At 43.9% G+C, this 72,089-nt stretch overlaps 1 protein-coding gene across 1 annotated transcript; it reads left to right on the top strand.

The window, feature by feature from the left end:
* The first annotated feature begins 34,072 nt into the window (after positions 1–34,072).
* LOC118651561 (arachidonate 5-lipoxygenase activating protein) lies at positions 34,073–67,593 on the top strand. The gene is made up of 5 exons (XM_036300839.1): positions 34,073–34,254; positions 41,177–41,276; positions 48,885–48,955; positions 53,321–53,402; positions 67,114–67,593. The coding sequence occupies exons 1-5, from the start codon at positions 34,185–34,187 to the stop codon at positions 67,274–67,276; spliced, it is 486 nt and encodes a 161-aa protein (XP_036156732.1). The 5' UTR covers positions 34,073–34,184; the 3' UTR covers positions 67,277–67,593.
* Positions 67,594–72,089: the final 4,496 nt, after the last annotated feature.

The following is a 72,089-nucleotide window of genomic DNA, read 5'->3' as shown; positions in this document are numbered from 1 at the left end:
TACATCCTTTAAATTTGCTGTCATTCAGCCTCCAATAGCCCAGATATCAGGAGTTTCTATGTAGAAATGAGTCACTAGTTTGCTCTTGTCTCTATCACAGGGCCCTGGGCTCACTCACTGGAAAAATGCTGCTGTCTCTTCTGAGCCAGAGGTGCTTATGCCATGAGCTGCTATCGCCGCCTCTTCCTTCAGCTTGAACCCTATCTAGAATCCTGAATGAACATTTTCTTTGACATTTTATAAAGTCGTCTATCCTCATTTGTCAAAAATATGTCCTGAGGAAGATTTGTTGAAAGTGAAAAAAGTCCATAACCTCTTCATCTCAGGGACCCACTAGAAGCGTATGGCCATCCTCAACCAGTCAGGCTGCTGCTCTCACCTGAGTTCTAATGGTGGCCCAGGTGGTTAAGTGCCGGGCACATACAGTTCTCTGCAGCCCCCTGGATGCTAGCCTAGGACCTCACCGGTCCCATCCTGTTCTGGCGGAGACTCTTGTTCCCCAGCATCCTGTTTCAGATGAGCTTCCCTCTTCTGGTGGGCTCCTCCCCCTGTGGACAGATAGTGGATTCTGCATCTCCAGAGAGCCCCTCATCACAGAGGGATGCAGCTCATTACTGAGAACCAATATGGGTCCTACCTCCAGCAAAAATGAGGACATCATTTCCATATGCAAAGGCTCTGAGTTATGAAAACATTTCAGCTGTAGCCCAAGCCATTGTCATGAAGACCTGATGGGTCAGATAACCCAGGAGCATGCTCTTTCCCCTCTTCCCTGCCTTGGCTTCCATAATGACCCTGGGTGGGGAAGGGACCTGAATTCAGAATCTTTGTTTTCACAACCCATTGTCACAGTGGATTGTGACCTGAACGCTAATTCTTAGGATGCTCTTGAGTCTTCTAGGAACAGAAGTATCTGACTTTTTCCTATTAAGGTGATTTCTGCAAGGAGAGGAACCGAGAAAAGCAAATTCCTTGGAAAATAAACATAATCAATGATCAGAAGGGAGCATGTTAAAGAATGCCTAATTTACATCCATTTGTGCTTTGGTGGACATGGCAGTATTATTGAACGGCAGTGTGTTGCATTCTATGAGAGCCAGACAGTCTCAATTTCCATCCCAGCTCAACCACTTACTCTCTGCGTCCTCAGGCAAGCTTCTCGTTGTGGTTTGTTACCCCATTTGTGAAATGATGACAGTGAGGGTACTTGTGAGGGCCCATAAGTTTATATATATAAAGTGCTAAAAACAGTGTCTGGCACATAATCAGTGCTCGGAAAAGATGAATTCTTCTTATTAATAAGAAACTTACATGTATTTCTTGAGTGTTGTGGTGGGTACATGGTGTTCATTTTATTAAACTTTAAATGCTACATATGTCTTATAAATCCTGTTTATGTGTCTGATATATTTCACATGCATTAAAAATACATGAGTATTTATGAAGTTTGCTTCAACAACCCAATGTCCCAGTGTTCCAGGACAGCATTGAAATAAAATATTCCATCCCATTATTGGACCCATGTGCCAGATAGTGAAACTGTGCAGTATTGTTCATGGTGCAAAAAAATATGGTGAATATAGCAATAGTACTGATCCCTTGGGAATTAATATCTGAGCATGTTTTCACTTTCTCCCTTTTTCAAAGAAGGTCAGCAGGCTCTAGATTCATTAGAGAATGCTGGTAGTCTCCAAGCTGGCTATCCTGGCCCAGAGTGAGGCTGGACGGCACCGGGGCAGTCTCAGGGGTGGAGTGGTCCATTTCTGAGTGAAGGCACACTGCTGAGACTTCCCCACACATCCCCATTCCCAGTGCTTCTCTTGGCTCTCAGTTATTTGTATAAAAAGAGGGAGAGGTCCTAACTGGTTTGGCTCAGTGGATAGGGCGTCAGCCTGCGGACTCAAGGGTCCCAGGTTTGATTCCGGTCAAGGGCATGTACCTTGGTTGCGGGCACATCCCCAGTAGGGAGTGTGCAGGAGGCAGCTGATCGGTTTCTCTCTCATCAATGTTTCTAGCTCTCTATTCTTCTTCCTTCTTCTCTATAAAAAGGAATCAATAATATATATATATATATATATATATATATATATATATATATATATATTTTTTTTTTTTTTTTTTAAAAGGGAGAGGTTAGCAAGAATGTTTTGTTCTGGGGAGCAGGGGAAGTTGTTCATATCTTGCTGAACAAAAAATACATAGCTGTTTATCCCTGGTGTAGTTTGTGGTGGTTACAGTTGCTCTCAGCAGCTTCTACAGCTTCTGCCCCACCCTCCCACCCCCACCTCCAGCCAGCTAAGGATTCTTTTGAATCACTGTTGGAACCTGTTGCTGTAATGCTAGTCCCTTTCCTTGTGCTAGCAGTGTGTCTCCTCCACTGGATTACAAAGGTCTTAAAAGAGAAACTTGATCTTGTTTATCTTTGAATCCCTACAGTGACTTGCTCAGTATTTATTGAGTGTATGAATGAATGAATGAAACATGGGAGCATTCCTGTGTTCAGAGCTCAGCAGAGGGTTGGACACCAGACTCATTCACTTGAGAGACCTTCCACTGAAGGACAGGCTAACTTCACAGTGTGTCTTCCTCACTACAAGTGCTCTCGGTGACAGCCTCTTCATCAGTATTTTTAGCACTTGGCCTTTCTGAACCTCAGGAGCAACATCCACTTCCTGAAACTTGTTCTCTAGCTGACAGCCAGTGACCCACAGAGGGAACCTGGGCTGGGCTTGACAAGCCAGAGTCTGCTGCAGTGCCAATCTGTTGGGGGAGAGGAAGTCAGACTGAGTTTTACAGAAAGCCTCCATCTCACTCCCTTCTATTCTGCTGCTGAGGCCACCAACTTCAGTATAAACTAGAAGCTAAAAGATAAAAATCCTGTTCGTAAATCCCAAGAGGAAGGAAGCCTCTCACATCATTGCCTTATATGACAGTTACATCAACCCTGAAGCTACTACCAGGTCAGGTGATGTTAGAAAACCACCAGAATGTAAATATAGCTTTTATAGATCCTAGGATCGGCCTGAGCAAAACCCCTTTGGGATTCATAACATGAATTTGTTGCACCAAATGGATTCTGATTGGGGTCAAGCAAGAAAGCCCTGAGGGAAATTGAGAAAGGGAGAAGTGTTTCTTGAATGGTGGGGCTGGGGGCAGGAGAAGACATGGGACTGTCGTCCCAGAGCTGTGAGAGTTCTCTGGGAGGATTTTGCAATTGTGTGTTTCATGTTTATGATAATCTAAACAGATTAAGATAAGCATATTCTATGCTGGCCAGACAACGCTTTAGGTAGGAGTAGAGCAGATCCTCGATAACGTCTTTTTGTTCAACGTTATTTCGTCATAATGTGGATGAGGTGACTATGGTAAAATTGGTTTTGTTATACATTGTTTTGCTACCTTGAAGAACCTATTGCCATCATTAAGTGAGGACTTACTGTACCCTTTTGCCACCGCAGGACCCAAGTCTACAGATGTGGTTATAATCATTTTGATACCTAGGATAAGCATTACCCCAACCAGAGCCATTAATCCCTCTACCCCTAAAATATCACAATCACTGTTGCTGCTAAACTGTAGTCTGATAAGTACAATTTCTTTTACTTTCTAAAGGAAATCTTTTCTAGGAGATTTGTGACTCCAACTAAAAAGAATAAGAATAAAGAAAAAGAACCACTATTTGGGGGAATAGCATCATTGCAATCATCATCATTACCGTCACCACCACCATCATCAGAAGTATTTACTTAGCCCCTGCCCTAGAAACTGCAGTAGGTATTAGTAATGGAATGTTGTTGCTGTTTCTCCATGAGAACCAATGGATGCTGGAGTGTTATCTGGGATCAGAACACAGGTCTTGATGCTAATGATGTGAAGGCCCAACATACAGCTACCCTGGAAGGTGTGGTTTAGATGGAAGTCTGCAGGACTTTGTTTCTGGAGCCTTGGTTGGGCTGTGGGATTAGAAGAGAATTTGGGGAGAATGTCTGTCCTAGAGCCAGAGGACAAGACAATATATGTTGGATAGTAACAAATAGGCAAGGGAAGGGATTTTCTATCACAGGGTCCCATATTGCTGTGAGTAAAACTGCTTTGAGCTAAAACCAAATCCCTGCAGTGGGTGAGACTGGGGACAGGCATCAGCAGGACGTCAAGAGCACTCACCAGATATGCTTCCCACCTCTTCCTCCTTAGCTGATCTACCCCTGAGCCTCCTGAAAGTTCAAAGATTTAGGTACATAGGATCTACACACCCAGCTTCCTGGCTGGGAGTTTCTGAAGCTCATACCATGATGTTTGGGATGCCTGATACCTCACTTGCCCTTGGCCCTTGAGTGTCCCCTCAGGATTAAGCACATGTACTCTATCTTCAGCCAATACCACCTGCTCACAAAGCTCTGTCTTTTCAGTAGTCTTCCACTCACCTGCACAAGAAATCCATTGAAACCACGTAGTTAATGTTATTAATGCATTGATTTTACTATGCTTCTAAAGATTGAAGGGCTTCAAAGGAGGTCACACTGTGTACCACGCTGCCTTCTGTTGTGCCTTCATTTCACCTTTATTATTTTTATTTTTTACCCTGTTTTATTCTTCCTGAATCAGTGAGGGATTGCATTTGGCCATATTAACAGAAACCTGACTGCAGGGCCATAACTATATAAATAGGGCATTTGCTTTCAGAGGTACTGTTTACATGATGCAAATTCCACACATTTTAAAGTGTATAGTTCAAAGAGTTTTGACAACTGTGCTGTAGATGTATATAAAACTACCCTATCAAAATAAAAAACATTTTTACCACCCTGAAAACGATCTCGTGTCCTTTTCTTGTCAGTCCTGATTTCTCTCATGACAGGTTAATTTTGCCTGTTTCTAAAACTTCACAAAATAGAATGATATAGAATGTATTCTTTTATGTATGACTTCTTTGTTCGACATAATGTTCATAAGATTCATTGATGTTGTTGAATAGATCAGTAGTTATTTTTTCATTTTTATGGCTGAGTAGCAGGCTGTTGGATACATAACCTAAAATTTGCTTATATCTTTACTTGATAAATAGTTGGACTGTTTTTAATATTTGCCTCTTATAAATGCAGCACTTATAAACATACTGTGAAGAGAGCCAAGATGGTGATGTAGGGAAATGCTGGTATTTGCCAGCTCCCACAACCACATCAAAATTACAACTAAAATACAGAACAACCATTATTCAGAACCACCTGAATGGAAGTACTACAATGAGAGAAGTACAGCAGAAAGCACACTGAGACTGGTAGGAGGGGCAGAGGCGTAGACCAGGCTGGTCTGACACCCATGTGTGGATATCTCCACTGCAGAGGCCTCCTGTGAGAAGCAGGGTGTCCCAGACCCACACCAGACCCCTAGAGCTGGGAAAAGAAGTCCATGTAACTTCAGGCTGTAAAACCCAGCAGGGATTATGGCTGAGTGACATGGAGACTGCTGGAGACTCAGGCAATCCATCTTAAAGGGCTGGCACCTCTGAGCTCCCATGCTGGGCAGCAGCATTGGGTCATAGGAGAAAGAACTGGGCTGTCTGGTGTCAGGGCAGGAACTCAGGGGTGGCTTTCTCTCAGACAGAGGTGCTTGCAGGAGTCATTGTTTCTGTATTGGGACCTCCTCCCTGTGCAGAACTGACTGGCAGCCATATCTGAGTTTCCAGAAGGGTGGCTCAGTGTTCACTCTACCATGATGATTCCCTGAGGCCATCCAATTTGCACATACAACCAAGCTGTTTGCAGCTGCTTTTCCATATGAATGGCCTGTCCTGGCTCAGGCTTCAGACTTACCTAAAGTCTCTTAAAACAAGCAGCAGCTGGCATCAGTGTGCCCCATACCTATCATTAAGAGGCCCAAGAGCCCTAGATGGTTTGTCTCAGTGGTAGAGCATCCATCTGCGGACTTAAAGGTCCCAGGTTTGATTCCAGTCAAAGGCACATGCCCAGTTGCGGGCTCGATCCCCAGTAGGGGCTGTGCAGGAGGCAGCGATCAATGATTCTTTCTCATCATTGATGTTTCTATCTCTCGCTCTCTCCGTCTCTCTTCCTCTCTGAAATCAATAAAAATATATTTACAAATAATAATAGTAATAATAATAATAATAAGAGGCCCAAGACCCTGCACTAGCATCAGCCTGACTTGTTTCACAGCTTGGCCTCACCTGGGTACTTCTAAGCCCAATACAAATAGCAACTACCTGCAGATCTCTTGGTAGCTCCTACTGGGTGGCTCCAGGCAGTGGCTAAATTTACACCTCCCCGGAGGCCCCAGAGCCAGTGCGCCTGGTGGACAGCTTCAGACATTACCAGATTACATCTCTACACATCCACAAGCAACACATTCAAGGGGCATACTCAGTGAGCATCACAACCTCACTGAAGCAAGTCCTGCCCCATAGGGGTGTCTCCTGCACAGCAGCTCTTCCATTATTTTCACAGCTGGTCCTTCTAGCCAACTGGCTGAAAGTCAACTCCTTCCAGTGACACCAACAGCTATCAAGGCTCAACTACATCAAGACTCTGCACATAGCCCACACAGGGGCACACCTAGAGTGCCCAGCTCAGGTGACCAGGGAGCCTGAGCCACTGGGCTCTACAGGACACCTGATACACAAGGCCACTCTACCAATTCCAGGAGACATAGCAGCTCTACCTAATAAATAGAAACAAACATAGGGAAGCAGCCAAAACGTGGAGACAAAGAAACCTGCCACAAATGAAAGAACAGAAGAAATCTCCAGAAAGAAAAATAAATTAAATGAAGTAAGCAAAATACTGGATACAGAGTTCAAAACAATGGTTATAAGAATGCTCAGGACCTAAAGAAACTCCTTTAGCTTTTTCTGGTCTGTGAAGCTGTTTATTTGACTCTCAATTCTAAATGAGAGCTCTGCTGGGTAGAATAATCTTGATTGTAGGTCCTTACTTTTCATCACTTTGAATGTTTCTTGCCACTCGCTGCTGGCCTGCATAGTTTCTGTTGAGAAATCAACTGGCAGTTGTATAGGTACTCCCTTGTAGGTAACTGACTGCTTTTCTCTTGCTGCTTTTAAGAGTCTTTCTTTGTCTTTAACCCTTGGCATTTTAATTATAATATGTCTTGGTGTGGTCCTCTTTCAGTTCCTCTTGTTTGGGACTCTCTGTACTTCTTGGACTTGTAAGTCTATTTCTTCACCAGGTAGGGGAAGTTTCCTGTATTTCTTCAAGTAGGTTTTCAATATCTTGCTCTCTCTTTTCCTTCTGGCACCCCCATAATGTGAATGTTGGTACACTTGAAGTTGTCCCAGAGATTCCTTACACTATCTTCATATTTATGGGTTCTTTTTTCTTTTTGTTCTTCTGATTGGGTGTGTTTTTTTTTTGCATCCTCATATTCCAAATTGTTGATTTGATTCTCAGAATCCTCTACTCTACTATTGAATCCCTATAAATTCTTCTTTATTTCAGTTAGTGTTGCTTAATTCATGACTGGTGCTTTTTTATGTCTTTGAAATTCTCACTAAGATCCTTGAAAGTCTCACTAGGAGCTCTTGAAGCTCTCCTTAAGATCCTTGAGCAACCTTATAACCATTGTTTTAAACTCTGTATCCAGGGTGGGGTCTCAGGGAATTATTATGGTGGAGTGAACAGTGTTGGCCACACTGATGGAAATGCAGATATGACTGCCAGTTAACTCTGGAATTGTGGAGATCCCAGCAGAGGAACAATGACCCCTGTGAGCACCACTATCTGGGAGAAAGCAGGAACTCTGATGCCAAACAGTGCAGTTCCTCCCTGTATGTCCTTGGATTCTCCCAAAACTGCTGCTGGGCACTGGAGTTCCGAGGAAGTAGTACCGTGTAAGCAATACGTGGGTCCTTTAAGAGGAACACCTGGGATTCCCACAGCCTCTGTGTTGCTCAGCCACCAACCCTGCTGGTTTTTATAGCCCGAAGTTAGAGGAACTTCTCTTCCTAGCTCTGGAACCCTGGGCTCGGGGTTAGGCTAGACTGGATGTTTCTAAGGGAGGCCTTGGAGATATCCCTCCTAACTAAAAACACAGCACACGTGGGTATTGGTCCAGCCCATTCCACAACTCCGCCCTTCCTACCATTCTCAATGTGCTTTCTTCTTTACTTCTCTAATTGTAGGACTTCCATTAAGCCAGATTTCATTCAGTTCTGAATGATGGTTGTTCTGTATTTTAGTTGTAATTTATGTAAGGTCCAGGAACAAAGCCATGTTTAGAGGAAGAACGTTTCCTTCGGGTCAGGCTAGACTGGATGCTTCTCTAGATAACTCTGGAGGACCTCACTGCTTGGGAGTCTGAACTGGAACAAAACACCTACCACCACACTGCTCTTGCCCCACCCAGAGCCCAGCTCCAGGTGAAGAGGAAGAAGCAGATCCACAGAGATGCCAAGTGGGAGGCAAGGAGCATCCTGAGGACATTAGTTCTGGTTCTGGATGTGCCTAAGGCCAACTTTCCCCCCAACAAGCCTAAGGTATATGAGCCCCCAAAGCTTCCTTTTTGCTTTTCATTTTCTCCAATCCCAAATTGGCAAAGGTTGGGCAGAGGAGAGGCTCCATGTGCATTTGACTGAAACCTGAGGTGCTGGAATTTCCAAGACACCAAAAGAGACATCTTCTGGGGATGGGGGGTGGGAAACAGGGGTGCTAGTGGTGGTGATGGGAAAGAGTAACTTCCTATAGAGGAGGAGGTTCTAGGACACCAGGCTGCAGGGGCATGGTAAGAGACAGATTAAACGGAGTGACAGAGGTTGGGAAAGGGGAAGTGACATTGGGGGATATGAGGCTTCCTTTCTGCAAGCCACAAAGAAATGAGTTAACGAGGTAATATCGCAACCCCATAGTAAGAAAATTATATATCCCCACTCCCCTGGTCTGGGGAAGGCTGGTGAGTCAAGAGGCAGCCAGAAAAGAGTCAGAAATTACTTTTCATCACAGCACTGGCACCAGCTGTGGGTAGCTCTGTGGTTCTATTCCATCACTGCATGTTTGGCCCTCTCTCCCCTCCCATCCCAGAGCCCTGGGAAAAGGGAGTGTAATGACATGGCTAGATGAGCCTGAAGGAACTATGTAGATCTCCCTTCACTGTGAACTTTGGCATTATAGAATACTAGTAGCCCTGTGCACGAAATTTGTGCACATTAAAAGGGAATTAATTGCCCTAACCGGTTTGGGTCAGTGGATAGAGCATTGGCCTGCAGACTCAAGGGTCCCGGGTTCGATTCTGGTCAAGGGCATGTACCTGGGTTGCGGGCACATCCCCAGTGGGGAGTGTGCAGGAGGCAGCTGATCAATGTTTCTCTCTCATCGATGTTTCTAACTCTCTATCCCTCTCCCTTCCTCTCTGTAAAAAATCAATAAAATATTTTTTTTAAAAAGGGAATTAATTAGCAGAGATATTTTAATATTGAATTTTCCCTTTCTCTATAATAGAAGTGTGAGAGATGAAAGGAAATTAGTAAAATGTATATGCAAATAATATATACATTTATTAATAAACAGTAACAAAAGGATATAACAACAACAACAGAGGCATGATATAAAAATGACAAAAACATGATATGAAAACAACAAAAACATGATATAAAAACAACAGTGATGCAAACAATGACTGATAAAGTGATTAAACTTATTCTAATATCTCCCTGTACACCACATTAAGAGTGAAAACACTTTCAGAGTGCTTGACTAATTTCCCTTGTGATGAAGTACTTAGAACTTTAACTCTAACATCACATGCTCTTCAAACTTGAGAGAAAGCAACATATAACTGACCATATTCAAAAACAGGTTCAGGTAGGAATATGCCTACTTTGTCTAGAGTTTGTCCTTGTGATTTATTAATAGTCATCACAAATGCTGGCATCATGGGAAACCGTTGTCGAATCAATTTAAATGGGAGGCCAGTGTCAGATGGGGACAAATTAATTCTTAGAATCAGAACAGTCTCTCCCTCTGCAGATCCTGTGAATACTTCAGCTTCGATAATGTTAGGTTATAATCTTTTGATAATAAATCTGGTACCATTACAAAGACCCCATTTACTATTGAGATTTATCAGTAGCATGATGATTGCACCCACTTTCAATTTTAATTTATGACACGGCATTCCCGAAGGAGTAATACTATTAAGAAATTCCATGGGAAAATTTTCTTTTTCAGCATCATCTGTGGAATCAATGTAATCATCACTCAAATATGTGTGAAAATCTCCATCGAGTATATCCAAATTTTCTTCATTTAATTTTTTTGAACATGCTCATTTTTTGGACAAAGAATTGCACGTTTAGATATATTTTTAATATTATCTAAAGCAGTGGTTCTCAACCTTGGCTGCACATTAGAATCACCTGGGAATCTTTTTTAAAATCCTGATTCCTGGGCCTTATCCTCCGGAAATTGTTTCTTTGTTATGGGGTGGGGCCACAACATTAGTAACAAAGAAACAGAATTAAAACTTTATTGTGGGGAGACGCTACAGTGTTTTGGACAGGTTCAAGCCTTGGACTGATGAGAGGGCACAGTCCTCTCATTGCCACGTGCAACTCCCAGCTTGGAGGGCAGGGCCTTTCCAGCACAATTATAGCCAACAGCTGTAGTTGTAAGCTTGAACCTATGGTCCAAAGATGTGGCCCCACGTGCCTGAGTGATGTAGGCTTGATAGAGTTCAGGTGCATGTAGTAGAGTAGGATTGAAACCCAGGAGAATGTTGTAAACATCTTGGTGACGCCCTTACTTTGCCTCGTAGCATCTGCTATAAAATAAAGGCATGGCTGTGGGCATGGTCGCTGCCTCTCAGAGAAGCAGTGTCCCACTGAGACCCAGCTTTCATTCTCTTGTCTGTCTTTTCTAAGCTTTTCAGCTGCCCCCACTCAGGTTCACCCCTGGCCGTGCTGGCGCATGGCACACTTTAGAACAGCTGTGGGCAAACTGCCGGATCCAGCCCGCGGAGCTGAAAGAGCGGAGGGTTCTCTTGCTCTCCCCTCCGCTCCTTCACCAGCAGCAGTGTTAACATGTATTAGTTCACACAAACATCCATCCATGCTTTTGTTCCGGCCCTCCGGTCCAGTTTAAGAACCCATTGTGGCCCTCGAGTCAAAAAGTTTGCCCACCCCTGCTTTAGAAAGATCTGCCTCCACGCCCTGAGGGCAGGTTCCTGTCTCAAACCCCTCCCTTACAGGAAACAGCTTGGGGGAAGGCGCAGCCATTGCCAAGACAACCCCTGCAGGACTGACTTCCTCCCGCTTGGTCACAGCGGTTCTGGACGTGATGAACACCACCCATGGTTTTTATATAAGTAGATAGGAAGTCAACAGAAACAAAAAAAGTCAAAAGGAAAAAATATCATTATACAATAGAGGAAGTCAACAGAAACTGCTCATGGTGTTCATGGGAGAACCCGAAAATCTCTGAATTTGGGAAATCTTTAGGTACCTTAGGGAACTTTTAAGTGGTTGGCTTTCTCTAGTGCTAGTACAGGGTGTGTGTTTATGTGTGTGTGTGTGTGTGTGTGTGTGTGTGAGGGAGAGAGAGAGAGAGAGAGAGAGAGAGAGAGAGAGAGAGAGAGAGAGAGATCTAATTGGGTTCAGGGCCTCATGCAGCAGTTTTAAGAGCATAAGCTCCCAGAGCAGTGTTGGGAACCTAGTGGTCTCAGGATGTACTTTCAACTCCACCTACTTCTGAACTAAGTTACTTCTAAAGCTCTGTTCCATAAACCTGAATCATGGGCCATACTCCTAGCACACAACAAAGGGAGACTTACCTGCCTTGCCTTGAATAGCTGGGATTTCCCTGAAAGGAACACCGTGGAGGTTAACTCCCAGCTCTGACTCTTTATAAATGGCACCCAGGTTGTGGGACCTAAGCGTAGTGGGACCTACTAACCTTAAAGGAAAAGACCTGAGCTGAGTGTTCAGATCCACAAAGCTTGGAACATCTTTCTGTTCCTTTGGTGGGAGAAGCCAGGTGATTCTTTCTACTGTCTCCTGAAAAAGACACCTGGGCAGGGAAGAGCTATATTCCCTCCTCCCAGAAAGGCTTTTCATGGTACAGGAGTGAAGGGGTGGGGCAAGGAGAGGCCCACTTGAGTAAGTGTGGGGTTTTACCCACATGCATGGAAACTAGTGTGGTGAGTGACTTTGTCATCATTCAGGGTGACTGGTTCATTTTGGGGTGCTTCACTCATTCTCTCCTGCTCTCCCTGCCTCTGCTTGGGAGAGGAGTGGCTGGTGAGGGGGCTTGGTGGGAAAATACCCCTGAGTGGAAGGAATACCCTTGGACCCAGCACAGTTTACAGCTGGTAATAGGCTCTTGCAGATACTGCAGAAGGTACAATCCCAGACTTGGGAACTACTGGTAGGTGGTTCTACAACATTTCTAGGGTGCCTTTGAGAAGACTGCTTGCCACTGGGTACTTAGCAGAATGTCTCTGTTTAGCTTATAGTCCCTGGTCCCTGTGAGGAACCTCAGGGCTTGTCAATGTGTTCATTTTACTGTGTGAGCAATGCCATTCCTGACATTAATCTTGTTAGTCACTATACTGCTACTCCCCCTTCTGAGCTGGTGTCAGGCTGTGGGGACTATCCCTTGGCTGGGGAGTGAAGGGACACCCCTGTGGTCAAATCGGTTCTGGATTGGTTATGGCACACCACAAACTGTAGGAAGGCTGTCCTCTTTCCTGGGTTTGCCATCTTGCTCCTTCAGGTTGACATGTGGCCTTTGACTGGGTGCCTAAGCCCCCTGGGCCTCCATAGAACAACTCAGTCTCTCTGGCTTTGGAGTCTGATAGGTCTGGCTTTGATTTCCTTGTTTTAACTTACTGTGTGACTACAGCCAAGTCACTCACTCTCCTCATCTTTAAAGAGAGCAATAACAGTATTTTGCCCATATTAAGTGAGACATTGGATACCGGGCACATGGTACAGTTGCCTGGAGCATTTATCACACTTGCTGTATGTTACCTTTTTTCTAACTAGTGTTCTGTGACTATTAGTTTGATTGTGCCACATTGCACTGGCCAAAGTGAAGGTGGTGAGTGTCTTCTCGGGCACTGGGGCAGAAAGTGTCTCATTTATTTTTGCTTGTTCCTGAGCCTGGATGCTTCAGCAGGGACAGAGGCAGGAGTAACCTCTGAGCCTAGGGTGGAATGGGAGTCAGGAACATCTTTTACTGGGTGGGAAGCGGCCCAGGCCTCTTGCTGCTGCCCTGCCCAGTGGCTCCTCCTGGCTTGGCCCTGTGTTGAGCCCTGTGGAAGCCACCCTCGTGTTGGGAAGGCCTCATCCATCAGGATGTGTTCAGAGGCCTGGGATGTTTTAAAAAGCTCGCCATCGAGTTTCTTTCTGTGACACATTAGCACCCCTTTGGGCTCCTGGCCTCTTTCCAGGAACTTATTTTCAGGCAATAGCCCTTTAATTTTATAATAATCCACACCATCAGATGTTGTAGATTACCTAAACCCCGTGGCCACCTAGATAGATCTCTAAGTGGTTTTCAACACCCTTCAAATACAATGTAAATTGTAATATCTCTCAGGATATGTGAGAACATCTGTTTTTCTTCAAATGAAGTAAACATAAAAGGGTCTCTTGGGATATCTTTAAAATAGACTTAATACAACATTCAGGAATGATGAGCAAAACCTAATCACAGTCAAAAGGGAATGTGAGCATTTCCTATTAATAATATTGGGACTTTATGCCTAATTCAGTGTTAAAAATGGACAATTAAGCCTGTAGGAGTCAGGAAGTTAAATTAAAATTATCACAGTAATATAAATTTAGCCACATTCTGTATTAGTTATGAAATCCACTTAACACCACAAACAATGTGTTTTTAGCTAGTTACAAAAGAAAAACAGAACCAAAAACCATGTTAATGCTATATATACTCTGTTCCTGTGGTCAGGGTCATTTTGCCAGAGGAAGAAATTTAACTTTTGAATCTTTAAATGTCCAATTATTTAATGAGTCCTCTATTTGCTTGCTTGTTGTATAATTTCCGACAATAAAACATAAAAAACAAGCAAAGAAACTTTTCTCTCTCCTCCCTACTTATCCCTAAGAAACCTAGTTGTCTGCACCAATGGTGTCCTCAGGGGCACTTGACCACCTCTCTAAGTTCTCCCCCACTCTCTGTGGCATGAATGCTCTTTGGTTGCAGGGGTTGTAATTCAGTAAGGTGCAGAACTCTAATCTAGAGCTGGGAATCCCCTGTGGCTATTTATTTGGGGGAAATGAAGCTTGTAATTCAGTTCTTCACTCACTGAGTCTACACCCTGTGCCTTCCTGCTGCTCACAGACCACATCTACCTCTATTCCAGCTCCTATCAGGAGACCATAGAAGATGGGAGTTCATTTTTAATACACATACACCTGCATCAAGTCTAATTTTACACATCTCAATAGTACTGTCAAGTGGGTTGTTTGGGTGCTATGGTGCTTATCAAATACTAGACGCCCAGTGCATGAAATTTGTGCTTGGGTAGGGTCCCTAACAGCTGCTGACTGCCAGCTGGGGCCTTCCTTCATTCTGCGCTGCCAACTGGTGGTCAGCACACGTCATAGAGAGCGATCAAACTCCTGGTTGGTTGAACTCCTGAGGGGACACTTTGCATATTAAACTTTTATATATATAGATTCCCTCAAGAATAGCCAAAGTCAACCAAGCACTGGGAACTTCAGCTACGTGCCTGAGTGATCCCTGACAAAGCACTCTAACAATACTTACAATGAAAGTGTCTTAGAGGAAGATCGCAGGGAGTGGCACTGACATTTATTCAGAATGTTGTCAGAAATCTGAGAATTATTCTTGATTCCTTGTTTTTACCCCCTACTCCACACTAAGCATTGTAGTGATTATTAAACAAATAGCCCTCAAATCCACCAACTTCTGGCCAATGCCATTGCTACCCACCAACCATAATCTACCATCTTTTCTCCACAGATTTCTGAAATGGACCCCCAGCTGCTCTTCCTGTCTTCATGCTGGCCTCCCTAATCTGTTCATGTTGTAGCCAGAGAGGTCTTCTAAAATGCAAATCCAGTTGCCAGACTCCTCCTCTTCAATCCTGTGGCTTCTCTTTGTCCCCAGGATCATTTCAAAACTCATTGATGGCGGTGATGGTGGGGGGTGGACATGGAAGAGGGCATAGAGAGGATAAATGGTGATGGGAATAAAATCCTATATAATAAAAGAGAAACATGTAAATCGACTGTCCCTCTGCTATGCTCACCTGCCAATCAGGAGTGAGTATGCAAATTAACACCACAAAGATGGCGGGTTAATTTGCATACACAGGTGCCGAGCGGCCTGAGTCCCGGGAACATCCTTGGGACCCAGGCTGTTCCTAGCCCGTAGGCCCGTGCATAGGCCCTGAGCAGCCGGGGTCCCAGGACGCCCCCGGCCACTCTGGGCTTATGGGCACAGGTGCCAAGCAGATGTTCCCATCCTGTGGCTGCTTGTGCATGCACTGGCACCAAGCGGCGGGCTGGGTTCATGCCCCCCAGCCTGGCGCCCACAACAAGGGGCTGACTGCTGGCCTTGGAGGCGTGCCCCCCAGCCCCCCTGTGGTGGGTACATGCCCCTAGCCCAGTGGACACAACGCAGGGGGTCCTCTGTGCATGAGCTGCAGAGGAAACACCTTTTCTTTTCTTTTTTAAAAAAAATATGTTTTATTGATTTTTTTTACAGAGAAAAGGGGAGAGGGATAGAGAGTCAGAAACATCGATGAGAGAGAAACATCGATCAGCTGCCTCCTGCACACTCCCCACTGGGTATGTGCCCCCAACCAAGGTATATGCCCTTAACAGGAATCAAACCTGGGACCCTTCAGTCTGCAGGCCGACGCTCTAGCCACTGAGTGAAACCAGTTCGAGCATAAACACCTTTTCTGACTGCTCATTGGCTAAGCTCCCTGTACGCTGCCACTTGCAGTGTTCTTGGTAACTTGAGTTATAAGAATCCAAGAAGGCGATCTAGGGTTTTTCCACCACACTCCTGGAGGAAAAAATGAAGGTCCGCTGCTGGAGGGGCTAAGAAATGTTATATCCTGTCCTAGCCAGTTTGGCTCAGTGGATAGAGCCTCGGCCTGCTGACCACAGGGTCCGGGTTTGATTATGATCAAGGGCATGTACCTAGGTTGCAGGCTCCTCCCTGGCTGGGGCTCAGGTCAGGGCTCATGCAGGAGGCAACCAATCAAAGTGTCCCTCTCACATTGATGTTTCTCTCTGTCTCTCCCTCTCTCTTCCACACTCTCTAAAAATCAATGGAACCCTGACTGGTTTGGCTCAGTGGATAGAGCATCGGCCTGTGGACTGAAGGGTCCCAGGTTCGATTCCGGTCAAGGGCATGTACCTTGGTTGCGGGCACATCCCCAGTAGGGGGAGTGAGGGAGGCAGCTGATTGATGTTTCTCTCTCATTGATGTTTCTAACTCTCTATCCCTCTTCCTTCCTCTCTGTAGAAAAATTAATAAAAATATATTTTTTAAAAAAATCAATGGAAACATATCCTTAGGTGAAGATAAAAAGGAAAGAAAGAAAGAAAGAAATGTCATATCCTATGAAAGACACATCTTTTTTTTTTTTTTTTTTTAAATATATTTTATTGATTTTTTACAGAGAGGAAGGGAGAGGGATAGAGAGTTAGAAACATCGATGAGAGAGAAACATCGATCAGCTGCCTCCTGCACATCTCCCACTGGGGATGTGCCCGCAACCCAAGTACATGGCCTTGACCGGAATCGAACCCGGGACCCTTCAGTCCGCAGGCCGACGCTCTATCCACTGAGCCAAACCGGCTTTGGCTGAAAGACACATCTTGAAAATGCCTAAAGAAAGTTGTCATTTTTTCATGGTGAAGGGACTGGAGTCCGTGTTGATGAAAACACCTTGGTGGCTGTGGTGACTGGCAGTGGCTGCAACAGCGGGGTGATGGGGCTGTCGCCTTCCCCTGATCTGCCCAGTTTCCTCCTGCAGAGGGAGGCCAGACTGCGGCTTAGGCCCGCTCCCCATGGGGACATCCCCTGAGGGCTCCCAGTCTGTGAGAGGGGGCAGGCTTGGCTGAGGGAAGGCCCCCCACCCCCAGTGCACAAATTTCGCATACAGACCCCTAGTAATAATAATAATAAAAAACTCCTTGATGAAATTGGCAAGGCCCTTTGTAACATGGTTCCTGTGGAACCTCCCACACCACCTCTTCAATCTAGTTTCCAGCTAAGTGGAAGTTTTTTCAGTTCCTCAATTGCATTGTGATCTTGCTCTTGCTCAGGATCTTTAAACATGCAATTTCCCCCTTTCTCATCTCTTTGCCAAGCTAATATATACTCATCTTTCAGTTTCATCTTTGGTGTCAGTTCTTCTGGGAAGATTTTCCCAATATCCTCTGTAAAAAAGACTGAAAATAGTTGTCTACTCTATTATCCATTTACCATTCATCCCAGACTCGACCAGGGCAGTAATGTGCATGGTCAAAAGACTACATTCCTAGTCTCTTCTGAAGTGAGGAAGCCCATGAGACAGCATTTTGGCCAATGAGATGGAAGCTGAAATTGCAGGGTAGGATTTCCAGGAAAGCTCTTGAAAGGGCGATTCCTCTTTTCTCTTCTCATTCTTTCTCCTTCTTGCTTCCTAAAGTGAAGAACAGATGGCAGAAGCACTAGAGCCACAATGGACAATCAAGTGACAATGAGATGGTAGCCACATGTCATGTTGATAGAGCAGAAGAAGAATTGGCATGTGGGTTCTTAATGACCTTGGAGTGGCCACACCAGTCCTGGTTCGCGTACTGCCACAATTTTTTATAAATGAGAGAAAAATAAAGTTTAATATTTAAGCCATTACTGTTTTGCTTTTTCTGCTTATAGCAGATACATTTTATTCTAACCAATATTACCATTGACTGAGTCTATTTTGCTTAGTACCAAACTAGTGGTATGTATGCTCAATAAGTATTTGTTGAATGAGTGAATAAATGAGAGAAGATAGAGAATACATAACATTTAGTCTTTCTGCCTAACTGTCATCTGATCATTTTTAGGATCTAGGTACTGTATATAATTCCATGATTCTTTTAATAGGTCAGTTGAAGATCCTGGATCATTCTTCTAACAAATTACTTAGAACTCTAGTCACCACACATCTCTAAAAATAGTTGATCTGAAATTCCTTTAAGATTTTGATTTGTTTCAGATCCATGGACTCATTGTTAAAGATTTACAAGAAGCAGAAAACGCAAAGAAACTAATGTGTTGGTAATTTTGTGAAGAATTTAAGGTCAGTGTCTAGATTCATTCTTTTGCACATAACAAAAAATGTTGCATATAGCAAAAATGGTGTTGTTCCAGCACCATTTATTGAAAAGATGATCTTTTCTCAATTGTATTGCTTTTGCTTCTTTGCCAAAGATCAGTTGACTATAGATAATCTATATATATATAGACGCTTAAGCGACCAAATGACCAAATGACCGGTTGACAATTGCTATGATGTGCACTGACTACCAAGGGATGGATGCTCAATGCACAGGATCGAGCTCCCTCCTGTCTGGATTGGGCCTGTGGAGACTGAGCTGAAACTGGCTATCTGACATCCCCTGAGGGGTTCCAGATTGTGAGAGGGCACAGGCCAGGCCAAGGGACTCCACCAGTGCATGAATCCATGCACTGGTCCTCTAGTATTGTAATAACTATGTATAGTGCTAAGTGAGTACTAGAATATTGGGAGGGATCACTTTGCAAATTATGTAAGTTTCTTACTACTATGCTGTATACTTGAGACTAATATAAAATGATATTGAATGTCAACTGTAATTGAGAAATAAAAAATAAATAATAAAATAAGTCATGGAGATGTAATATACAGATGATGACTATAGTTAATAATACTTTATCATATATTTGGAAGTTGTTAAGAGAGTAGATCTTAAAAGTTCTGATCACAGCCCTAGCCAGCTTGGCTCAGTGGATAGAACGTCGGCCTGTGGACTGAAGGGTTGTGGGTTTGATTCTGGTCAGGGGCATATGCCTAGGTTGCGGGCTAGATCCCCGGTAGGGGGTGTGCAGGAGGCAGTCAATCAATGATTCTCTCTCATCATTGATGTTTCTATCTCTCTCTCCCTCTCTCTTCCTCTCTGAAATCAATAAAAATATTTTTAAAAACGTTCTGATCACAAGAACAAAAATTGTAAGTATGTGTGTGTTGGACGTTAGCTAGACCTGTTGTGATTTGTAATTATACAGATATCAAGTCATTCTATTGTATACCTGATACTAATATAATATTATATATACATTATATCACAATAAAAATACAAAAAGAAATAAATTTTAAAAAAATCAGTTGACTATATTTATGTAGGTTGATTTCTGGGCTCTCTATTCTGTTCCATTGATCTATTTGTTTATTCTTTGCCAAAGAATAAAAACTGTCTTGATTACTGTAGTTTTATAGTTAGGTCTTAAAGTCAGGCAGTGTCTGAATTTGTTTTTCTCCTTCAATATTGAGTTAGCTATTATGGATCTTTTTCCACTCCATGTAAATTTTAGAATTTAATTGTCAACATCCACAATATAATTGGTAGAATTTTGCATTGGTAGAGATTGCATTGAATCTATATATCAGGTTGGGAGGAATTGACATCTTGACAATATTGAGTCTTCCTACCAAAGAACATGGAGTATCTCTCCCTTTATTGCCTTATCCTTTTATTTAATTCATCAGAGTTTTGTAGTTTTCCTCATATAAATCTTGTACAAATTTGGTTAGATTTATGCTTAATTATTTTATTTTGAAGGAGAGGTGCTAATGCAAATGGCATTATGTTTTAAATTTCAAATTCCACTTGCTCAATATAAGAAAGTGATTGACTTTTGTATATTGACCTTGTTCCTGCAATCTTGCTATAATTATTGGTTAGTTCCAAGTTTGTTTGTTTGTTTTTATTGATTGTTTCAGATTTTCTACATAGACAATCATGCCATCTATGAATAAAAGCAGTTTTATTTATTTCTTCTCAATCTATAAATCTTTTCTTTTCTTTCACGTCTTGCTGCGTTAACTAGGACTTCCAGTATTTGAAAAAAGTGGTGTATCTTTCCTGACGTTAGCAGGAAAACTTCTAGTTTCTCATCATTAATTATGATGTCAGCTGTAGGTTTCTCATGGATGTTCTCCATCAAGTTGAGGAAGTTTCCCTTAATTTCTAGTTTGTTAAGAATGTGTTAATAATTGAAAGTATCCAGGTTTTACACCAGCCAACTGAGAATTTAGTAGAGGAGCAGAGCTTGCAGCAAAATTCATAAAAGGTGAAAACTAGACCAGAAAAAGAGCTCAGTTATTCCTTTGGGTTATGCCATTTACTAGCTTAAATATTGAGCAAGTAAGTTACTGTGAGTCTCAGTTTCTACTTTGGTAAAATGGACTAAATAAGATAATGCATGTAGTATGTTTAGCACTATTTTGAGTAAAAGGTGAGCCCTCAGTAAATGTTAGCTATTACTGCTTGTTCTTTTATAGAATTCCTGTATCAATAAGTCCTTTCCCAGTGCTCTAAGATCCAGGCTTAAGTAGAACTATTCCATTCTTTCTTGACTTGGGGTAGTTTGTCCCTAGGATTTTATTTGGTATTGGTTATACAGTGACCTACTTTTGTGAAGCCTTTCCTAATCAGTTCCTAACAGGAAAAAAGAAAACTGTTAACTGATTTGCTCCTTTTTTTCGCTAATTTGTAGTTAATTCCTTCCTTTAGCTTCAAGATGCTTCCCCCCCCCCCCCCTCACTCTCCTTCAGGGATTAAACAGGTAATCCAATCTCATGGTTGGGTATTATTTGGGCCAGTTCAGGATATCTGGTCCCTGACATTAAAATCTCAGACAGGGGATCATACCACCTACCTACGTAAAATACAGGCCAAAGCAAATAGTGGAATAAGAGATATATAATAAGATGCTAGAGTTCCTGACTTTGTTCTTTAAGCAGGTTAGCTCTTTTGTGAAGGAAGAATAAATTATGGAGATTTCCACTACCTGATATTTCTAACCTATTTGAAATGCAAAGCTAGAAGATCCTCTAATCCATACAGTTCATAGTTCAGTTAATATAAACTCCTTTGTTGAACCTTTTTCAAATGAAGTGATTGTGTAATTCTATGCAACTTACTTTAACCTCTAAGAGAAAAATACTACTGAGCTACTAAACCAAAAATTTTTTAAATATAAATTTTATTGAGGTACAATTTACATACAATAAAATGTACCCATGTTAAGTGCACTGTTTTGATAAATAAGTACATCCATGTAACCATCATCAAAATCAAGATATAGAAGATTCCCCATATGGTTTCCTGGTGTTCCTCCTGAGTCACTACCCAGTCCAGCCTCAGCTCCAGGCAACTATTAATCTGCTTTCTGTCACTATAGATTATATTATTTATCTTTTCTAGAGCTTCCTGTAAATGGAATCATATGGCATGCATTCCTTTGTGTCTGTCTTCTTTTGCTCAGCATATTGGTTTTGAGATTCATCTATGTTGTGTGCATCAGTAGTTTGTCTCTTTTTATTAGTGAACTAGAGGCCTAGTGCATGAAATTCATGCACTTGGGGCGGGGGGGGGGGGGCTTGGTCCTCAGCCCAACCTGCGCCCTCTCACAGCCCGAGAGCCCTCGGAAGATGTCCAACTGATGGCTTAGGCCTGCTCCCTTTAGAGATCGGGCCTAAGCAGTCAGTAGGAAATCCTTAGCGCTGCTGCTTGCCAGCTGTGAGCCTGGCTTCTGGCTGAGCAGTGCGCCCCCTGTGGGAGCACACTGATCACCAGGGAGCAGCTCCTGCATTGAGTGTGTTCCCCCTGGTGGTCAGTGCATATCATAGCGACTGGTCAACTGGTTGACTGTCTGCCCCTTGGTGGTCAGTGCATGTCATAGTGAGTGGTTTAGCGGCCTTAGCATTTCATTAGCATATTATGCTTTGATTGGTTGAACAGACAACCAGACGACCAGACACCTAGCATATTAGGCTTTTATTATATAGGATTAGAGGCCTGGTGCACGAATTCGCACACGGGTGGGGTCCCTAGGCCTGGCTGGGGATCAGGGCTGATCAGGGCCATCTTGCACAGTGCATACTTTTGTGAAGTCCTTGATCAGGGTCGATCAGGGCTTACCGGCTGAGGGGAGAGACCGGCTGGGGGGAGGTACTGCAGGAGGTTGGCTGTGGGAGCGCACTGACCACCAGGGGACAGCTCCTGCATTGAGCGTCTGCTCCCTGGTGGTCAGTGCATGTCATAGAGACTGGTTGACTGGTCATTTGGTCTTAACATCACTTAAGCTTTTATATATATAGATAATTTCATTGTAAGAATATACCACAATTTTTTTATTCCATTCACCTGCTGGTGGACATTTGGGTGATTTCCAGTTTTTGGCTATTTTGAATAAAGCTGCTACAAATATTATAATACAGGCCGTGTGTCTACATGTTGTGAATTTATATTCCACAAAATTCTGGGGCCTGCTCTTGCTGTAAAATTTCTCAGGAATACAGTATTCTGAGACCATGGAAAATTATATATTCCAAGGTAAAGGACAAGTTCTTACATCTGGCCCCTCCTTCCACTAGAAAGAGTCATAGTGCCTGGAAGATCTATGCGGATCTTAGAGGCAACATATACTTCATTTGGGCATGCTAGCCCAACACATTTACTGAGTAACCAGAAAAGCTGCCAGTTTTCAGTGAGACTCTACAATAAGAGAAGGCTCTGTATACAAATTCAGACTGCTGTGCAAGCTGTACAAATTAAGACTCAGTGGATATTAATGGTGCTTGAAGCATCAGTGACAGGTAGGAATGCTGTTTGGAGCTTTTGACAGCCACTATAGGTGAACCGGAATGTAACTTCTTAGGATTTTGGAGCAAAGCTATGTTACCCTCTGAAGATAACTATTATCCTTTGGAAAAACACCTGGCTTACTATTGATAATAAACACTGAACACTATACCATGAGCCATCATGTTGTCTTGTGACCTGAGTTGTTCATCATGAACAGTGTCATCTGACCCACACCAGGAATTTGGCTTCACACAACAGCACCCCATCATCATGGGGAAGGAGTGGATAAAGGAGACAAGGCTCCAGCAGTACCTGAAGACACAAAACATGGCACAAGCAAGCACATGCCCTCAGCCAGTACTGTTGCCAAGTTGACTGCTCCCTTCAATCTGAATCTATGTCCTCATGAGGAGTTCTCATGACCAGTTGACTGAGGAAGAAAAAAATTGAGGCGTGGTTTATAGGTGTCTGCACAGTATGTTGGTACTACCCAAAGTGGCTATCTGCAGACTATAGCTTCACTCTGAGGTGGCCCTGAGGACAATGCTAAAGGATAATCTCCTCAGTGGGTGAACACAGCAGTGAAAGTGAATGTTCCTTTTGCCCAGAGGAAAAAAATGGCCCTAAGCACAAATCTGCAATAACTTCTGGAGAGTAGCCAATGGTTTAGGCAGATAGTCAGGAACTTGGAAGGGATCTAATTGGAAACTGGTGGCAAGAAGGTCTGGGAAAGAGGAATATGGATTGATTTCTCTGCATGCACAGAAAATGTGAGAATTTGTGTGCCATGTGAATGCTTAGAAAAGCAACTGAGGCAGAGGAAGGAGGAGCTTAATAGTCAGGCCGACAAGGTGATCTGTTTTGGTGGCATTTGTTAGCTACGCTGGTTCTTACCCAATGGGCTTACGAATACAGTGGCCAAGGGGGTAGGGTTATGTATTGACACAGCAACATGGATTTCCACTCATCAAGGCTAATTGGCTAATTGGCTCTAGCTACTGCTGAGTGCTCTACCTATCATGCATGAAAATCTGCATCAGTATGGTGCCATTCCCTGTGTTAGAGCTGGTGAATAGCAAGCCATCTGGTTTAGGGTGATTCTAATGTACCACTCCCATCAGGGCAGGGACATTGCTTTGTCTTCACCGGAATAAACACTTGCTCTGGAAAATGACTTGCCTTCCCTGACTATAGTGCTTCTGCAAACCCACCATCTCTGGACTTAATCCCATTGTCCTGGAATTCTATCCAGCATTGCTTCTGATCAAGGAAGCAATTTTATAGCAAGGAAAATCTAGCAATAGACTCATGATCATGGCCTTCATTGGTCTTGCAATGAAGCAGTTGGTCTGATTAGAACTCTGGAATGGACTTTTAAAGGCTCACTTATAACACCAGCAAGGTGGCAACACCTCATAGGGCTGTGGTTATATTCTTCAAGATGCAGTATGTGCTCAAATCAGCCAGGACTCAGGGGTCCAGGAATCACTGGGTGAAAATGAGAGTGGATTTCTCACTATCACTCCTGATGTTCCAGTAGTGATTATGCTTCTCATCTCTGCCACTTTTAGCTCTAGTCTAGCAACCTTAGTTCCTATGGGAACAATGCTTCCATCAGAGAACACAACAATGGTTCCATTAAACCGGAAGCTGAGTTTACTGTCTCCTCATGCTAGAGAACCAACCGGCAAAGAAGGAGGTTCCTTTCTCTGCTTGGGTGATTGTTCCTGATTATAAAAGGGACACTAGACTGCTACTACGCATTGGGGTGAGGAGTTTGTGCTCCCAGGTCCTGTAATTCCTGTCAATGGGAAACAGCAATAATTCAATACCTACAGGACTTATAATGGTCTGCCTCTTCAGGAATAAAGATTTCAGTCACCTCTTCATGAAAGGAAGCTGACCAGCTGAGGTACTTGCTGAGAGAAACTATGGTATGGATAGTAGAAGGTAATTATAAATATTAGTCAACAGCCAGCAATTGGCTAAAGAAATGAGGACTGTACTAGAGTTGAATATTTCTTCTTTATCTTGATCTGAATATAACTGTGTATATATTACTCATTTTCTATTTCTCCATTCAATTCCCTACTATATAACATAATATGTGTTAATAGTAGTTAACCTTATATCTCAGCATTTATGTTGCCAGCTATCAACAGGGAGCTATGGCTCAGAAGCAGAAAGAGTGTCACCTAAAGATGAATAAAGAGATTTATATCATTTTGCAGGGGAGAGGATTAGTGCATTTTTATTTTTATGAGAAAGTTTCATTATGTTTGATAGAAGCATGATTTTGCCATTGTCTTTTTTAGAAGTTAACTTCTGTTTGGCTTAAAGGGGTGTATATGGCTGCTGAATCGACAAAGGGTGGACTGCAGTAGGTAATGTATTGTGTCCACTTGCTTAGGCTGGAGCCATGCTCTCCTAAGTTCACTTCCCTGCATAGTTCTGGGTTAGTGTGTGCCACAGGGGGCCTTTCTATGAGGCCAGGAAGGTGGGAGTGAAATGGCAGCCATCTGTGTCTGCTGAGCAGGGCAGGCAGGGCATATAACTCTGTTGCACATATATGGTTGCTTACTGCTGGCTCTCCTGGTGGGCTAAGCCCTCAGCTCTCCCAGCCTCTGCTGTTAACTCCTTCAGCTTCTCTGACTGCTCTGTGGTGAGGCCACCAGGTTTTTTTGCAGAAAGCCCTGGTCATTGAGGTTTGGCCTTAAAATCAGTGAGTGACAAACATGGGCTCCAACCTGTCTTCATGGTTTCCTCACATTTTAGTCTCAGCTCATTCTTATAGGTTCGGGTTTTCCCTTGCTTTCCCCACTTCCTGTCCCTCTTCCCTCCCTGATGGTCTGCCCTTTGGAGTTTAGGCTTCAATACCAGTTGCAGAAACAGCAATTAGGATTGACCTGTGTATTCCAAAAAGACATGTTGAAGTTTTAACACCTGTTCCTCAGAATGTGACCTTATTTGAATGTGACCTTACAATTGCAAATGTAATTCAGTAAGAAAAGTCATCCTGTGGTAGGGTGGACTCCTAATCCAATATGACTCTTGTACTGTAAGGAGATGGCCATGTGAAGACAGAGGCATGAGATGTGAATACACGTGACCATGGAGACAGAGCTGGAGGTGGTGCAGCTGCAGCTAAGGAACACCAGCCAGTGACTGCTTGCCACCAGCAGGAGTTGGACCAGGCAGGCTTCAGCAGCAGCGTGGCCCTGCTGACACCTTGATCTCAGACCTTCATTCTCCAGAACTGTGAGACCATCAGTTTCAGTTGTTTTAAGGCACTCGTTTGCGGTCCTTTGTTACAGCTGTCCTAGAAAACAAATACAACACAGAGACTACTGGTATTTAACCAGCTCCCATAGTGGGTCATCACTATTACAAGTTTTATATACATATAATCAATCACTTAGTGGTTCTGCTTCTCTGTTCAAACCCTGACTGATATAGGATATACGTTCTCATTTCTTTTGGAAAAAATGCCTAAGAGAGGAATTGCTAGTCAAGTGTGTATTAAGCTTGAGAAACTGCCGAAGTTCTTTCAAGTATTTTTATTTATATTTTGCCATCTTTATACTGTCACCGGCAACGAGAGAGTTTCACCCGATGTTCACCCTTGCTGACCATGTTCAGAGGAGTACAGGAGGCTCTCACTGTTGTTTAATTTGCATTCCCTGCTGACTAATGTTGGTGAGCATATTTTTATGCACTTGTTGGTCATTTTATATCTTTGTGAAATGTTTGTTTAAATCATTTACCGATTTTAAAAATGGGGTTATCTTCTTATCATGACTGGAAATAAGTTCTTTATATATTCTGGATAGAGGTCCTTTGTCAGATTTATATATTACAAATATTTTCTCCCTGTCTGTGGCTTGCCTTTGTATTTTCTTAATGGTGACTTTTGAAGTGCAGAAGTTTTAAATTTTGATGAAGTCTAACTTATTCTTTTTTTCTTTACAAACTTTTTGTGCCTTATTTAAAAAATCCTTGCTTTCCTCACAGTCATAAAGTCTTCTTCCTATGTTTTCTTCTAGAACCTTTGTAGTTTTAGCTTTTATGTTTATGTTTAAGACTCAATTCTGGTTATGTCTTGTGTGATTTTTGGGTAGGATCAAGGCCCCTCCACCCTGATATGAATCCAGTTATTCAAACACTTTCTGTTGAAAAACCTTGCTTTCCTCATTCAATTACGTTGTCAAAAATCAGCTGAGCATATATGAGCATCACAATTTTTAATTTTATCAGAACTAAATGTCCCCAGGGCAGGCTGTGCCCATTGCTGACCACTTCTCCTTAGACAGTCTGTAAGGCAGATCAAGCTGATATGTGGGCAAAGGAGCCTGTGTCCAACCTCTGTTGTGCTCAGCACACAGCATGATGTTTTCTGCACTTCTGGGTTACTTGCTTTATTTTTCTGCAAATTCATAATAATACACTGTGCTGTGTATCTCTGTTAGAAGAGGGAAGAGGCTTTCTGCATACTATTGTGGTTTCTTGCAGTCTGTATGACTGTCTGTGGACCTCTGCTTATATTTTCTTTATTTTTTTATTTTTATTTTTATTTTTTTATTTTTATTTTTTAATTAAATCTTTATTGTTCAGATTATTACATTTGTTCCTCTCTCCCCCCCCATAACTCCCCTCCTCCCAGTTCCCGCCCCACCATACGCCCTCACTCCCCGCCCACTGTCCTCTTCCATAGGTGCACGATTTTTGTCCAGTCTCTTTCCGCATCTCCCACACCCCTTTCCCCCACAAGAATAATCAGTCCATTTCCTTTCTATGTCCCTGATTCTATTATGATCACCAGATTATTTATTCACTTGATTCTTAGATTCACTTGTTGATAGATGCATATTTGTTGTTCATAATTTGTATCTTTACCTTTTTCTTCTTCTTCCTCTTCTTAAAGGATACCTTTCAGCATTTCATATAATACTGGTTTGGTGGTGATGAACTCCTTTAGCTTTTCCTTATCTGTGAAGCTCTTTATCTGACCTTCCGTTCTGAATGATAGCTTTGCTGGATAAAGTAATCTTGGTTGTAGGTTCTTGGTATTCATCACTTTGAATATTTCTTGCCACTCCCTTCTGGCCTGCAACGTTTCTGTTGAGAAATCAGCTGACAGTCGTATGGGTATTCCCTTGTAGGTAACTCGGTTTCTTTCTCTTGCTGCTTTTAAGATTCTCTCTTTGTCTTTTGCTCTTGGCATTTTAATTATGATGTGTCTTGGTGTGGTCCTCTTTGGATTCCTTTTGTTTGGGGTTCTCTGCGCTTCCTGGACCTGTAAGTCTATTTCTTTCACCAGGTGGGGGAAGTTTTCTGTCATTATTTCTTCAAATAGGTTTTCAATATCTTGCTCTCTCTCATCTTCTGGCACCCCTATAATTCTGATGTTGGTACGCTTGAAGCTGTCCCAGAGGCTCCTTACACTATCTTCGTATTTTCGGATTCTTTTTTCATTTTGCTTTTCCAGTTGGGTGTTTTTTGCTTCTTCGCGTTTTGAATCTTTGACTTGATTCTTGCGCTCCTCTGGTCTGCTGTTGGGTGTCTGTATAATATTCTTTATTTCAGTCAGTGTATGCTTAATTTCTAGTTGGTTCTTTATCACAACATCGAGGGTCTCATTAGATTTCTTGAGGATCTCACTACATTTATCGGCGGTCTCACCAGTCTTTTCGAAGGCCTTACTAAGTTTATCAGCAGCTTCTAGACAGTTCTTGAGAGACCTTAAAAGTGTGGTTTTGAGCTCTATATCTTCCATTTCTGACATTTGCGTCCTGTTTCTTTGTCTCCGCATTTTTTTATCTTTTCTTGGTGCACCCCCTAGTGGTCTTTGTGCGCAGTCTTGTAGTTAAGCCTTGATTGTTGTCGGTAATACCAGGGGTGATTTGACCTCCAGGCTAACTGGCTATGAGAGTCAGCTGTGTCTGCAGTGGGAGAGCTTCTGTGCTGGATCTCTAGGGCGGTGCTAATCTAGCCTTTGCCTGAGGCTATCCGGCAAATGGTTCTGCGCCGAGCTTGGGCGGGGCGGGTCCCCGGGGATCTACTGGGCTGGCGGAGCAAGCAGTTATGGCTGCTCTCAGTTCCGTCCCTGGGGCTCTGCCTCTCAGAGTCCCGGCAACTGCTGCAAACCTCGGAGAGAAAGCTGCCTTCGAGTTCCGACTGAAGCCAGACAGTCCCGCTTCTCCCGTTTGAGTCTGGGTCCCCAGAGACTCCCCCGGATCTGGAGCTCAGAGTCTGAAACTCCCTCCTGATTGAAAACAACAACCGCGCCATCTGCCTCCAGCCCGCTCTTCGCGCGCACTCTGCACCTGAGTATTTCACTTCAGCACTGCGCCTCCTCTGAGTCTGGGTATGATATTCTCTTTCCTCCTAGTTGTAGAATTTCCACTCAGCCAGCCTTCCTGTGGCTCTGGATGATGCCTGTTCTGTCCTTTAGTTATATCTCTGAAGTGGTTGTTCGAGGCAGCAATCTCCGGTGTTAACCTATGCCGCCATCTTGGTTTCTCCTATATTTTCTTATTATCAACTTCTAGCTTGAGATTCTAGGGAATGAAGGTCTTATCTGTAAATGTCATTTAGATTTGTAAAGCACATAACTCAGGGTTCTTAGCATGCGTGGAATTTAATCAACAGCTTTGAGGTTACAGCAAATTCACCTTCTCTGTTTCCTCATTTATATAATGACACGGGGCCTCATCTCTATTTAGTTCAGTTCGGTTCTGCCATGGCTATTCATGTAAAGAAAGGCCATCTGACTGTGGCCAGGGAAGGAGACTGACACTCAACAGGCTGATTTGGTTCTCTCGGAGACTATTAACATGTGACATCTGGAGCAGACCATGGCCTGGCATTTGTTCATAAAACTTACCTTTCAGATCAATATTGGTCTGAATAGTCTTTCGATTGACTGAAATTAAAAGAGCTGCTTTGTAACTATCTATGATTTGTGCCTGTAGACCTGGGCTATATATCTCTATGTCCAGTGTAGTGTTGACACCTCAACCTGGGAGAATTCTGTCCCTTCCCTCACTCCCAACGTTATGTGCAGGAGAAATCCTTGTCCTAGTGAACACTGAGGACAACAGTGAATGGAGAGTGAAGAGATGTTGTGGCAACATGCACTGGAGGTGAGATGGAAGATGTGTGGATGTTGTTGCCTGACAACCCAGCAAAGTGGCCCCATGTTGCCATGGTGATGGAGGTGTGCTTTGGCTAAGTGCATGAGCAGCTCCCATGTTTCAAATAGCCGCTCTTAGTGCCACTGCCTTTTCTGAATTGCTACCCCCTGAGTTCTGCTTGGCCCCAGCTGTCCAGATCTCTGCTGAAAAATGGTTGTCCTTCACAGAGAAATCACTAAGAGCACTCTAATTAATGCATGTGCTAATTATTCTCCCGCATGCCCAGCACATTTGTCTAACTGGCCTGTCACACTAGATAAGTGCAGTGTATGCACCAGCACTGAGGGCCCTGGAACAAGGGTCTCAGAGGAGAAGGGCTCTGGGCCTTGAAGCTGTGGGATGGTTCTTGTTAAATTACCTTTACTGACGGTCAGGTGTCTGGGGATTAAGTTATTTTCTGTGAAATGTATATGTTTTCCTTTCTTTTCTTTTACCAAAAAATTTCTCTTTAGCGGCTTAGGAACCATCACTCAATTCACGAGTTCCTGAGGGGGCTGACTACCCAGCACAGGCGCAGAAGGACCAGAGAGTCCCCAGGTCAGAAAACTGTCCCGGCAGCAGTGTTCAGGGGGTTAAAACCCAGACTTTGAAACTAGGCAAGCCTGGGTTTGAGTCCCAGTTCTGCTCCTTACTGTATGTGTGTCCGTGGGCGTGCGGCCTAACCTGTCTGAACCTCAGTTTCATCTTTTGGGCAATGGGAGGAATAATTTGTACCCAGAGGGTTGTGTTGAAGAGCAAATGCACAAGTGAGGTCCCCAGGACTCAGCGGTGTCCCCAGGACTCAGAAGTGTCCCCAGGACTCAGCAGCTCAGAGCTCCAGGTCCCAGGCTTGGTCTGGTTTGGTCCTGCCTGCAGAGGGCTGGCTGTTTGGCTGGAGACCCTCTTGTTAGGGACTCAGGACCCAGTGCAGGCCCAGTGTTCCCCTCCCCTGCTTCCTGAGTTCTTGCCTTTTTTTTTTTTTTTCTGTCTCAGCAGCTTTCTATTAAGATGAATGTCATTTCCAGAGGCGTCACCTCTGATAAGTGCTCTTCTGCACTGCAGCCAGAATCCTAATGTGTGCACTGGAATTGAAAGGCCAACTTGGCTAACTATTCAAATGCTCTTCTCAGGGAAGTAAGCTCACCCCACAACGTGTGATGTCCACTCTGGCAGGTGACTCCAGGGAGCCCAGGTGTGGATGTCCCACCACAGGAGGGGGAGCAGCTACTCACCTCCTGCCAGATGCTGTTACCAGGTGCTAAAGCGGAAATTGCTTGGTACCCCTCCCCTCCCCTTTGTGGAGCTCCTGGGGGCTTGGGAAACAAGCAGGAGGCTTCCCTTTCCTGGTTCCCTGAGTTTCACAGAGCTGGCAGGGTTTCCAATGGTATCTGGGCAGACTATGTTGGATTCTGGTGATGTTTTCCATGTACCTGCAGAGCATGGCATAAATGCACACACCATGCACATAAACACTTGGCAGGGGAGAGACTAGGGTGAGCCTTAAAGACACCAGCCTGCAGGACAGAGAAACTTCTTTAAAAACTTGACATTTTAATATCTATCTCTATCTCTATCTCTATCTCTATCTCTATCTCTATCTCTATCTCTATCTCTATCTCTATCTATATCATCTAGATCTAGGTCTAGATCTAGATCTATATAAAACCCTAATATGCAAATAGACCAAGTGGCGGAACAACTGAACAACTGGTTGCTATGATGTACGCTGACCACCAGGGGGTGTGTGCAGAGCAAGGCAGGTGTTGGCCACAACGGGCTGGTGGAGCAGGTGAGCCGGAGCACCAGACCAAGGCGAGGAGGCGGTTGCTGTCATTGGGGTGAGCCTCTGGTAGTTACTGAAAATTCTTTGCTCCTGTGCACCACAGTCCCACCAGGTGTTTGCACCTCCTGCTGGCACCGGCCCCGCTTGCACCTGCAGCCGGTGCCTGGTGCCAGTCCCAATTGCCCTTGAGGGCTTCTCTACCTCCCCCTGCTCCTGAGGGGGTGATCAGGGCAGCAGCTGCAAGTGAGGCTGGTGCCATCAGCACGTGGGAGCGGTGGTGGCAGAAGCAGGCAGGGCTGCTGGTAGACAGGGGACCAGGAGCCGTTGGCGGAGAGGCCAGGCAGGGGCGTGGAGGATGAGCTGAGACCCACCCCTGTGCCCACTTCAGCCTCACGGCCCACAGGTCCTTTCAAGGTGCACAAATTCATGCACTGGGCCCCTAGTTGGATTATAAGTAGTGCACAGTCATAGCATGATAGAGGATGCACCCAGGACTCTCCCCCAACCCCCTAATCTCTGTTTAGGGAATGATCTCCTTCAACCATATGACAAGTATGGAAACTACCAGGTTCTTTTGTTTTCTTTCCATCTGGTTGTCCTAGGAATGGTTATCTAACTACCAGGGCTGATGAGATGGTTCTAAAAATTAGATGAGTGAAATCAGTCCTTTATAGGTGACAGAAGTTATAAGATGTAAAACTCCACAGTTACAGGTGGACATATTTTCCTCTGTGTGGAGAAAACCAGTCTGTAGAGAGAAAAAGGCTGACAATCTAAAGAAAGTTGAGAGAGACTGAGAGAGAGCACCTCATGAGAGAGAGAGAATTCCTTGGTTCCAAGGCCCAATCACATCTGGACTCTTCAACTTTTGGTTATTCAGGTCCTTGGATTCTTTGAGCCAATAAATTTCCTTTTTTGACTAAGTTAGTTTAAGCTACAATTCTGTAGTTTGCAATCAAAGCAATTTTAAGGGGACTGGTCTTCACTTTGAATGCATTACCACTGAATTATGATGACTGCTTGCAGACTAACACTTCATGGGCATCAAACTCCTTGTCTACTGGGACCTAAGTGTCCCGGAGACTTACCCAACTCACATACAAATGGGATGTTAAGGAGAACACAAAAATCTTTCTAGTGCTGAGGCACTCAGAGGGTGCTCAAGTCATTACCAGCCTGGACTGCCCTTGTAGCCGGCCTCCGTGCACCTCTTACTCAGGCCGAGCTGGCCTCTGCTGCTGTCCACAGAGGGTGTGTGATTATCGCCCCATGCTAGCCTCTTCCACACCAAGAGGCAGATCCCTGCTGCCACCAAATATATTGGCCAACATTCTCTTTCCAAGTGAGATTTTGCTAAAAGCTCCTCTTAGTCACTGCTAAAGAGTTGAGTCTAGGATGAAGGTTGCAGGAATCTTGCATTTTCTCTTGCAACTTCCAAGGGTTTGCCATTTACCAGGGAAAGCTATCCTGTAAGCTGCCAGGTGACCACCTGCCCCACCCAGCAGGTCTACGCTCACACCTTCTCTGTATGCTTGTCAATATGTTGAGAAGACTCCAGGGAAGGTGTCTCCACAATTACCTCATGGGAGCCAGTTGCAGTGTTTAATAACACTTCCTGTTTGGAATTTTTCCTTAGGGGTCATCAGCAACCCTATTTCTGCCCATTGTCTCAATTCTTTGATTGAGTTTTAATTCTCTTGCTGCTTTCAGATGCCCTCCTCCTCCTTATCCATCCATCCACCCATCCACCCATCCATCCATCCACCATCCATCCATCCATCCATCCACCCATCCATCCATTCATCCATCTATCCACCCATCCATCCATCATCCATACATCCACACATCCATCCATTCATCCATTCATCCATCCATCCATCCATCCATCCATCCATCCATCCATCCATCATTCCTTCCATCATTCCTTCCATTTATCCAGGCCTTATTACCTGACTGCCACTGTGGACCCTGCCATGTGTTAAGTATTCCTTTCCCCTACTAGGAATTCAAGAAAAGAAAGGCAGTACTCAGGACACAGATCATTTTGGTGCTCTATAAATAAAAAAGTTTCATTTTTTTCCCTTCCTGATTCTTTCTCTAGCCCTGCTTCTTCTGGCAGGTCACACTAAGCCAGGGCATTTTGGTGGCTGGGGAGAAGGAGGAGGAGGAGGAGGGGGAGGAGGAAATGGAGGGAGAAGAAAAGGAGGAGGAGGAGGAGGGGAAGAGGAAGAGGGGAAGGAGAAAGCAGCACTGTGTATTGTGCTGGGACCTTCAGAAATTCTAATGATGAAAGACAGAGTGCAGGCTCTCACTTCCCCTTCCTGGACAGTGCAGACGTGGGTGGCACAGAGCAGTCCTCGCTGGTGAGCCTGAAGCAAACATGGATCAAGAAACCGTGGGCAATATTGTCCTGTTGGTCATCGTCACACTCATTAGCGTGCTCCAGAATGGTAAGAGAAGCCTCTCACTTGGGCGGGAAAACAAGGGGAAATTTTATTTGTTAGTTGTATGAAAGTCAGGCTTATACAATACTCAAGTTCTCTCTGTACTTTCGTTTTATCTATATTTTTTTCTTTCCTATTTGAATGTATAGAGGTGTGTGTGTTTCCATATAGATTGGACATTTTGCTTGTCTTGTTCTTTTTTTCACTTTAGTAGTGATGATTAACCAGGCTTGCAGTACCAGGGCAGCCACCTGGAGGCTTTTCAAAGACCCTCACCGAAGGGCCTGCAATCAGCATTTTAACTGTTATTAGTTAGTGGGGCCAGAGAGGAGAGCAAGAAGCCTAGAAAGGGAAGATGAGACATATATTCACTGAGACACTGGGCTTTATTCTGTGCAGCTGGGCTGACTTCAGTGCATCTGAGGTTACTGTCAAGTGTAGGCTAAAAAAAAAAAAAGTGAATTTTGGGGTTTGTGAAAGGGAAATAACCTTATCATTATTTTTTCTTTTGAAGAAACATATCTTTTGTAATGCTTTCCCACCTCTAGCAACATATATTTTTTGAAGCATTTCCCATATGCATTATATACTTACATAAAAAGAGAGAGGGGAGAACATTCTTTTTTGTTTGGGGCTGCACATCCATTAACCTTGATAACAGTTTTAAATAGCCAAACAGGATACCCAGACCCGACAAAGGTAGGACTATGTAGGACTCTCTCCTTAAGGTTCTGAGTTAGGACTGCATCAGACTCTGTTTATAAGTATCTCCAATGGCTTTGTACTTTGCAATTTAGTAAGACAGAGAAAAAGGAGAGTACTATAAGGACAGCTCTATAACTTAATGGTAATGAATGTTCACACACCACCACACTTTGGAAATTTGAGTAATTCATCAATTTTGGATATTCTGATTTTTTTTTTCCAATTTGAATGTGGACAGAGACTGGTGGTTAAACCTTCTGAGCACAGAGCAAGGCTCAGAGGCACACTCTGAGAAGGTTTCCTGTATGGAACAGCACGTTGCAGCTTTCTGACCCAAATGTTTTCCTACAAAATCACACACAGTAGAGTTGCAACTCCAGAGGGAACAACCGGACTGTTTTGGCTGCCATTTCCTCAAGTCACCGCTGTTTCATTGGGGCACCATTTTGTCAATGAGCTCCCTCAGTTTGTCAATGGGCAAAGGGTTCATTCATCCCTGTGCACCCCACCAGGGACCCTGCCCTGTGCCAGACAGTGCTCTGGTTCCCTGAGCAGACAGCTCTAGTTCCTGCCCCCAGGGAGGGAAAGAGCAGTGGGAGCAGATGAGGTCAGCAGGAAGCTCTCTGGGATGCAGCAGTGCGGGTGGTAGGCAGACAGTGCTGGGTCAGCTCTGTGCAGGCTCTTCCCCCCAAGCCCTTCCCCATGGAACCATCAACACAGCTGAGGAGTGTCCTGGCTAGGGAGCCAGAGCCTTCTCACTGCCTGCAAAGAGGACTGAGCTTAGCCTGGAGGATGGCCTTCACTCTGAGCTGCTCCCTCTCAGTTCAGACCTGGTGAGGCAGGGAGCTGAGGGAGTTGTTGTGGTGTCTCGTGTTGTAAAGAACAGCCTCTTCATCTCTCCTAAGGGAGATGCACCAGGCCCTGCCCTGGGCTGTTGAGTGGGTACTGAGTTTCTCTAATGGCATAGTGCACCCTGAGCAGAGATGGTGAGATTTTAATTATTTTCGGAAGATGAGATTAAGAAGTTCTTTGGCACAAAGTGGGAAGAGGGATTATAGATGACCCAATGTCTAAGCCTTAACCATAATCTACAGTCCATTTAAGCTACATAACGATAGAATACTGTGGTGTCCCAGAGTCCCACTGATGAGTGGGATGGAGGCTTCCTGGTGGGAGAGATACAAATATGGACAAGCACAGAGCTACTGTCTTGGGCTGGAGACTTTTTCATGCTGGGCAGACCCCACATGGCCCCCCACCTCAGTCTCTGTCCCTCCCCTGTTCCCCTGTGATCCTCAGCAACTTGGGAGCAGAGTGACCTTGTACAGTGCTGTTCCACCTCGTGTTTGGAGAAAGGACAAACTAAAGCCACAGAAAGAGCCCTTGTCACCACCCGGTTGTCTCAGGACAAGCATGCACCTTTGTGAGGCACAGGCATGAGGCCTTTTTGTTTGTAACTGTTAAACATGCCGTGTAGGAGAACAAGAAAAATTCCAATGACTTAGAAGACAGCATCTCTGCTTGTTTTCTCTGTGAGTTTCTAGGCAAACACAAAAGCCCAAATGTATGCCACAGAGCCTCTCTTTGCAATTCTAATCAACCTCCATGTAGCAGCCATAGATCTACCTTACAGGATTTGGAAAATATGCAAAAACTGTGCTTCCCCCTCGCCCACAAAACATTATTCCAAACCCTTCCTGTTTGTTTTAAGAAATATTTACATGCTGTGGCGAGGCACTGCACACTTTGTCTTTGTCCCAGGACAAGTCCCTGTTTGTCCATGCTGGTGTGTGGGGCTCTGTGCCTTGCTACACAGTGTGAGCTCATATTCTGGAGAGACCAGGGTGTGGCCACCTGGAGGAACTTCCTCCTCTGCCTCTCAAACGTCCTTTAGTCATCAAGATCTTTGAACATGTGGCCCTCTTCCAGCTTGGTCCAGCAGAACACAGATATGGACATGCAGAAAAAGTCTGAAATATATCATTCTAAGAAAGCGAGGCCAGAATTACCAACGCCTACTTTCCTAGGGAGTATAGAGAGACGCATTTTCTATGAAAAGCATACAGTGAACCTTCAATTTCTCCTGCCCAAGTGCCAGCAGCTTTGACATGGAGCAAAGGTGGGCACAGATTTGGAGGAGAGGGTGAGCCTAACTGGTGACGGCAGGGAAAAGATTTTCTCCAGCAGGAGAGCTGTTCCCTTAGTCCTGCTGGCGGCAGGGAAGGTGGTAGGAGTTAACATCATCCTCTCTCCTCTAAGAGTGACAACCTCCTCAATCAAGTCTCTTCTTACTTTGAAGCCAAGAAGGGTCATAAGGGTTTGTGAGAATTGTGATTGGAGGGGAATAGAGCTGGTAGGAACTACCTATCTTTCAATGCCTTCCCTGCTACTCCCACCCAAATGCACACACTCACATAGTGAGTTTCATGAGCCTCCGTATCAGAAGACCTCACAACTCAATCCTGGGCTCTAGCAACAGGATTAGGGACTCAGGAAGTTCCCCAGTACAGAAATCTTCACACATCCTCAACAGCTCCCCCTGGAATACTGCTGTATGGAGAGTTTCCATCCACTGAGCGTGCCCTGTCCATTATCAGGTGTAGTGAGACTTTGCTCTGTGTCAAGCTCAGTCCTTTGTGCTGATTATTATATTATCTAATTTAATCCTTGCATCCTATGAAATATATACTATTAGTATTCCTATTTTACAAATAAGCAAAGTGGGGCTTAGAGAGGGTAGACCATTGGTTGGAGGTCCTAGAGTCAGTAGTGGTGAAGCTAGGATTCAAACTTCCTCCAGAGTGTAGACAATTACACCATGTATATTGCCTCAAATTCATTTACTCAAGAAATCACTACCCAGGAAGTGCTTTTTAATTTTTTTATTTATTGATTGATTTGAGAGAGAGAGGAAGGAAAAGAGAAAGAGAGAGAGAGAGAGAGAGAGAGAGAGAGAGAGAGAGAGCGATATTTGTTGTTCCACTTATTTATGCATTCATTGGTTGATTCTTGTATGTGCCGTGACTGGGGATTGAACCTGCAGCCTTGGCATATTGGGACCAACTGAGCTACCCAGCCAGGGCAGGAAGTTCTTTCTAATATTGAGGTGAAATCTGCCCTACAACTTCTATCCATCAGGCCTGTTTCTGTCCTCTGGAAAAACTTAGACTATGCCTTCTGCTTCTATGTTTACAAAACCAGCTGTAACATTTCTTCTTCAACAAATCATTTCTCATAGGTCTTTGTTTCCACAGTCCCTTGTCATTGCCCACTCTTTCTACCTTGCCATGTTCTTTCTAAAATGCAGATAGTTGTCTCCTGTGCAGACAAACTGTTCCCGAGATCCAGATATCAATTCTATTAAAATAATCAACATATGGAATATTCTTTCAAAGACTTGAATGGCATTGCTGGCTCATCACTTTGCAGTTAGCTAAAATCTCATGATTTTTCTTTGCGATCTGAAAAAAGTTGTTTAACTTTTCTGATACTCAGTTTCCTTATTCATAATTCCCATGTGTTGTGATTGCAGGTATTGCATGAAATAAAATAGGTAAGGCAGCTAGCAGTGCCCAGTGTGTGGTTGATTCTCAGGAATGGTTTGCAGCCTTCTCTCTCTGAGTCTATCTCTGTTTCTGGTTTGGCCTGATGTTAGTAGTTGGCCAAGATAAGTGTGTTAATGGTCTTTGTGTGCACAGTTTCTGCAACATAGTTGAGGATAACAAGGGGCTGGGGTTAGAATGAGCAAAGGTAGTCCAACTCTTCCAAGTCTAGCTTGGAAAGAAGGAGAGGTAGATCTACTGGAAGATTGGATTGAGACAGGCTTGCTTTTCTTTTGGAAGGATCTGAGTATGTTTCCAGAGTAAAGAGAAGGAGGGGTAAAAAAGGTTGAAGGTTCAGAAAATAAGCAAAACACCAATGAAACAAAGACCTGGAGAGGTGGCAGGAACAGGGTCAAGGTCACAGGTAGAGGGCAAGCCTTGGGAAACCGGAAGAGGCTTGTTTTCTGAGCAAGGAGAGGAAGAACGGCAGAGTCAGGGAAGTAGAATCAAGTTGTGATGCTGGTTGCAGAAATAACCTCTGACTTTCTTAATACTGTCCCAGTTTACATGTTCAGAGGCCAGGATGTCACCTTAAGTTCTGGAAAGATAATGATTAGAATTTTCTACTGGATTTTGTACTAAGAAGAGACATTCCGAATGGACAGACGTGTGCTTAAACCCTGTGTAGCTGAGGGATCCATGCAGTGAGCATCTGTGTGACAGTGAGAGGAAAACACATTCTCATAGGCCCAGCTGGATCTGATCTTCAGCTTTACTGAGCCCTAGTGTAGTGACTCTGACATTGTTATTTAGCCTCCCTGAGGCACAGTGCCCTTATCTACAAAGTGGGAACAGCACTGGACCAATAAAGGAACCTATATCCCATGCCTACCAGAGTGCCTGCAATACGGTAGATTCCCCTTCATACACGTCAGCCCTGGAGATGGGCTCAAAATGAGCCCATTCTTGGGGAAGAAATGCACTTTTGCCAAGCAGAAAACCATAAAGGCTTTTATTCAAATATAAGGCATATTTTCCATACTTTTCTGAGATTAATAAGAAGTTGATGAAAGGGAGCCTTGTGGATGGATTTATGACAATCTCACTTTCCATCCCCCTTTTCACTCTTGAAACAGGAGTAAAGGAATAAAATAGGGGGAAGGGAGAAAAAGAGAGACCTTCACTCCCTGCCCCCAACACCCAATGTATAGACAAACCCTCTGGATTCTGTCTCTTCTACAGCATCTCTTACATCCCACAGCCATCACCCTAATCAGCTCCCTCCCATTTTCTCCTCACTCCTCTCCCTGGTCTCCACACTAAAAACAGGGTGGCTTTCTGATTACACCATGGCTCAGCTTACACTCATCAATAACGCCTCTTTGTTCTCGAGGTGGAAATAAATTCCAAATGTATTAACCTGGCTCTCATCAAGGTCTCAGTGACACTGTCAAATCCAGTGGGTACTTGTCACCCATCATCTTCTTCAAGCCTTGGCTTACTGTTTCCTCACTGAGGTTCACTCTGTCCAACCTGTAGGGCTCTTCCAATGGCCCTGTACCATGCTCTGCTTTCTCTTTGCCCAGAGCTCCACACACTGTGTAATTGTAATTGCTGTATTTTGTGTGCTTGTATGATCTGCCTCCTCCTCTTCTATCCTTGCCAGAGCATAAGCTCCCTAGGCCAGGACTCTTTGTGTGTTTTGTTCTAGGATGCAAGCTAAGTGTCTGGATCATGGCAAGTGATAATAGATACATGTCATTGAAAGAACAATTTACCACCTATCTCTTTGGCCTCATTTGTAATTCAACCAGGTTCTACTCCCCACTTCCCACTCTTCATCATAAGCTAGACATACTGAACCAAGGATAGTTCTTGCCTCCAGACCTTTGCATATTCCATTCCACTTGAGTAGAATAATTTCCCCTGTTGTCTCCTGCCCATCCTTCTCCTTAGCTAATTCATACTTGTTCTGTAGACTTTATTTTAGGTGTCACTTCCTCTAGGAATCCTTCTGTGACCCAAACACTGAATTAGGTTGCCTCCTTTGTCGCACTATAGCACTGTGTTCTCACTCAATCTCATCTTAGTATGAATCACGGTACACTAATTTCTGCTCTACTTCTTTGTCTATTTCAGCGGTTCTCAACCTGTGGGTCGAGACCCCTTTGGGGGTCAAATGACCCTTTCACAGGGGTTGCCTAAGACCATCGGAAAACACATATATAATTACATATTGTTTTTGTGATTAATCACTATGCTTTAATTATGTTCAATTTGTAACAATGAAAATACATCCTGCATATCAGATATTTACATTACGATTCATAACAGTAGCAAAATTACAGTTATGAAGTAGCAATGAAAATAATTTTATGGTTGGGGTCACCACAACATGAGGAACTGTATTAAAGTGTTGCGGCATTAGGAAGGTTGAGAACCACTGTTCTATTTCTTTCAACTGTAAGGTCCTTGAAAGGGGCTATATGCCTTGCTCATGATTGCATCACCAAAACCAAGGGGAGAGTAGTTGCTGAATAAATTTTGCTAAATTACATTTAATGGAGGACATTTTGGGCTGTTTGGAAGTCAAGCCAAATTTTTTTTTTAACATTTAATATGAGATGGCAGGCTCATGACTATGTTGGTTATAACCCAAATACAAATCTTTTCCTTGGCAGGATTCTTTGGCTACAAGGTGGAGCACGAAAGCAGGACCAACACTGGGCGGAGCTTCCAGAGGACAGGGACACTTGCCTTTGAGCGAGTCTATACTGCCAAGTGAGTCTAAACCCTGACACTGCTGACTAACAGAGTCGGGGCATGGGCACCGGGGTCTCTCTACTGGAGTGACAACCAACCTCAAGGCCACATGTCTGTGTGGCCCAGCCTTCCCAATGCCAGGGAGGTAGGGTTCCATCTCAGTAAGTGTATTAAAAGAAAGGAAGTGGGGACCCTGGGAGTGAGGAGGTGAGATCTCTACAACTCCTCCTTGTTCCAGAGCTTGGGACAGTCATTTTGTCACATAGTTGACCAATTTCCTGTGTGGTTAGTGCAGAGGTAATACAATGAAAACCAGCCACGCCTCACATTCCGCCTGCAGAAGCATAGACAGGACCTGCTGGCAGCAGCCTGCCACTCATCGACCCTGCAGTCCCTTGGTGGAAATCTGGAGGTGACACAGTGCCTTTCATAATGCTCCTCTTCTTGAGAAACCAGAGCAAGAACAGAAAGAATGGGGGGATTATGCAATGGCTTTTCCACTTTTAATTCTTTGCTTTTGAATATAAAGACTGTTTTAAAACACTGGAACAGTCCAGTGAAGGAGCTGGTGCTATTTGGGATGCAATGGATTTTATTCAAACCCTCATTTCCCTCTGTGCAAAATGCATTAAACAGAGGGCTCAGCCCAGCATGTCTGCTGCTCCTCTGTGCCTGTGATTGAGGCCTGTAGAAAAGGAAGGCTTTGGCTGTGAGCTGGTGAATGGAGCCTGGTGAGCTGAGCCTGGAGGCAACTCTGATGTCTCTAGAGATCCTTCCAAGGATCTAGAGATCCTTCCATGGCCACCCAAGGAAAGGACTTTCAGATTGGCAAGAACAGCACAAGCAAACACAAGGATGGAGTCATCCTAGAGTTGGAGGCTCATGGGAGCAACTTGGGGGAAGGTTCCACATGCAGGGCTACTGATGGCTTCTGAGAAGTAAAGTGACTTCAAAGGCTCTCAACTGGGTAGACCTTCAGCATACTCCCTGACACACTTTTGCTTCTGTCCTTTGCCTCACCAAGCTATTTTTACTTTTTAAAAAATTTGATGTAGGAATGGGAACGACGGAGGGGGAGTCCTCTCCATTGCCACTTTTCATCATCAGTCCCATAGCCCCCCAAGCTTCTAAATTTCTGCATACGTGGTCTGAGCCACTCCTGGGCACAGTTGTAGGGTCACCCCAAGCTGATTTTCTGGCCCCCATTTTGCCCCCTGTTATTCCAGCAGCCTGATCTCAAGGAAATCCTTTGCTGAATTACTTACAGGGAGATTTCTATTTTAACATTTGGGCCTTCACTGTATTAATTCTCAGAATCAGTTGAAGAAATGTAAAGATGCGGCGGCTGTAGGCATTTCGGACCCATTTAAAGGAGAGTAGGGAAGCACACAAGGTGCCATCAACCACTTGCAAAGGGAGAGGTGAGAGCTCCCTTCAGGCACAGTCTGTGTGAAACAGCTGTAACAAAGGTGTCTTTGACCTGGGGCGACATAAAAACCTCTTTGAACAAGGAGTCCAAGTAAACACTAATACTCCCCCACAAGTTTGGAAAGAGAAACTTTTCCCCTCCCATATCACTACTTTCTAACCAGTTATGTTGTGTTCTTAGGTACTCCTCAGATTGTCTACTTGGAAGAGGTTAGGCATTTTGGCCATGCAACAGAATTCCACTGTCCCTTGGGAGAAATTAGGTTGCCTTTTGCTAGCAATGAAGAAACAACAGAGCAGTTTGGGCTATCTGTCTCTGCCATTCCCCCCAGGAGTGAACTAGCTCTGCTTCTAAGAAGTCGCTGTGTTCACACCTTGCCTGTTGCCAGCCTTTGAATTGCGGAAGTGCCATTTGGTAGTGGTTGGAGGTTCTGCAATTTTGTGGAGTTCCTGACATAAGAAGGAACTAGAAGAGCATGGTGGGCCTTATGTGCTGCTAGGGCCCTCCACTCCCAAAACCAGCATCGTTAAGTGTCTTTCCCACTTAACCTTTATGGGACTGGGGGTAAGGAGGAGAAGAATGAGAGGAGGAGGAGAGAGAGAGCTGTGGGGAAGGGGGGACAGGAAAGAAGAATTTCTGCAAGATAAAGGTTGCCCAGACACTGCTGTGGTTCTGTTACAAAGACACTTCCTCTCTGACCAGCTTGATAGAAGGTGCTGGGGATTAATGCAACAATGCATGGCATGTTGGTGAAAACCACAGCCCGCAAGTCTGCTTGCCTTTGAAAGCTACAGAACGGGGTGATGTGTTAGTCCAGTAGAAAGCAAACACTAGCCACATCTTTTCCAGGGGCCTCCAAAAGCACCAAAGAAGGGTGCAAAATGAGTCCTGAGGGTGCAAGAAAAAAAAGAAAAGAAAATGTCATTAACCTTGCTGTCTAAAAAAATAAAAACTTAAGATTTACTCATTTTTATTTTTTAAAATTTATTTATTTATTACTATTACGTTTAATTGATTTTTAAAGAGAGTGGAAGAGAGAGGGAAAGACAGGGAGAAATATTGATGTGTTGCCTCCAGCACGTGCCCTGGGCCTAGGAGGAGCCTGCAACCGAGGTATGTGCCCTTAACTGGAATCAAACCCGGGACCCTTCTGTTTGCAGGCAAATGCTCTACCCACTGAGAAAAACAAGCTAGGGCAAGATTTTCTCATCCTATCTAATAAAAGAATACAGTGGGGCCTTGACTTACGAGTGTCCCGACTAATGAGTTTTTCGAGATACGAGCCGTCTCTCGGCCGATTTTTTGCTTTGAGTTGCGAGCTAAAATTCGGGTTAGGAGCCAGTTTCAGATACCCCACCGCTAGTTGGAGCAGTGAACATCACAGTGAACGCCACAACATCAGCCCAGCATCACGTGTCTCATTCATTCACTTTTTGATTTGACATACAAGTAATTTGAGTTATGAGCTCCGTCACAGAACGAATTAAACTCGTAAGTCAAGGCCCCACTGTAATATGCAAATTGACCATCACTCCAACACACAAGATGGCCGCCCCCATGTGGTCAAAGATGGCCACCACAAGATGGCTGGCAGGGGAGGGCAGTTGGGGGGGACCAGCCCAGCAGGGGAGGGCAGTTGGGGGGAACCAGGCCTGCAGAGGAGGGCAGTTAGGGGCAATCGGGCCTGCAGGGGAGGGAAGTTAGGGGTGACCAGGCTGGCAGGGGAGTGGCTAGGGGTTGATCAGGCTGGCAGGCAGAAACAATTAGGGGCAATCAGGCAGGCAGGCAGGCTAGTGGTTGGGAGCCAGCAGTCTTGGATGGTGAGAGGGATGTCCGACTGCCCAGTGGGGTCAGGCCTAAACGGTCAGTCAGACATCCCTTGAGGGGTCCCAGATTGGAGAGGGTGCAGGCTGGGCTGAGGGACACACACCCCCATGCACGAATTTTGTGCACCGGGCCTCTAGTTTTTAATATACAGATGGAGAGTAGTATGTATATACAATTATATAAAATATACTTATCAGAGGATTGCATGATAAACACTTTTGGTTGATGGGGTGTATGATCCTAAATATTTAAAGACTGGTTATGAAGGCAAAAGTAGCAGGAAGGATTAATGGTGCTGGTGGTTGAAAAGCCAATGCATATTTTTCAGTATAAGATATGGCTGTGGACTGAAACAGATAGTTCAAGATTGTGGGGCAGTTGATAAACAGACATCACAGCCGAGTGTGGCCCATCAGCTCAGACTTGGCCTCCGTTAATGGTCTCCTCAACCCCGTCCCCATGAGGGCAGACCTGAGCCAGCATTTGAGAGAAAAGGAATCTTGACCTTGACTTTGTGTTCATGGATATAAGTCATAGTTCAAAGCCCTATTCATAGCTGATGAGCACAGGAAGAGCAGTCAAAGTTTGTTTTTGGAGAAAAATATCAGTTAGTGGACCTAAGACTCTTCCCTATTAGTGCAGGAAACACAGGTTGCAGAGAGGAGATGTCTAATTTCCTAATTTCATAGTTGACAAGTTCGTGTGCTGTTGACAAGTGTTACAAGAAGAACAAGTTCTGTACAGCAAGACTTTTTGAGAGCCTTCACTGTGCTAAGGGACACTGTGATTTTTGGTTCTCCAAGAAGGGGAGGGGTTTTACAAAATGCATTTTGGGAAATGCCACTCTCACGTTCCTTCTTCCCTGCAACTCTCAGAATCCACTCTAGACTCCCTTACAATTGTTTGAAGGTGATAGATGTACATTGAGTCTATTAATTAGTACTGATACAACTACTCTTATGTACTTATTTTAAGTTAACCGATACTAACTAATGAAACACTGAGTGCTTCTATATCTCATTCTGAAAGGTGGAGAAAAGTGAAAGAGAAAGTAACAATGAGTTCTTTTCTCGATCCAAATGTTGGCACAGCAAACTGTGTGGCACAGCAAACTGGGTGCAGCCCAGAGAGCTGCTGCCAGATCTGCCGAGTAGCTCATAGTTAGGCCTCGGGCAATGAGAGCAAAATGGGTTTGTCGGTTTTGTCTTGCAATGAAAAACGGCACAAAAGTCTCCACAAAAGATATTTTGTAATGATAAATATTTGTCAATAGGAGAGACAGATTTAATAGGGGATTCTAAGAAGAAAAACACTGGAGCAAGAATAGCCACTGTTTCTTGAATGCTACTGATGAGCAAGGCGTTGCGTTATCTCATGCTATTCCTACAACAATCCAGAAAGGGAATTACTGGTGTCTCCATTCACTGTCAATAGACGAGAAAATTGAGGTTCTGGGAAGCTAGGATATGCACTCACTTTCACACAGTTGCTAAGTGGCATTCCCACATTGGACCCAGGCTTTGGGACTTTGAAAACTGCAAGAATGCCCACGAGGCACTCCATCACTGACCAAAGCTACTTGAATTCATCCCACCAGCAGCCCTCTGTCAAGAAGAGGCATGTGTGCATGGAGCTTAGTTCTGGTGGAGATACGTCAGAGATCCTGGGTGGGGAGAATGTACTGGCTTGGTTAGAGCGAGAGACAGGATGGGGGCATATTCTGAAAATCCATAGGAGGAATCCATTCTCTTACAGCTGAGAGAGTTTCATTTTACTCTGCAGACATTTTATTAGGGACCATGGTGACTCAAGACAATAGGCAAGAATGACTGAATGGCTGATCCAATGTCAAATCACTAGACATTCTGTCTAATGAGCAAATTCTTTGATCAATGCAGAATTTTTAGGAATGTTGCATCACCCAGACAAAATCAGTTCTTTAAAATCAATCAACCAACCAACTAACCAATCAAAGCAGAAGCATGAGACTGAGGAGGAAGCAAGGACGATCTTTGGTATTAATAAACTTTCAAGCTGTAGGAGCATCAGATATTAGATCCCATCAGATACAAGATGTTATTTAACTAAATAAAAAGAGATGTTCACTCTTATTTCCTTATAGTGGGAAGTGGGTTACATTCTCAGTCCTCAGGCTGCAGTTTTGTTCTCTCATAACATATAAGAATAAAGGTCATGTTCATGCATAATAGCTGCTGCAGCTACCATTTTGGGACCTGTTTATTAACCACGTACTTTATCCCAGGTGGTATTTGTAAGGGGATCCTGCCCTGCCCACTAGGTAAGTGACAATGAGGCTCTGCTCTCTCCTGTGTCTATATTCCAGCATAGGACACACTGGTTTCTTAGCTTTTACATTCATTGACTCCTCCAGTAAAGGCTGTTTTAATCATCAGAGGGATGGTAAGGCCCCTATGGCCAGGAACACTGCCAGCCTTTCTGGGTTCTCTGAAGGGAGCGGCCCCAGGGCTGGTAATTCCAAAGTTCCCTGTGGTCCCCTTGAGGCCCAAGGCCCTATTAGTTTGAACAGGTGTTCATAGCTGATTGAGGAGGAAAATCATGAGAACAGGATCAAGAGGGATCCAGATGAAGGAACCCAAGGAAGGAATTTGGGTCAAAGGCCAAATATATTTTGAAAATTGCCTCTTGGCTTTTACTTGCATAGTTTGAATTACATGAGAACAATGGAACTCAAACTTGAACATACATCAGGATCACTTGGAGGTCTTGTTAAAATAAAGACTCCTAGACCAGCCCCAGAGTTTTTGATTCTAGAGGTCTGAAGTGGGCATTAACACCTGCATATCTAATGAGTTCCCCAGGGGGTCTAGGACCACACTCTGAGAACCACCAATTAGACCACTAACTCTTTGAGCTTAAATGGATCTTAGAGTTATTCATCATCAGTCTCTTAGTTTTATAGGCAAGGAGACTAAGTTTAAAGAGATTGCTGTGCCAATGACCAACAGCTGGTCAATATCAGGTCAGGGACTCAATCCTACTTCCATGCCCCTCTATCGTGTTGCCCCTCCCTTTCTGTGCTTCCTTGTACTGTTGGGTTATTTTTCTGTGGACATAGGTGTCGTCTTTCCTGAAGGAGACTATAAACGCCTCAAGAGGACACTGGTAATTTAATTTCTTATAGTCAAAGAGGTAACAGACCTGGTTTAGAGTCAGACTGACCAGTGTGAGAATCCTGGCTTTGTCACTCCATAACTGGGTGACCCTAGGCAACTTATTCAATTTCTCCCAGCCTCTGTTTCTCACCTGAAATGTGAAAGTAGTTGTAGGCAGAATCATGGCCCCTCAAGGATCACCCCAGGCACCTATGAATATGTTATATTACAAGGCAAGGGGAAGCCAAGGTGAGTAACCAGTTGACTTTAAGATAAAGAGATTGTTCTGGATTATCTGGGTGGAAGGAGGCAAAAGAGTTGGTGTCAGAGAAACTCAGTGTAAAAAAGACTTGATCGGCCATTGCTGGTTTTGATGTTGGAAGGGGCCACCAACAAGGAATACAAGTGATATCTAGAAGCTGAAAAAGGCAAGGAAATGGATCTACCCTAGATCCTCTGGAGGGAATGCAGACACCTGGATTTTAGCCCAATGAGACCCATTTTGGACTTGTGATTTCCAAATAATAGATTTGTCTTGTCTTAAGGCAGTAAATTTGTGGCTACTTGTTACAGCCACCATCGAAAATTCACACAGTCACCATGTGTACTCACAGGTTCGTGGTAAGCTTTAAGGAGACAAAGGTGTAAAACACCAGTATGGTGCTTGGGGTAGAGTGAGAGTCCTTCCATGGGAGCAAGGACGGAGCCCTGCACACAGAAATCACACAATCAGCAAGATGACTTTCTGAACATCAGCTTTTCTTAACCTACCCTGGTTTTTTTAATGTGTGACGTTGCCTTTCCTTCCTCAGCCTGGCCTTGGGTCTGAGCTGACTGTGTGTCTACCATAAAGGTCTTCTTAGCTGGGTTCTTCTCCCAGCCACCCCACCCTAACGGCCACCACTGCATTGCTCACTTGTCAATTTCAGAAGCACTTTGGCAAAGCCAGGTGCAGGAACTCTGCCATAGCGAGTCCATTAAGAAACTGAGTCTCCAATGGGCTTCACTGAGGAAGAGAGTGAATGGGTTCTGAACACATGTCGCTTTACACTGCTGTCCATTTCTGATGTGGCAGCTGGTGCCAGTCTTCATGGGTAGATGTATGTAGAATTATGAGTGGGGCTTTTGCTCCAGATGTGATGGTGTGTATTAATTTGTGGTTTCAGGTAGTTTTACAGAGGACACTGTGGTAACATGTTTTCTGATTTTTCTTCTTTAAATTTATTTATTCTACAGCCAAAACTGTGTCGATGCATACCCCACTTTCCTTGTCGTGCTCTGGAGTGCGGGGCTACTGTGCAGCCAAGGTAAGCAGCTTCTCTCTGTGTTCTCTGTCTGAAATGTGCCGGAGGAGGCTCCAGTTCAGGTTCTTTGTTGAAAGGAGTTTGTCTGACCTCCAGCTCTGATCTGTGAAACCCTAGAGAGGTGTTTCCCGTGCTCTGTGCCAGTGGATTGGTGGATAATGCATTGCTAATGCTGGCTCCCTGCGGTTGAGAGTGCCTGCACTGACAAGGGTGGTTTAAGGCTAAATGTGACTCAGAATCCCTAAGCAGTGTTAGCTCAGATACAAGGGCATTATAAATGAGAGTGCCAGAGGGATCTATTCTGGGGCTGCTGTCACTTGGCTCTCCTACTAATAAGCTTCCAGGCTGGCAGTCCTCCCTCGGGCACTGTCTGCAGAGTCTCGGGCTGGATTCCAGGTCTCCAGCCTTTTCCAGTTATCAGCAGCCCACAGTCTTGACTTCAGCGAGTTGACTCCCAGAGCGGATTTAAAATTAAATGGAAACCAGAGTAATATTTTTTGGTCCCCTTTGGACACTGGCACTGTGTCGGGGGGAAGGGTGGCATGACTTGGTCAGCCAAGCAGGGTGTATCAGAAGAGGTCACTAGTGTTCTCTGATGAACTATTTAACCCTCATCACCTCCTTCCACTTCGTAAAGCAGGTAGAGTGGATATCCTTCCCCCATCATCCTTGGGGACACTTTGGTTCAGAGAGATAGGTCATTTGCTCAAGGTTACTCAGCTGGTGAATAATGAGCCACATTGAGAACCCAGGTCTTTTGGCTATAGCCTGGATTTCTCACAAGTAGCCTTTTACTTTATTCATTTATATAATACACATACATAGAACACCTACTCTGTGACAAGCCCTATGCTTGAATACACAGTAACTGACAAAAAGATGGTGGGGAAGCCCACAGTAGTTGGCAAGATGAAACACAGAAAATCAGTGAATGGATAAATTATCACCAAGAGTGGGATGTGCCATGAAGGAAAAGAATAAGAGCAGTGATAGAGAAGAGAGGTGAGGGGTGGCAGAAAAACCATTTCAGGGACACCTGTGGCCTTTTTCTGTGCTCCATGAGGCTGTCACTAGTTCACTATTTTCCACTTTCTATCCTGAATTAACTAAGAAACATATCCAGCAAGACCTGAAAATCAGGTCAAAATATGCTCACAGTAGGAGTTATGATTCCTTTTATGTTTTAATGATACTTGATGTAGATGAATATAGAGTTGTTCCAGCTAGACAAATACAGAGGGAGCCTACAGGTGTTTCAGAGCCTGGGACTATGCATTCCCTGTCAAACATGTGTTGGCATTGTCAGGGGACAAAAGTGTCAGTAAACTCTGTTCGATAATAGTTATATCATATAAAAATAGTAGGTGGTAGAATTTCTTAGCTGAAAGGATCCTTGGGGATCATTTGAGCCCAAACTCTTTACTTTATAGAAAAGGAGCCCAAGCCCCAAAGGGGACAAGTGGCTAGCTCGGACTTTAGAATTGTAGAGCCCTGATTTGTACCCACTGTGCTCCTCTTGCTGTTCTAGGCAGCCCAGGTACACAGAGGCGCACACCATATCCGGCATGAGGGCAACAAGTGTGGCCATTTCCCACCCTGACTCTTATTATAGTTCAGTGCAGTTCCTGGTAAAAAAAAAAAAAAAAAAAAAAAAAGGAAAAGATGGGCTGGTAAGTTAGTTCAGAGCCATCCCGATGGAACAAACCAGGAAAAACTTTGCTCAGAACAAATTGTGAATTGTGACAATTTTGTGACTTTTGGAGAATAGGATGAACTTCACAAGCAGTTTCTTTTGCTTTGGATTCCTTATCTGTCATGTAACAATAGTATTTTTGGAGGCAAGGCAGAGTTGTGGAAAGAACACGGGTCTTGGGGACTGACAGACTAGGATGATTCCACTGCTGTTGTGACCCTGGGCTGTTACTCAGCTTTCCTAAGCCTCGGTTTCCTCATGTGTAAAACAGGAATGACCGGATTCCCAGGATGATTGTGTGAAATAATATGCATTCAGCCCCTGACACAGTGCTTGGCATATCGGGTTAAACCATATAAAACTGCAGCTATTTGACTGTTTGTGACTCATGAAAATGGCACTTTCATATAGTTCAGCTTAAAAGTAGAAGCCCAATAAATGTTATGATTGATGGTGCTAGTGAGAGTAATAATGCTTTGAACTCAGACCTGTTTTCAAATTCCACCTCTCCTCTGGCCAACTTATATGACTTTTATTCATTCATTTGACAAATATAGAAGGCCAATATGCGCCAGGCATGAGGCCAGGCACAGAGATGAAGACTGGTAAATATGGCTGTCCTCAGGAGTCTTTTGGTCTGGTAGGTGACTCTGGGAAAACTGACTTCTCGAAACCTAAATTTCCTTAAATGTCAAATAGTGACAGCAATGTGCTCCTTACCAGGCTGAGAGGATAGAAGACCCATGTATACAAAGAGCCTTGGCAGTACTGGCATATAAAAAGTGCTCAGTCAGCACAATTCATCTGGCATTTGAATAATGCTAGCAGGTTTTCCAAGTGCTTTCATACTTATGCTTCACTTTTGACTCTGAATTATTTCCGATAGGTGAGGCGCTGTAATCGGCCCTTTATCCAGATGTAGACCAAATTAAGTATTAGCTCCAGCTTCTGGTAGTCCTAGCGGGGCTGTGCTTTCTGACTCGGCTCCAAGCTCCTGGCTGTAGGATTTTTTGGGTGCTGCATACGGTTGCTCCTCACAGGCTAGAATGCAAATGGAATCTCTTCCTCCAGAGACCTTTTCTGAATGGTAGCAATTGTTCAGAGAAGTTTGAGCATTGTGCTGCCTGGAAGCCCAGAGGTGAAGGTTATACTTTTAAGAGAACTAGGCTCAGAGCTGGGCTCGGGGTCTGCCCCTTCCTCCCACAGATACGTCTAACACCTGGCAGTATCATACAAGCCTCTGGCCGCTCAAGCCCAAGTTTCCAACATCTGGAAATAGAAAAGATGATACTGGTCATATGGGAAGGATTCAAATTAGATGATGGTTATGAAAATACTTGCAAACGATACCACAATGCCAATATAAATAACATCACTATTATTATTTTTAATTTTTAATTACAGTTGACATTCAATATTATATTAGTTTCAGGTGTACAACATAGTGATTAGACATTTACATATTTTACAAAGTGGTCCCTCTGATAAGTCTAGTACTCACTTGGTACCATTCTAGTTATTACAATATTATTAACAAAATTCCTTATGCTGTACTTTACATCGTTGTGATTATTTTGTGACTATCAATTTGTACTTCTTAATTCTCTTACCTTTTTCTCCCATCTGGCAGTTATTAGTCTGTTCTCTGTGTCTATGAGTCTGTTTCAGTTTGGTTTATTCATTAATTTTGTTCTTTAGATTCCACATGTAAGTGAATTAATATGGTATTTGTCTTTCTCTGTCTGATTTATTTCACTTAGTATAATACCATCTAGGTTCATCCATGTTGTCACAAATGGTAAGATTTCATTATTTTTTAGTGGCTGAGTAACAGTCCATTGTATGAATGCACTACCTTTCTTTTATCCATTCTTCTATTTATGGACACTTAGGTTGTTTCCATATCTTGGCTATTATAAACAATGCTGCAATAAACATAAGGGTGCATATATCTTTTCAAATTAGTGTTTTGGATTACTTTTGGATATATACCCAAAAGTGGGATATTGTTGGGTCCTATGGGAGTTCTATTTTTAGTTTTGTGAGGAGCCTCCATACTTTTTTTCCACAGTGGCTGCTCCAGCCTGCCTTCCTACCAGCAGTGCATGAGGGTTCCCTTTTCTCCACATCCTCATCAACATATTGCTTGTTGATTCATTAATGGTAGCCTTTCTGACAGGTGTGAGGTGCTATCTCATTGTGGTTTTAATTTGCAGTTCTCTGATGATTAGTGATGTTGGACATCTTTTTATATGTCTATAACATCACTATTATTAAAATGTTCAGATTTCTTCCCGCCCTAGGCTGTTTGCTGAAGTTCACATCAGCCCAGACTGTCAGAACTTGAGGCCTCTGCTAGATTTTGTGACACGCAGTAATTGCACAATGACTGTATTTAAAAAATATATATTTTTATTGATTTCAGAGAGGAAGGGAGAGGGAGAGAGAGATAGAAACATCAATGATGAGAGAGAATCACTGATCAGCTGCCTCCTGCATGCCCCCAACTGGTGATCAAGCCTGCAACTGGGGTTTGTGCCCTGACCAGGAATTGGTCGATGCTCAACCACTGAGCTGTGCTGGCCAGGCCACAATGACTGTATTAACATTGTGTTAACTTAGCCTGTTTGGTATATATGAAACTAAGGTGTTTTTATTTTTCTTTTTCCACTTAGTTCCTGCTGCCTTTGCTGGGCTGATGTACCTGTTCGTGAGGCAAAAGTACTTCGTCGGCTACCTGGGAGAACGAACTCAGAGGTAGGCACTGGGAGTGTTTAGGAACCACGCAGCAGTCATGCTTCTTGAGCATGAAGAGTGGTAATTCACAACCATATTCTGCGTAGCATTCGAAGGCTTAGGGGACCACTTGAGGTAAGATGGCCAAAGCTGACTAGGATCCTTCCTCTTTTTCTCCCTGAACTTTGTGGGCTCTGAAAATACAGCGGGGGGACTTGAACACTGAACAATTCCTGCCCCTGGTGTAGGGCTCACAAAGGGCGCTTTAATGCCATGTGCTGCACATTCCTTGCAACCCCACACCCTCTACTCCCACCCTTCACAGTCTGGGTCTTGAATGTCATCCTATGTCTAGTTTTCCCAGCCTCCGGTGAGTGAAACATTCCATTGTTTGCCTAGAGAAATGAGAACTAAAGCTTGCACCTTGTGATAAGTTCTCTTGAATAACAGATTTTCCAGGGGCCAACAGAAGGAATGTTGAGGACATACGGTACAATCATAGGTAGAGGATGGGGACTGAAAATGGAGTCAGCGTTGCATGGCTTACAGATGGTGCCAAATTAGCAATGACACACCCACTCCACCTGGATTGGGAAATCCAATTCTAGTAAAATAAATGATGGCACTTACAGAAGAAACATTCCAGTGGCAGCACACCTAAGAGAACAGGATTCCTACTGTAGCAGAGGGGCTCCAAGAGTCAGGAATTTGTTCTGGGAGGTTGAGCTCAGCCTTCCCCTTCAGTTTTCTTTCTTGTCTACTTTCACCCCCCGCCCCCCCCCCCCCCGGACTTTTACAATAGCACACTTCTCTAGTGGCTAATGGGTTCCCCGTTAGATAGCATCCTTCCACAGTGACAAAGGCGCTGACATCCCAGGAGGTCAGCAGGTGAAAGCATTACTCCTGGAGAACTGGGAGCTGCAAAGCTAAGTGACTTGGTGGCTTGGTAGTGAGTGGCCGGAGAATAATGGCTTTTTCTTACAATTCTTTCCCGGTGCTCATGTCTCCTTCATTCCTCTCTAGTGGCCTTCCTATTCATCCTCTAAAACCACATTTCCATTATCTCTCTTATTCTTATCAACACTGTCCTAAATAATGTTCTTTATTCTCTTTGACCTGGGAAAGCCTCTATTCTGCCTTCCCCAGGAGATTACCTGCTGTCAGGAGTTGTGGGGGTGTCTATCAATAAAATAAGGGGGCTTGGCTTCCCATCAGCCCTGTCTTTCTCCCCTAAGACACGGGCATTTGGTTAGGTCACATTTTTTCTCTTTATCAGTCACCACTTGCCTGAGATCTTAAAGTTACTTTAATTCTAAGACAATCTGTGGCTCATGACAAAATTAGTCCATTTACCCATAGGCACTTCTTATTTTAAAGATAATCACTACTAGGAAATGGATAGAGGCAGCAAAAATAAAAAATAGACTATAGACTTAACATCTGAAAAGTATTTGATTTCTCCAGACCTCATTAAAATGTAAATGGCTTAACCTCTTCTTTTTAAATCATTTACAATTTTTTTTTTCAATTACAGTTGACATACATTATTATATTAGTTTCAGGTGTACATCCCAGTGATTAGACATTATATAACTTACTAAGTGATCATCCTGACAAGTCTTGCACCATCTGACATCATATATAGTAATTAGGTTATTATAGACTATATTCTCTATGCTGTACTTTACATCCCCATGATTATTCTGTAATTACCAATTTGTATTTTTTAATCCCTTCACCTTTTTTACTCATCCCTCCAAACCCCCTCCAGTCTGGCAACTGTCAAAATGTTTTCTGTGTCTATGAGTCTGGTTCTGTTCTGTTTATTTTGTTTTTTAAGATTCAATTGTTGATAAATATGTATTTATTACTGTTTTATTGTTCATATATTTTTATCTTTTTTTTCTTCTTAAAGAAGATCCTTTAACATTTCATGTAATACTGGTTTGGTGGTGATGAACTCCTTTAGCTTTTACTTGTCTGGGAAGCTCTTTGTACATCTTCTGATTCTAAATGATAGCTTTGCTGGGTAGAATAATCTTGGTTGTAGGTCCTTGCTTTTCATCAATTTGAATATTTCTTGCCAATTCCTTCTTAGCCTGAACTGTTTCTGTTGAGAAATCATCTGACAATCTTATGGGCGCTCCCTTGTAGGTAACTGCTTTTCTTTTGCTGCTTTGGAAATTCCTTCTTTGTCTTTAACCCTCGGTATTTTAATTCTGGTGTCTTGATGTGGGCCTCTTTGGGTTCATCTTGGGACTCTCTGCGCTTCCTGGACTTGTGTGTCTATTTCCTTCACCAACTTAGGGAAGTTTTCCACAATTATTTTTTCAAATAGTTTTTCAATTTCTTGCTCTCTCTGTTCTCTTTCTGGCACTCCCATGATGTGAATGCTGGTATGCTTGAAGTTGACCCAGAGGTTCCTTACACTATCCTAATTTTTTGGATTCATTTTTCTTTTTGCTGTTCAGATTGTGTGTGTGTGTGTGTTTGTGTGTGTTCACACATGTGTGTGTGTGTGTTTTGTTTTCTTCCTTATATTCCAAATCACTGATTAGATTCTTGACTTCATCTATTCTACTGTTTATTCCCTGTAAATTATTCTTCATTTCAGTTAGTGTATCATTTCTGACTGGTCCTTTTTTATGCTGTGGAAGTTCTTACTAAGTTTATTGAGTATCCTAATAACCAGTGTTGTTTTTATTTTTATTTTATTTTTTGTTAATCCTCACCAGAGGATATTTTTTCATTGATTTTTTTTTTTTAAAGAGAGAGAGAGAGAGAGAGAGAGAGAGAGAGAGAGAGAGAGAGAGAGAGAGAGAGAGAATGGAAGGGTTGGGAGCAGAGATACAGAGAGAGAAACATTGATGTGAGAGGGACACATCGACTGGTTGCCTCCCACATGCAACCTGACTGGGGCTGGGGATAGGGACTACAACAGAGGTATATGTCCTTGACTGGAATAAAATGCACTACTCTTCAGTCTGCAGGCCAATGCTCAACCACTTAGCCAAAATGGCCAGGGGAATAACCAGTGTTTTGAACTCTGTATCTGGTAGGTTGCTTGTGTCCCTTCTGTTTAGTTCTTTTTCTGGAGTTTTGTTCTGTTCTTTCATTTGTGACATGCCTCTTTGTCTCCTCTTTTTGGCAACCTCCCTATGTTTGTTTCTATCTATTAGGCAGAGCTGCTACATCTCTCAGGTTTGGTAAGTGGCCTAATATAGTAAGTGTTCTGTAGGGTCAGTGACATAGCCTCTTGATCATCCAAGCTGGACTCTTGAGGTGCAGCCCTATGTGGGCTGTGTATATCCTTCTTTTATAGTTAGCACATTAATGGGAGGGATTTACCTATAGGCAGATCAGCCACAAGAACTGGCTGCAACTACTGACTACTGATCTCTGATAACTGTGGAGGATCAGTTGTGCAGAGGCCCACCCCATAGAGCATAACTTACTTCAGCAGGGGTCTGGTGCCTGCTGAGTCTTCCCCTTTAGTGTGTCCCTTGTGGAGGTGGTTGGGTGGTGATGCTTTGACATAATCTGAAGCTGTCCTGGATAGACTAGCTTTGAGGCCTGCCAGGAGGTGCAGGCCAAGGTCAGCTGCTGTCTCTGTTCTGCTTGGGTCTACCTGGCATGAGCTACAAAGTGATCTGCAGATGGCTGTTTCTTGTGCTAGGCATGGAGCTTTCCAGAGAGGCCAAGCTGTGAACCAAGGTGGCTGCTGATAGAGTTAGGCCTGGGCCACTTAGTGAGAAGTATGGGGCACACTGAGGCCAGATGCTGCTTGTTTGATATATTTTAGGATAGTTCAAAGCATGAGACAAGACAGGCCATTCATATGGAAAAGCCACTGGAATCAGCTTGGTGGGCCCAAAAGTTGGCCTTGGGGAATCACCAGGGTGGGGAAAACAGTTTGAGTCAAGTCGGTGGAGTCTCAGATATGGCACCTCCCTGCTGGCTTTATGAGGGGAGGTTCATCGAAGGAATGGTTGTCTCTGCCAGCATTTCTGTCTGGAAGAAAGCTATTCCCCAGCTCTTGCCCTGATGATAGACAATTTAATTCCTCCCCATATGTCTCTGGTGCCTTTCTAGCTGCTGCCCTAGCACTGGAGCTTAGAGGGAGTGAGTCCAAGTAAGTCTGTGCCTGGGCCCTTTAAGAAGAACTGCCTGGGACTCCAGCAGCCATCTGTCTTCCTCAGCCTCAATTCCTGCTGGTTTTTACAGCCAGAAATTACGGGGACTTCTCTTCCTAGAACTGGAACCCTAGGCTGCCTGATGTGAGGTGGTGACCCTCTTGTCTCTCAGGTGGGACCTATACAGCCAAGATATCTGTCCCACTTTTTAAAAAATAGTTTTATTGTTTAAAGTTTTACATATGTCTCCTTTTTCCCCCGATTCACACCTCCACCCCCCACCACTCCCAATGCTGAGGACAAGCCCCAACCGCCCCAGTGTCTGTGTCCATTGGTTATGCTAATATGCATGCATACAAGTCCTTTGGTTGATCTCTAATCACGCCCCCCCGCCCCTCATTTGTCTCTGGATCTATTTTTGTTCACCAGTTTATGTTATTCATTATAACCCACAAATGAGTGAGATCATGTGATATTTATCTTTCTCTGACTGGCTTATTTCGCTTAGCATAATGCTCTCCAGTTCCATCCATGCTGTTGCAAATGTTCCTTCTTTTTTATAGTGGCATAGTATTCCATTGTGTAGATGTACCACAGATTTTTAATCTACTCATCTGCTGATAGGCACTTAGACTGTTTCCAAATCTTAGCTATGGTAAATTGTGCTGCTATGAACATAGGGGTGCATATATCCTTTCTGATTGGTATTTCTAGTTTCTTGGGATATAATCCTAGAAGTGGGATTACTGGGTTAAATGGGAGTTCCATTTATAATTTTTTGAGGAAACTCCATACGGTCTTCAACAGTGGCTGCACCAGTCTGCATTCTTACCGGTAGTGCACGAGGGTTCTTTTTTCTCCACATCCTCACCAGCATTTGTCGTTTCTTGATTTCTTTCTTTTTTATAAAATATATTTTATTGATTCTTTTTTATTTATTTATTTATTTTATTTTTTTTAAATTAAATCTTTATTGTTCAGATTATTACATTTGTTCCTCTCCCCCCCCCCATAACTCCCCTCCTCCCAGTTCCCCCCCCCACCCTCCGCCCTCACTCCCCACCCACTGTCCTCATCCATAGGTGCACGATTTTTGTCCAGTCTCTTCCCGCATCTCCCACACCCCTTTCCCCCCCAAGAATAGTCAGTCCATTCCCTTTCTATGTCCCTGATTCTATTATAATCACCAGTTCATTCTGTTCATCAGATTATTTATTCACTTGATTCTTAGATTCACTTGTTGATAGATGCATATTTGTTGTTCATAATTTGTATCTTTACCTTTTTCTTCCTCTTCCTCTTCTTAAAGGATACCTTTCAGCATTTCATATAATCCTGGTTTGGTGGTGATGAACTCCTTTAGCTTTTCCTTATCTGTGAAGCTCTTTATCTGACCTTCAATTCTGAATGATAGCTTTGCTGGATAAAGTAATCTTGGTTGTAGGTTCTTGGTATTCATCACTTTGAATATTTCTTGCCACTCCCTTCTGGCCTGCAAAGTTTCTGTTGAGAAATCAGCTGACAGTCGTATGGGTATTCCCTTGTAGGTAACTGAGTTTCTTTCTCTTGCTGTTTTTAAGATTCTCTCTTTATCTTTTGCTCTTGGCATTTTAATTATGATGTGTCTTGGTGTGGTCCTCTTTGGATTCCTTTTGTTTGGGGTTCTCCGCGCTTCTTGGATCTGTAAGTCCATTTCTTTCACCAGGTGGGGGAAGTTTTCTATCATTATTTCTTCAAATAGGTTTTCAATATCTTGCTCTCTCTCATCTTCTGGCACCCCTATAATTCTGATATTGGTATGCTTGAAGCTGTCCCAGAGGCTCCTTACACTATCCTCACATTTTTGGATTCTTTTTTCATTTTGCTTTTCCGGTTGGGTGTTTTTTGCTTCCTCGCATTTCAAATCATTGACTTGATTCTTGCGCTCCTCTGGTCTGCTGTCGGGAGTCTGTATAATATTCTTTATTTCAGTCCGTGTATGCTTAATTTCTAGTTGGTTCCCCAATATAGCATCGAGGGTCTCATTAGTTTTCTTGTAGATCTCACTAAGTTTATCGGCGGCTTCTAAACAGTTCTTGAGAGACCTTAAAAGTGTGGTTCTGAACTCTATATCTTCCATTGACAATTTTGTCCTGTTTCTTTGTCTCCGCATTTTGCTATGCTTCCTTGGTGCACCCCCTAGTGGTCTTTGTGCGAAGTCTTATAGTTAAACCTTGATTGTTGTAACTAATACCAGGGAGGGTTTGACCTCCAGGCCAAGTGGCTATGAGAATCAGCTGTGTCTGCAGTGAGAGAACTTCCGTCCTCTAGGGAGGTGCTAATCTAGCCTTTGCCTGAGGCTATCCATCAAATGCCTCTGTGCAGGGCTTGGGCGGGGCGGGTCGCACAGGATCAACAGGGTGGGCCGGAGAGAGCAGTTATGGCGGCTCTCAGTCCTGTCCCCAGGGGCTCTGCCTCTCTGAGTCCCAGCACCCGCTGCAAACCTCGGAGAAAAAGCTGCACTCACTCTGACCAAAGCCAGACAGTCCTGCTTCTCCCGTTTGAGTCTGGGTCCCTAAAGACTCGCCTGTATCTGGAGCTCAGAGTCTGCGACTCCCTCCCGATTGAAAATGCCAACCGCGCCCTCTGCCGCCAGCCTGCTCTGCGCACTCCGCACCTCAGAATTTGACTTCAGCACTGCGCCTCCTCTGAGTGTCCGTATGCGTTTCTCTTTCCTCCTAGTTGTAGGACTTCCACTCAGCCAGCGTTCCTGTGGTTCTGGGTGATGTCCGTTCCGTTTTTTAGTTTCACTTTTGAAGTAGTTGTTCAAGGCAGCAAACTCCGGCGTTAACCTATGCCGCCATCTTGGTTCTCTGTGTGTACAAATTTTTGTGTCTAAATATATTTTATTGATTCTTTACAGAGAGGAAGGGAGAGGGATAGAGAGTTAGAAACATCAATGAGAGAGAAACATTGATCAGGTGCCTCCTGCACACTCCCCACTGGGTATGTGCCTGCAACCAAGGTACATGCCCTTGACCAGAATTGAACCTGGGACCCCTGAGTCCGCAGGCCGACGCTCTATCCACTGAGCCAAACCGGTTAAGGCAGTTTCTTGATTTCTTGATGATAGTCATTCTGACAGATGGTATCTCATTGTTGTTTTTATTTGCATCTCTCAGATGATTAGTGACTTTGAGCATGTCTTCATATGTCTCTCAGCCTTCTGTATGTCCTCTTTCAAAAAGTGTCTATTTAGGTCCTTTGCCCATTTTTTGATTGGATTGTTTATCTTTCTTTTGTTAAGTTGTATGAGTTCTCTGTAAATATTGGAGATTAAACCCTTATCTGAAATAGCATTGACAAATATGTTCTCCCATGCAGTAGGCTTTCTTGTTGTTTTTTGATGGTTTCTCTTGTTGTGCAGAAACTTTTTATTTTTATGTAGTCTCAAGTCCCATTTGTTTATTTTCTCCTTAGTCTCCATTGCCCTAGATGCTGTATCGGTAAAGATATTGCTATGACATATGTCTGATATTTTGCTGCCTAAGGAGTCATCTAAGATTTTTATGGTTTCCCATCTTACATTTAAGTCCTTTAGCCATTTTGAGTTTATTTTTGTGTATGGTGTAAGTTGGTAATCTAGTTTCATTTTTTTGCATGTATCTGACCAAATTTCCTAGCACCATTTATTTAAGAGACTGTCTTGACTCCATTGCATGCTCTTTCCTCCTTTGTCAAATATTAATTGAACATAATGGCTTGGGTTGATTTCTGGGTTCCCTGTTCTGTTCCATTGGTCTATATGTCTGTTCTTATGCCCATATCAGCAGTTTTGAGAACTGTGGCTTTGTAATATAGCTTGATATCTGGTATTGTAATCCCTCCAACTTTGTTCTTCTTTCTCAGGATTGCTGTGGCTATTTGGGGTCTGTTTTTATTCCAGATGAATTTTTGGAGAGTTTGTTCTAGGTCTTTGAAATATGCTGTTGGTATTTTAATGGGGAGTGCATTGAATCTATAAATTGCTTTGGGTAGTATGGACACTTTAATGATGTTGATTATCTGTACCATTTAAAAATTTTTTTTGTTAATCCTCACCAGAAGATATTTTTTCCATTGATTTTTAGAGAGAGTGGAAGGGAGGAAGGGAGGGAAAAGAGAGATAGAGGTCGAGATAGAGGTAGAGATAGAGATAGAGATAGATAGAGATAGAGATAGAGATAGAGATAGAGATAGAGATAGATCTATTTGTTGCCTCCCCCACTCACCCAGACCAGGCTGGGATCAAACCTGCAACTTAGGTATGTGCCCTTGACTGGAAATTGAACCCATGACTCTTCAGTGCATGGGCTGACTCTCAAATACTGAACCACACCAGCCAGGACCCTCCCAATTTTTATTCACTGCACAAGGGTGTGGGACCAGCTTGTTCCATGATTCTGCCCCTCCTACCAGTCTCCCTGTGGCTTCTTTTTAAATCCCCTAGTTGTAGGACTTCCATTCAGCCAGATTTCAGGTGGTTCCTAATGATGGTTGTTTTGTAGTTGAATTGTAATTTTGATGTTGTGGGAGGGGATGGGTACTGCATTTACCTGCCCTGCCATCTTGACCAGAAGTTTAATGACCAGAACTTTAAATCCCTCCCTGGTCTCTCCCATTACATGGTTATAAGAAGATTCCACCAGCTCCTTTCCTCATGATCTGTGCTTGCAGACATTACTTACCAGTCACGGTGTTCTTTCCTGCAGAGACCAAATGTATCCTCATAGTGCTTCTTAACACACAGTCTTTGATATAAATGATACACTGTATACTGGATGAGATGTTCAGTCCTAATCTAGACCAAAATGTAGCCTGAAGTAGATGCAAGCCTGAGCGGTCTGTGGCTAGGTCCAAAGAAATTTTCAATTCTGCCTTCTAGAAACTACTTGCTAAAGCCCTCGCACATCAGGGACCCCCCTCTTTTGTTTATCTGCCTCTGTATCTGGTCTGTGTCACACTTAGTCTCTGCAAGACACCTTAATGCCCTAATGCTTTTAGGGTCTGCTTTAGTTCTTGACCGTACCCACAGAGGAAGGTTCTGCTCAGTGAGTTCCTTCCCCAGAAATTTCTCCCTTGGGCTCTAGATCATCTTTGCTTTTCTCCAGAAGTTACTTCGGCCCGTCCCCTTCAGAAGTTCCAGTGGGTAGGGAAGACATTCCTTAGTGTACATCCTCCTTCAAAGCTCCTCCTTCTCCTTCCCTTTCCCCTTCCCCTTCCCCCTTCACCTTCCCCTTCTCCTTTTTCTTCTCCTTCTTCTTCTTCTTCTTCTTCTTCTTCTTCTTCTTCTTCTTCTTCTTCTTCTTCTTCTTCTTCTCCTTCTCCTTCTCCTTCCCCTTCCCCTTCCCCTTCCCCTCCTCCTCCTCCTCCTCCTCCTCCTCCTCCTCCTCCTCCTCCTCCTTCTCCTTCTCCTTCTCCTTCTCCTTCTCCTTCTCCTTCTCCTTCTCCTTCTCCTTCTCCTTCTCCTTCTCCTTCTCCTTCTTCTTCTTCTTCTTCTTCTTCTTCTTCTTCTTCTTCTTCTTCTTCTTCTCTTCCTCTTCCTCCTCCTCCTCCTCCTTTCCTCACCCAAGGATCTCTTTCCATTGATATATATTTATATATTTTAGAGAGAGAGTGGGAGAGGGGAGAGACAGAGAGAGAAACATTGATGTGCGAGAGACATATCAATTGGTTGCCTCTGGCACATGCCACCATCAGGGCCTGGGATTGAGCATGTGACCGAGGTACATGCCCTTGACTGAATTGAACCCAGGACTCGTCAGTCCATGGGCCAGCACTCTTCCATTGAGCCAAACCAGCTAAGGCAAAGCTGCTTCTTCCAGGAATGTTGTAGCTCCTGTGTTTAGTCCTCTTAAAGTTTATGTTTCTTATTCTCAGTCTTACATCCTATTCTCCAAGCCCATTCTCCCTATCCTGACTGGGTTGTCTGTAGCATCCTTAACCAAACAGCAGTTAAGGATGAATCTCAGTTTTTTCACTGTTCATTCTAAACTACTATCTGGGCCCAAACTCAATAGCAGTTGGCATTATATTACAAGAACATCTGACTTTTATCACCTACCATCACAAGCTGGCACTAGGTTGCTGTCTCTTTCTGTCCCAAAGCACCTTGTGCCCTGTTGGAGTTCCCACTAAACTCTTCTGCAATTTGAGGTTCTCAACTAAGTGGTTGGTAGGTAAAGATTAGCAACTCTCAAGGCCAATAAGCTCAGGTTACTCAGCTCCACCTTCTTCTCATTGTTTGCTCACTCCTCATTCAGCATTCATTTAGTAAATATTTAATGATCATCTGCTCTGAGCTGGGAACTTTAGAACTGTTCCCCCAAGGAGACCCTGGGGATTAGGGGCAAGGGGCAAATTCAGAAATATTAAACTACCAACATACTAATGGGCACAATTTTCAAAAGAACTGATCCCTCCAAATCAATTTCCCTTTTAGTGTCAATATTTTGTTTATTTATTTTATTATTATTTTAAATTTTTAGTCCTCACCAAAGGACATACGAGAGAGAGAGAGAGAGAGAGAGAGAGAGAGAGAGAGAGAGAGAGACATTGATGTGAAAGAGAAACATCAATTTGTTACCTTCTGCATGTGCCCTACTGGGGGAATCAAACCCTCAGCCCAGATATGTGCCCTGACCAGGAACTGAACCAGCACCAGCAACCTTTTGGTACACAGGATGAGGCTCAACCAACTGAGCCACTCTGATCATTCAACATTTTAGAGTCTGACCCCACCTCCCAATTATGGGGCCATGGGTTATTTCATCAGAGTTGAAGAATGAGCTTGCTTCTTTTGGAATTCCTGGGTGAGCACATGGATATCAAGGCTGAGTTTTCAAAGTGAAACCCACCAACCAATTGCACCAGACTCTTCTGGGATGCTTATTCAAAGTACAGATTCTGGGGGCCCTCCCAGACATACCAAACCAGAATCTCTGGGGTGGAGGCTCAGGAATCTGCAGGTGATTCTTATACACATGGAGTTTGGGATCCACAGAAGGCTGCTCATGCTTTTTTTTTGAGAATTATTCATTCATGTGACACACATTTATGGAAGTCCTGATTTATTGGAAATGAGTGGGTGAGCGAAGGAGACAGTATCCTGCTCTCATTGATCTTACCATTTTTTCCCTTTAGAAGTTACTAGGTTTAAAGTGATATTTACTTATTGAAAAGAACAGAATTTTAAAGCCAGAGGAACCATAAAATTTTCTTTTTTTACCCATATTTGGTGTACATTTTTGTGTTAGGTAGGAGAGGGGTGGTGAGTTGCCCAAGGCCACACTGCAGAGAGCTGGGGCTGGAACTTGGGTCTCCAAATGCCTGGGTTCTCCTCTCTTCCACCACATCTACACTTCTTGGAAGTTTTAGGTACATTCGAGATAGGTATTGTTTGGTACAATGTCTCTTTTATGTCTTCCTGTAGATTTTATGCTATGTGTGTGTGTGTGTGGGGGGGGGGCACATCTGTTTCAAAACTAAAAACCAAATCCTAGCCTCCAGAATCTGAAGGAGTTCTCAGGAAGTCAATGTGGCAGAAAGAGGAAGACTCTGGCCTCACACAGACAGGTTTGAATTCCCACTCTGCCTCTTCCTGGCTGTGTGACCTTAGGCAAAGTGTTCAACTTGTCTGTCCTCCTTTTCCCCACCTAGAAAATAAGCTAATCATACCTCATGGAGTGGTTCTGAGAGTTAAATGAAATCATAGGTATAAAACTCCTGGTTTCTACAGATGCTTAATGATTTCATTCTGACCTTCCCCACCCCAATTTAGAGAGAACTATGTAATCCTAACCTTAATTTTTATTATTTAAAAACAATTTCAATTATGGTTGACATTTAATGTTATATTAATTTTGCTCAACATAGTGGTTAGACATTTCTATAACTTAAGAATGATCCACCAATAAGTCTAGTACCCACCTGGCACCATACGTAGTTCTTACAATATTATTGGCTATATTCCCTATGCTGTACTTTACATCCCCATGATTATTTTGTAACAGCTAATTTGTACTTTTTAATCCCTTCACCTTTTTTTACTCCCTGATCCTCCTCCCATCTGACAGTTTGTTCTCTGTATCTATGAGTCTATTTCTGTTTTGGTTGTTCATTTATTTTGTTTTCTTATATTCCCCATATAAGTGAAATCATCTGGTATTTGTCTTTCTCTGTCTGACTTATTCACTTAGCATAATACCCTCTAAGTCCATCCATGTTGGCCTGCACATGGTAGGTGTTTGCTAAGTTCTCTGCACTGCCTGAGAAGACGACATATCTCCTTTGGGGGAGGTATGCCTTGAGACCTTTGCAAAATCCTGCCCACATTTAAGAAGACCACTATTCCATTAGGAGGCATCATCATTTTGTTCCTCACTACAGACTTATCACACTTTGAGTAGTAGGAAAGCTGATACTCAATTATTGAGTGGTTTTCAAACTCTTGACATGGGAAAATTATGGGTTACATTGTGAACCTTTGGGGTCCCTTTCAAAAAGATAAAATTTCTAACAAACTTGTGGACACCAAATTTTGTTCTCTGATTATATCAAGAATCAGACTCAGCGGTATTAACTCACATATTCGGCTGGGCTAGCTGTTCTTGTTGAGGAGTCCTGGTTGTCAAAGGCTCCCTCACCAGGGACCATCCTAACAGCCATAATGAGCCATTTGGCTGGACTTTGCTAATGCCACACAGATGGACCCAGCCACAGAGATTACAAAATTCCGCAGATAGAGGGAGGAAGCCAGGGTGGCTGCTGTGAACAATTAGGTGGTCACATATCCCTGGGGAAAAGGCTCTTGACCCCAGCTGACGATATGCTTCAGCAGCTCATGATTAGAGCCTTTGATAGAAGGGTATGAATGTACTAGTATAAAAAGCCTCTCTCCCTCCATTCACTTAAAACACCCATCTTTCACTGCTGGGGGCCCAGCTCTCATTAGAGTGAACATGAGTTATTCCCAGGCAGATGGAAGTCTCAGATGCCAAAGCACCTTTTAGATTTCACCAGCCTTGTTAGCTCATTTAAACCATCACTTCTCTCCTGGAGGCCCTTCAAGGCTTGCATTATACACAGCTGCCCCAACACTCTTACAGGCGCTCCTGGAGAGGAGCAGCATAGAGAGGGTCTGGATGAGTCGATGGGATTCCTAACCCCCAGTCAGAATGCCCAATGACCAGCAAAACCTGCTACTTTCACGCTGTCGAGGACTAGAGTTCAGAGGAAACTAGGAGCACACAGAGCAGCTGTATGCTGAGCCTTATCGATGAGGGGTCTGAGGTCTGGGCTCTTTGGCTGGGTTTTGAAATATGTTCAATGAGTAATAATAGCTAAGAGACTGCCATCTTCATATGAAGTAAATGGAGCATTCTTGAGTGAAAGGAGCTATAATTTAAACCCCATGTATTTCAAAGTGATAATGTGTGTGTGTGTGTGTGTGTGTGTGTGTGTGTGTGTGTGAGAGAGAGAGAGAGAGAGAGAGAGAGAGAGAGAGAGAGAGAGAGAAAGAGAGAGAGAGAGAAACAGGTGTCATTTGTACAGCTTTTACAGGTTTCTCTCTTCTTTTCCAGCACACCTGGCTACATTTTTGGGAAGCGTATCATACTGTTCCTGTTTCTCATGTCCGTTGCTGGCATACTCAACTATTACCTCATCCTATTTTTCGGAAGTGACTTCGAAAACTACATAAAGACGATCACCACCACCATCTCCCCTCTGCTTCTCATTCCCTAACTCTCTGCTGAATACAGGGATGGTGCTCTCATCTGATCAATACCTAGAAGTCATCATCACTCAGCCCTTGAGAGATGTAGCCCCTCTTAGATAGGAAATAAATCTAATGACCATCTGGGCTTCGCAGCTTGAGTTCACCTTGCTTTCCTGGAAGAAAATAATCCTGCATCAGCTCCACCCCTGGAAAATGGCAGTATCCAGGATTTGTTACCCAGACCCACTCTCTATGTTTCTTGATTTATCCTGCTTTCTGAAGATGTTTTGGGACCGGATTTGTGTTTTCCTAAAATAAAATGTAGAGACATGTTTGAAGCTGGTGTTTGAATTTCGTGTGTGTCTGTTGCTAAAGTTGAATAACTAGTTTGTTTTACTCAACCTAAATGATGATAATGACATACATTATACACACACACACACACACACACACACACACACACACACACACACCTGGAAGGGTATCCACCAAAATGTCAACTGTGATTATCTCTTAATGAGAAAATCCCATTAAACAAAGAAACAGAAGATACACAACTGAAGCCTTGCCTTTCCTAAGAAGCCTTCCCTAACTCCAGGTTGGTCTATGCTGCCCTCTGACCTCCCACAGCACCCTGTGCACATCTCAAGATATTTCCTAAGAAGTGCCACTCTGCCCCACTAAATCATCAGCTCTTGAATATCCCCAATGTCCTGTTGTGCTTTTCATGTGCTATGCTCAGGATGGGCCCATAGCAGGTACCAATGACTCAAACTATCTGGGAACTCAAACAAACATCCGGTAAAGTGTTCTATTGTAGGGGACTGTAGGTGTGAGTTTTATGAGATTAAGATGTGTGTTTTTAAAAAATATTTTAGTGAGATAAATTGTGGAGAAATGCCAAAACAAAAACAAACAAAAATAACAAAAAAAAGGAAAGAAAAGAAAATGCACTATTCGTCCTACAGACAAGCAGACCTCCTGAAGAATCATTTGTTGACTGTGCATCCCGCTCCCCACTTCTTGGCCCCATGAGGACTAGGTTGCACTCATATTATTTAGTTTGGAATGTGCTGTAACTTAGTGCCAACACCTATGATAAGTCCAGGTCCATCGTAGGTGTCCCCACATAGTGTTGAATAAGTGAATAAATGAATGATTGAGCTCATAGACTGCTGGCTGGCAGTATTTAATAAAATATGTGTTGAGTCATTTCCCATATTGTGGATAGACTCGTGGCGGTCCAACCATCATAACACATGGTGTCCTTTGGCACAGAGAGCACAATTTGGGAGATGGCTGGGTGTGGTCAGGAGTCCAGGACACCCCACAGAGAGAAGCTAGCCCCTACAGGGGAGTCAACTCATCAGGGCTGAGCTCTCAGTTGAGGTGACCAGCAAGAGGTGAGTGCCCTTCAATCCCAGCTGAGTCTTTTTTAAAAAATATATTTTTTATTGATTAAGATATTACATATGTGTCCTTATCCCCACGTTACCCCCAGCCCCCCCCCCCCCGCCCCCCCGCTCATGCCCTCACTCCCCCGTTGTCTGTGTCCATTGGTTAGGCCTATATGCTTGCATATAAGTCCTTTGGTTGATCTTTCCCCCTTACCCCCACCCTCCCCTACCTTCCCTCCAAGGCCCAACAGTCCAATCAATGCCTCTCCATCTCTGGATCAGTCCTTGTTCATAAGTTTATGTTGTTCATTATATTCTACAAATGAGTGATATCATGGTATTTATCCACTCTCCAGTTCCATCCATGCTGTGGCAAATGGTAAGAGTTCCTTTTTCATCTTCCTCTTCTTAAAGAATACCTTTCAGCATTTCATATAATGCTGGTTTGGTGGTGATGAACTCCTTTAGCTTTTCCTTATCTGTGAAGCTCTTTATCTGACCTTCTATTCTGAATGATAGCTTTGCTGGATAAAGTAATCTTGGTTGTAGGTTTTTGCTATTCATCACTTTGAATATTTCTTGCCACTCTCTTCTGGCCTGCATGGTTTCTGTTGAGAAATCAGCTGACAGTCGTATGGGTACTCCCTTGTAGGTAACTGACTGTCTTTCTCTTGCTGCTTTTAAGATTCTCTCTTTGTCTTTTGCTCTTGGCATTTTAATTATGATGCGTCTTGGTGTGGTCCTCTTTGGGTTCCTTTTGTTTGGGGTTCTCTGCGCTTCCTGGACTTGTAAGTCTATTTCTTTCACCAGGTGGGGGAAGTTTTCTGTCATTATTTCTTCAAATAGGTTTTCAATATCTTGCCCACTCTCTTCTTCTGGTACCCCTATAATTATGATGTTGGTGCGCTTGAAGTTGTCCCAGAGGCTCCTTACACTATCTTCATATTTTTGGAATCTTTTTTCTTTTTCGGTTGGGTATTTTTTGTTTCTTTGTATTTCAAATCTTTGACTTGATTCTTGGGATCCTCTTGTCTGCTGTTGGATCTCTGTATATTATTCTTTATTTCAGTCAGTGTATGCTTAATTTCTAGTTTGTCTTTTTTCATATCCTCCAGGGTCTCACTAAATTTATCGGCATCTTGAAAAACTTTATAAACATGGTTTTGAACTCTATATCCAGTCGTTTGCTTTCCTCCATTTCTGTCATTTGTGGCCTGTTTCTTTGTCTCCGCATTTCTTATGCTTCCATGTTGGTAGAGTGGTTTTGTGTGCTAGGTGTCCTGTAGGGCCCAGTGGCTCAGCCTCCCCAGTTACCTAAGGTGGACACTCTTGGTGCACCCCCTTGTGGGCTTTGTGCACAGTCTTGTTGTAGTTATGCCTTGATTGTTGTAGGATCACTGGGAGGAATTGACCTCTAGGCCAATTGGCAGTGAGAATCAGCTGTGTCTGCAGTGGGAGAACTTCTGTGCTGAAGACACCCTTCTGGGGGAAGACTTGCTTCAGTGGGGCTTTGGTGCTCACTGAGTCTGCCCCCTGAGTGTGTCCCTTATGGATCTGAGGAGTTGTAATCTGGATGGTCCCCCTCTGACAACTGGGTACACTGGCTCTTGGATCTAAGGAGGTGCCAATTTAGCCTCAGCCTGAGGTTACCTGGCAGGAGCTACAAAGAGAACTGCAGATTCCCCTTCCTTTTTTGCAGTTTGGAGGTGCCCTGATGAGGCCCAGCTGTGAAGCAATGCAAGCTGCTGTGGGGCCTTGGGCCTTCTCTTGGAAGTTCTGGGTCTGTCTGGCCCAGCTGCAATTTTTTAGGTAATTTTCAGGTTGCAAAGGGCCGGGGCATTCATATGCAAAAGCCTCTGCCTCAGCCTGGGTGGGGCGGGGTCTCAGGGAATCAAAGGGCAGAGCAAGCAGCTATGGCAGATCCTCAGCCCTGCCCTAAGGGGCCACACGTCTCAGTGTCCCAATAATTGCTGCAAGCACCTCTGAGGGAAAGCCGCCCTCAAGTTCAGAGTTCTGCCCGCTGCCAGACAGTCCAGTTTCTCCCCGTATGAGTCCTGGGTCCCCAGAGACTTCCCTGAACCAGAGTTCAGAGCAGTTGGGAGCTTGTGACTCCCTCCTGATTCAAAAAGACAGCCGCGTCCTCAGGTGCCAGACCCTTTCCGCGCGCGCGAGCCTCCGTACCTCTGCACTTTACTTCCGCAGCTCCTCTGGCTCTCAGTGTGCTTTTCTTTCCTTCTAGTTGTAGAATTTCCACTCAGCCAGCCTTCCTGTAGTACTGGATGATGTCCGTTTTGTCTTTTCGTTGTATTTTTGAAGTTGTTGTGGGAGGCAGCAATTTCCCAGTATTTACCTATGCCGCCAGCTTCCAGTTTTTACTTCTTAATGCCCCAGCTGAGTCTTTAAGGGTCCCCATCTTAGGCAGGAAGAGGCAAGTCTAGAGGTCAAACCTCCCTCAACTTCCCCTGAGTTGCCTGGTTGGGGAGTGGAGCAGATGAAGACAAAGAGTCTGGCCTGTGTGGTGTCCGGGTCAATGTGCCTCATGTGAGATGCTCAAGGCAGCAGACCTCTGGACTTGGGGAAAAGCTCCCAGGCGGACAGTCTGGCCTGTCTGATGGTCCTGGCTAAAGCCTGCCTGGGCTTTCCCTGCCGAACCTATCCAGAAGAAGCTTCTTAGTGCCATTGCTTTGGTAGAGTTGCTTCTGCTCTTACTAGTAGCTCCCTGTTGAGAGTAGGACTCGAATATCCTAGCTGGGCATTTCTGTTCTTGGTGACAGGAAAAATCATGGCCAGCTTCAAGGGCAACTTGGCCCCTAGGCCCACCTCAGCCTGTGCCTGGTTTGCAGGGTGGTTGATGGTCGCAGCTAGCCTGAGGCTGAGGAGCTCCTGGGAGGCTGGGCTTTCAGTTTTAAAACTGAGGCAGTCCTGGGAAAACCAGTATGAGTTGTCTCCCTAAGAGTGGACTAGGCCAGAATATTCCCAGTGGATCCTGGGGAAACCTTAGCTCCTAGAAGCCACACTATGCAAAATGACCATGGGACCTTGCAGTGCAGGGAGAGGAAATGATGAGTTGGCCCATTCAGAGGCTCTGTGGATGGTGGCCTGAATGGAGCATGTGTAACTGAGGGCAAGAGGGGTTAAGATGTGGCTGGAGCAGGCTTCCGGCTGCATAGAAAAGAGCCTCAGGTGCAGGAGGGGCTCCTCCTCTGATGGGAGGCGGTACTGAAGTGGTCAAATTCTCTGTCTTCAGAGCTCTGGGCCTGGACTGAATCTGTCACCTCCTCAGTTCTGTGACTTTTTCCTAAGCCTCAGTTTTCTCATGTGTTAGACTGGGATAATAATAGTGCCAAATTTAGAGAGTTGTTGTGAAAGATAGTAACATAAAGCAAATAAAAATGGTGAGCACATAGTAAATACTTAATATTACTATTATCTATTATTGCTG

The sequence above is a fragment of the Myotis myotis genome, unplaced genomic scaffold, assembly GCF_014108235.1.
Source record: "Myotis myotis isolate mMyoMyo1 unplaced genomic scaffold, mMyoMyo1.p scaffold_m19_p_3, whole genome shotgun sequence".
Taxonomy (NCBI): Eukaryota; Metazoa; Chordata; class Mammalia; order Chiroptera; family Vespertilionidae; genus Myotis; species Myotis myotis.
This window is presented reverse-complemented; position numbering and strand designations above follow the sequence as displayed.

Excerpts from the sequence above, each read along its gene's own strand:
- LOC118651561 (XM_036300839.1), top strand. The coding sequence starts at position 34,185 with ATGGATCAAGAAACCGTGGGCAATATTGTCCTGTTGGTCATCGTCACA. Across the intron at positions 41,277-48,884 it reads GAGCGAGTCTATACTGCCAA|CCAAAACTGTGTCGATGCAT; the intron begins GTGAGTCTAAAC and ends TTTATTCTACAG. Across the intron at positions 53,403-67,113 it reads CTGGGAGAACGAACTCAGAG|CACACCTGGCTACATTTTTG; the intron begins GTAGGCACTGGG and ends CTTCTTTTCCAG.